The 67522-nt window shown below is 35.9% G+C and overlaps 9 protein-coding genes across 11 annotated transcripts; 6 read left to right on the forward strand and 3 right to left on the reverse strand.

Moving 5' to 3' along the window:
- On the forward strand, positions 9062 to 11809 carry LOC18767566 (zinc finger CCCH domain-containing protein 40). Of its 2 annotated transcripts, XM_020570303.1 has the most exons (4): positions 9066 to 9326; positions 9482 to 9881; positions 9992 to 10215; positions 10693 to 11809. In XM_020570303.1, the coding sequence occupies exons 2-4, from the start codon at positions 9507 to 9509 to the stop codon at positions 11588 to 11590; spliced, it is 1497 nt and encodes a 498-aa protein (XP_020425892.1). In that variant the 5' UTR covers positions 9066 to 9326; positions 9482 to 9506; the 3' UTR covers positions 11591 to 11809. The 2 variants fall into 2 exon arrangements, with proteins under 2 accessions (XP_020425891.1, XP_020425892.1); XM_020570302.1 differs by having other exon boundaries at positions 9062 to 9881.
- LOC18767497 (ATP-dependent Clp protease proteolytic subunit-related protein 1, chloroplastic) lies at positions 13621 to 17912 on the forward strand. The gene is made up of 9 exons (XM_007199853.2): positions 13621 to 14100; positions 15585 to 15700; positions 15841 to 16044; positions 16157 to 16261; positions 16396 to 16458; positions 16717 to 16828; positions 16963 to 17024; positions 17107 to 17289; positions 17380 to 17912. Exons 1-9 carry the CDS (start codon positions 13854 to 13856, stop codon positions 17464 to 17466), a joined length of 1179 nt encoding a protein of 392 aa, XP_007199915.1. The 5' UTR covers positions 13621 to 13853; the 3' UTR covers positions 17467 to 17912.
- Positions 17963 to 21371, reverse strand: LOC18767125 (mitotic checkpoint protein BUB3.2). The gene is made up of 9 exons (XM_007201180.2): positions 20908 to 21371; positions 20701 to 20831; positions 20534 to 20616; positions 19937 to 20203; positions 19590 to 19665; positions 19084 to 19164; positions 18579 to 18657; positions 18387 to 18487; positions 17963 to 18313 (listed from the first exon to the last, which is right to left on the reverse strand). Exons 1-9 carry the CDS (start codon positions 21025 to 21027, stop codon positions 18226 to 18228), a joined length of 1026 nt encoding a protein of 341 aa, XP_007201242.1. The 5' UTR covers positions 21028 to 21371; the 3' UTR covers positions 17963 to 18225.
- On the forward strand, positions 22552 to 27881 carry LOC18767753 (zinc finger protein-like 1 homolog). Of its 2 annotated transcripts, none has more exons than XM_007200548.2 (9): positions 22552 to 22833; positions 23177 to 23257; positions 23854 to 23974; positions 24099 to 24193; positions 24337 to 24408; positions 25327 to 25605; positions 25779 to 25887; positions 26741 to 26927; positions 27369 to 27881. In XM_007200548.2, exons 1-9 carry the CDS (start codon positions 22810 to 22812, stop codon positions 27454 to 27456), a joined length of 1056 nt encoding a protein of 351 aa, XP_007200610.1. In that variant the 5' UTR covers positions 22552 to 22809; the 3' UTR covers positions 27457 to 27881. The 2 variants fall into 2 exon arrangements, with proteins under 2 accessions (XP_007200610.1, XP_020426270.1); XM_020570681.1 differs by having other exon boundaries at positions 25327 to 25599.
- LOC18768615 (transcription factor bHLH85) lies at positions 38396 to 40429 on the forward strand. The gene is made up of 5 exons (XM_007200141.2): positions 38396 to 39006; positions 39141 to 39413; positions 39525 to 39590; positions 39680 to 39745; positions 39867 to 40429. The coding sequence occupies exons 1-5, from the start codon at positions 38401 to 38403 to the stop codon at positions 39945 to 39947; spliced, it is 1092 nt and encodes a 363-aa protein (XP_007200203.1). The 5' UTR covers positions 38396 to 38400; the 3' UTR covers positions 39948 to 40429.
- LOC18768475 (transcription factor bHLH84) lies at positions 43458 to 45129 on the forward strand. The gene is made up of 5 exons (XM_020553638.1): positions 43458 to 44034; positions 44141 to 44422; positions 44536 to 44601; positions 44685 to 44750; positions 44874 to 45129. The coding sequence occupies exons 1-5, from the start codon at positions 43459 to 43461 to the stop codon at positions 44970 to 44972; spliced, it is 1089 nt and encodes a 362-aa protein (XP_020409227.1). The 5' UTR covers position 43458; the 3' UTR covers positions 44973 to 45129.
- Positions 49480 to 55961, reverse strand: LOC18768981 (vacuolar-sorting receptor 3). Its single transcript, XM_007199693.2, has 12 exons — positions 55294 to 55961; positions 53671 to 54363; positions 53488 to 53576; positions 53260 to 53329; positions 53101 to 53184; positions 52928 to 53004; positions 52749 to 52830; positions 52310 to 52392; positions 52121 to 52187; positions 50966 to 51094; positions 50760 to 50869; positions 49480 to 50073 (listed from the first exon to the last, which is right to left on the reverse strand). The coding sequence occupies exons 1-12, from the start codon at positions 55598 to 55600 to the stop codon at positions 49975 to 49977; spliced, it is 1890 nt and encodes a 629-aa protein (XP_007199755.1). The 5' UTR covers positions 55601 to 55961; the 3' UTR covers positions 49480 to 49974.
- LOC18767048 lies at positions 56827 to 60470 on the reverse strand. Its single transcript, XM_020570622.1, has 4 exons — positions 59001 to 60470; positions 58078 to 58326; positions 57893 to 57984; positions 56827 to 57742 (listed from the first exon to the last, which is right to left on the reverse strand). Exons 1-4 carry the CDS (start codon positions 59730 to 59732, stop codon positions 56989 to 56991), a joined length of 1827 nt encoding a protein of 608 aa, XP_020426211.1. The 5' UTR covers positions 59733 to 60470; the 3' UTR covers positions 56827 to 56988.
- On the forward strand, positions 63824 to 67406 carry LOC18767038 (probable beta-D-xylosidase 5). The gene is made up of 5 exons (XM_007200197.2): positions 63824 to 64661; positions 65086 to 65255; positions 65423 to 65520; positions 65631 to 66395; positions 66541 to 67406. Exons 1-5 carry the CDS (start codon positions 63972 to 63974, stop codon positions 67212 to 67214), a joined length of 2397 nt encoding a protein of 798 aa, XP_007200259.1. The 5' UTR covers positions 63824 to 63971; the 3' UTR covers positions 67215 to 67406.

Consider the following 67522-nt stretch of genomic DNA (forward strand, 5'->3'; position numbering starts at 1 on the left):
AAAAATCCAAAGGGGACGATTTTTACTGGAGAAATGCCCCAAAAGAACGGGATGGGGGCCTTGGGCCATGAAAAAATTTTAATTACAACCCAAAACGATTCCCCAAAAACCCTAAAAAAAAAAAATTTTAATTTTCGCGCCCCCTTTCCTTTTATTTTTATATTTTTTTTGGGGGGGGGGGGGGGGGGTAATGAAAATGTAGCTAAACATAATTCCTAATTAAAGTAATTCAAAGAGGGTAAGATATTACTTAATTCATATAATAAATTAAAGAAGTTGGCGAATGGAAAAAAAAGCAAAGGAAACTAATTTTAAATTCTGAAAATTATAAAAATTCAGCAAAAAAATTTTGTTTTAAACAATCTAGCCGCACGGCTATTTTATTTATAAAATAAAAAAGGATCAGCCCAGCGCATAGGCACCACGTGTCGAGACAGTAGAGCCGCGCGGCTGTACTATTTTTTGAAAAATTGGGTTAAGCGAGTATAGCCGAGCGGCTATACTATTTGTTTGTTTTGTTTTGTTTTTTTTAATTTTTTTTTAAAAAAGAATCCAGTGCAGGCGGCCCCAGCGCCTGTGCGCCACGTGTCAAGACAATAGACCCGCGCGGCTGTACTATTTTTTTAAAAAATTGGGTTGAGCGAGTGTAGCCGCGCGGCTATACTATTTGTTTTGTTTTTTTTTTTTTTTTAAAAAAATTTTTAAAAAAGAATCCAGTACAGGCGGCCCCAGCGCCTGTGCGCCACGTGTCAAGACAGTAGAGCCGCGCGGCTGTACTATTTTTTAAAAAATTGGGTTAAGCGAGTATAGCCGCGCGGCTATACTATTCGTTTTGTTTTTAAATTTTTTTAAAAAAGAGTCCAGTGCAGGCGGCCCCAGCGCCTGTGCGCCACGTGTCAAACAAGTGGAGCCGCACGGCTGTACTATTTTTAAATAGAAAATTAAGAGAAAACTGAGTATAGCCGTGCGGCTAGACTGTTTAAAAAAAAAAATAGATATATATATATATATATATACTATTTATATTCAATAATATGTGAGAATATTCAATAATAGGTGAATTTTGTGTGCCTTATGAAATTTTTGTAAAAGAATACTTGTATTAAACATGAGAAATACGTGCGGACGTGTATAATACATTATTAAATGCGAAAATACCAAGATCTTCATACGGATAATAATTTTGAAAAAGTAAAAAAATCAAAAAGGGACAATAGTTACTCGAGTAATGGCCCAATAGAAACGGATAGGGCTCTTGGGCATGGAGAAATTTAATTAAGACACCAAAACGATTTCACAAAACACTAAATAAATAGAATTTAATTATTGGGCGCACTTTTGCTTTAATTTTTAATATTTTTTTTGGGGGGGGGGGGGGGGGTATGAAATAGTAGCTAAAACATAATTACTAATTAAAGTAATTCAAAGAGGGTAAGATATTACTTAATTACATATAATAAATTAAAGAAGTTGGGCAATGGAACAAAAAGCAAAGGAAACTAATTTTAAATTCTGAAAATTATAAAAATTCAGCAATAAAATTTTGTTTTAAACAGTCTAGCCGCACGGCTATACTATTTATAATATAAAAAAGGATCAGCCCAGCGCATAGGCACCACGTGTCGAGACAGTAGAGCCGCGCGGCTGTACTATTTTTTGAAAAATTGGGTTAAGCGAGTATAGCCGAGCGGCTATACTATTTGTTTTGTTTTGTTTTGTTTTTTTTAATTTTTTTTAAAAAAAGAATCCAGTGCAGGCGGCCCCAGCGCCTGTGCGCCACGTGTCAAGACAATAGACCCGCGCGGCTGTGCTATTTTTTTAAAAAATTGGGTTGAGCGAGTGTAGCCGCGCGGCTATACTATTTGTTTTGTTTTTTTTTTTTTTAAAAAAAAAATTTTTAAAAAAGAATCCAGTACAGGCGGCCCCAGCGCCTGTGCGCCACGTGTCAAGACAGTAGAGCCGCGCGGCTGTACTATTTTTTAAAAAATTGGGTTAAGCGAGTATAGCCGCGCGGCTATACTATTCGTTTTGTTTTTAAATTTTTTTAAAAAAGAGTCCAGTGCAGGCTGCCCCAGCGCCTGTGCGCCACGTGTCAAACAAGTAGAGCCGCACGGCTGTACTATTTTTAAATAGAAAATTAAGAGAAAACTGAGTATAGCCGTGCGGCTAGACTGTTTAAAAAAAAATAGATATATATATATATACTATTTATATTCAATAATATGTGAGAATATGAACATAATAGGTGAATTTTGTGTGCCTTATGAAATTTTTGTAAAAGAATACTTGTATTAAACATGAGAAATACGTGCGGACGTGTATAATACATTATTAAATGCGAAAATACCAAGATCTTCATACGGATAATAATTTTGAAAAAGTAAAAAAATCAAAAAGGGACAATAGTTACTCGAGTAATGGCCCAATAGAAACGGATAGGGCTCTTGGGCATGGAGAAATTTAATTAAGACACCAAAACGATTTCACAAAACACTAAATAAATAGAATTTAATTATTGGGCGCACTTTTGCTTTAATTTTTAATATTTTTTTTTGGGGGGGGGGGGGGGGGTATGAAATAGTAGCTAAAACATAATTACTAATTAAAGTAATTCAAAGAGGGTAAGATATTACTTAATTACATATAATAAATTAAAGAAGTTGGGCAATGGAACAAAAAGCAAAGGAAACTAATTTTAAATTCTGAAAATTATAAAAATTCAGCAATAAAATTTTGTTTTAAAAAGTCTAGCCCCCCGGCTATACTATTTATAATATAAAAAAGGATCAGCCCAGCGCATAGGCACCACGTGTCAAGACAGTAGAGCCGCGCGGCTGTACTATTTTTTAAAAAATTGGGTTAAGCGAGTATAGCCGCGCGGCTATACTATTTGTTTTGTTTTGTTTTTTTTTAAAAAAGAATCCAGTGCAGGCGGCCCCAGCGCCTGTGCGCCACGTGTCCAGACAATAGACCCGCGCGGCTGTACTATTTTTTAAAAAAATTGGGTTGAGCGAGTGTAGCCGCGCGGCTATACTATTTGTTTTGTTTTTTTGTTTTTATAAATTTTTTTAAAAAAAGAATCCAGTACAGGCGGCCCCAGCGCCTGTGCGCCACGTGTCAAGACAGCAGAGCCGCGCGGCTGTACTATTTTTAAAAAAATTGGGTTAAGCGCGTATAGCCGCTCGGCTATACTATTCGTTTTGTTTTTAAATTTTTTAAAAACAGAGTCCAGTGCAGGCGGCCCCAGCGCCTGTGCGCCACGTGTCAAACAAGTAGAGTCGCACGGCTGTACTATTTTTAAATAGAAAATTAAGAGAAAACTGAGTATAGCCGTGCGGCTATACGGTTTAAAAAAAAATAGATATATATATATATATACTATTTATATTCAATAATATGTGAGAATATGAACATAATAGGTGAATTTTGTGTGCCTTATGAAATTTTTGTAAAACAATACTTGTATTAAACATGAGAAATACGTGCGGACGTGTATAATACATTATTAAATGCGAAAATACCAAGATCTTCATACGGATAATAATTTTAAAAAAGTAAAAAAATCAAAAGGGGACAATAGTTACTCGAGTAATGGCCCAATAGTAACGGATAGGGCTCTTGGGCATGGGGAAATTTAATTAAGACACCAAAACGATTTCACAAAACACTAAATAAATAGAATTTAATTATTTGGTGCACTTTTTCTTTAATTTCTTTTTTTGGGGGGTATGAAATAGTAGTTAAAACATAATTACTAATTAAAGTAATTCAAAGAGGGTAAGATATTACTTTATTACATATAATAAATTAAAGAAGTTGGGCAATGGGACAAAAAGTAAAGGAAACTAATTTTATATTCTGAAAATTATAAAAATCCAGCAATAAAATTTTGTTTTAAACAGTAGAGCCGCACGGCGAGACTATTTATAATATAAAAAAGGATCAGCCCAGCGCATAGGCACCACGTGTCAAGAGAGTAGAGCCGCGCGGCTGTACTATTTTTTAAAAAAAATTGGGGCAAGCGAGTATAGCCGCGCGGCTATACGATTTGTTTTGTTTTTTGTTTTTAAATGTTTTATAAAAAGAATCCAGTGCAGGCGGCCCCAGCGCCTGTGCGCCACGTGTCAAACAAGTAGAGCCGCACGGCTGTACTATTTTTAAATAGAAAATTAATGGAAAGCTGAGTATAGCCGAATATGTGAGAATATGAACATAATAGGTGAATTTTGTGTGCCTTATTGAAATTTTTGTAAAAGAATACTTGTATTAAACATGAGAAATGCGTGCGGACGTGTATAATACATTATTAAACCCGAAAATACCAAGATCTTCATACGGATAATAATATGAACATAATAGGCACCACGTGTCAAGAGAGTAGAGCCGCGCGGCTATACTAATTTTTTAAAAAAAATTGGGGCACGCGAGTGTAGCCGCGCGGCTATACTATTTGTTTTGTTTTGTTTTTGTGTTTTAAATTTTTTAAAAAAGAATCTAGTGCAGCCGGCCCCAGCGCCTGGGCGCCACGTGTCAAACAAGTAGAGCCGCACGGCTGTACTATTTTTTAATAAAAAAAAAATTAAAGGAAAACTGAGTATAGCTTTGCGGCTATACTGTTAAAAAATATAAATATAAATATATATATTACTTTTATTCAATAATATGTGAGAATATGAACATTATATGTGAATTTTGTGTGCCTTATTGAAATTTTTGTAAAAGAATACTTGTATTAAACCTGAGCAATACGTGCGGACGTGTATAATACATTATTAAACGCGAAAGTACTAAGATCTTTATACGGATAGTAATTTTGGAAAAGTAAAAAAATCAAAAAGGGACAATAGTTACTCGAGTAATGTCCTAATAGTAACGGATAAGGCTCTTGGGCCATGGAGAAATTTAATTAAGACACCCAAACGATTTTACAAAACACTAAATAAATAGTATTTAATTATTTTGTGCACTTTTTCTTTAATTTTTTTGGTATTTAATATTAATGAAAATATAATTACTAATTAAATTAATTTAAAAAGGATAAGATATTACTTAATTACATATAAGAAATTAAAGAGGTTGGGCAATTGAACAAAAGTAAAGAAACTAATTTTATATTCTAAAAAATTTTTAAACAAAAAACCTGTCCCGACGGAAGTTCGTCGATACAAGTCTATGCTGGCGAAATTTTCAAGATTAAAATTAAAAAAAAATTAAAGGATTAAAGTTTTTTTTTAAAATTCCAAGATTATTTTTATTCAATAATATGTGTGAATATGTATATAATACGTTAATTTTGTTTGCCTTATTGAAATTTTTATAAAAAATACATGTATTAAACATGAGAAATACGTGCGAACGTGTATAATACATTATTTAACGGGGAAGGTACCAAAATCTTTATATGGATAATAACTATAGAAAAGTAAAAAATCAAAAAGGGACAATAGATACTCGAGTCATGGCCTGATAATAACAGGTAGGGCTTTTGGGATATGGAGAAATTTAATTAAGATACCTAAACGATTTCACAAAACACTTAATGAATATAACTTAATTATTTTGTGCACTTTTTCTTTAAGGTGCTTTGTTTCAACAACTTTCTGGCAATGGATGACGTCGGTTTCAACTGGGTCTATATATTAGTGGCAGTGTTTCCTGACTATGTTAGTGTAGGTGTTGTTGCTAGTTGATATCCGGTAGTCGGTGATTGGCGAAAGAACCGTTGGTCACCTCAGTGGTAACGACTTCATCGATTGGATAAAAAAATAACCCACAAGGAAACCTTGTGAATTTTAGGTGGATTGATTGATATTCATGCATCATAACTTTTTGGTTATGATTTTTTTATTTTTGGATATTTTTGGGGTTATTGTTTGTGGCTCACCATCAACTGAACACCTTGAATGGGTTCAATAGAAAGAAAGGATTTGTAATTGAGCACGATTGAGAGAATGAACCAAATCTTTGGGGTTTGAAATAGAAAATAGATGAAAAAGTACCAAAGAAAGAAATGGGTGACCAAGAGATGTAGAGACAATTAGGTAGATGGCAGTGGTACAGTAGATGAAGGACATAATTGGGATTGCCATGGAGGGAATGGGGGTAAGCTCGATCTGGGTTGGTTTAGATTTTACCCAAAATCATCCACCGAACTGAAGCTCTCAGTGTAACCATTTTTGGCACTGGAGCCAAATCACCATCTCTGGTTAATCGGTTGAATGGTTTGATTTGGCTTGGTTTCGATTCAAACCAGAAGAGGAGAAGAAGAGAAGAAGAAGAGAAGGAGAAGGAAGGAAAAACAACAGAGGAGAAGAAGAAGAAAAAAAAAAGAGGTTCGGTAACCGCGAATTTTTACTCAAACCGTAAACCGACCGACTATTTGCGGTTTGGTGATTTTTGAAACCGCAAACCGACCGCGTTTTGCGGTTTAAAACCGCAAATTCTCAAGCATTCACAAAAATATAAATTTACAACCTAAATAAATAAATACACAACCTCAATTTCTCAAGCATATATAAATTCACAATCGATTCCAATTCTCAAGCATTCACAACCTAAGAAAATTAAAGTTACAATTCCAAACATTCCAATTAAAGTTAAACTTCTCAAGCATTCCAATTCCAAATCCTTTAAATTTACAAACCAAAAGCAAAATGAATTAAAGTTACAACCAAAAAGAAAAATCCAATTCACAGTTAATTAAAGTTACAAACTAAAAGGAAAAATGTAATACACCAATGTTACAAACTCAAGTGTTGGTGGTGAGTGGATTTGAAGAACCCCTTTGTGTTGTTTGAGCACCAATGCTATCTACAAATAAAACAACATAGTTTAGTACATTTTATTATAAGAAGAAGCATAAATAACATTAGCATAAATAAACTAATTACTTACAAGTTGTCATATCTTCCATTTCCTTGTAGAATTCAACCTCATCATCTGTTGGTTCCTTGTAAAAGGAAAATTCGTCCGCTCTAAGCCAATCACTAGTACACATTAATGCCTCTACCATTTTAGGATGCAAAGAGCTTATAAAAGGATCCACAATCCTCTTGCCTAGCTAAAAGCATTTTCACTAGCAACCGTAGAACTTGGAATTGCAAAGATATCCTTGGCAACTTGTGAAAGAATAGGATATCTTGTTTGGTTCCCTTTCCACCAATTCAAGAGAAGAGAAGGGTTTACAATTTTACTTAATTATTCATAGAGTATAGCCGTGCGGCTATACTTTGCGGTTTGCGGTAACCGCAAATTTTGAAAATCAAATACCGCAACCGCAACCGTAAATGCGGTTCGGTTCTTAATACCGCGATTGCGGTTCGGTTTACCGCGATTGCGGTTTTATTGCGGTAAAATATCGGTTGGTTTTTGCGATTTTTCGGTTTTTCGGTTTTTCGGTTTAAAATGCCACCCCTAGATGAAACTGTTGCATGCGTGTGTTGGAAGGATTGTTGCTAGCCAACTTGCCATCCTTTGTGTTGGCATGTGTGCCAAAGAGTTCTTTTTTCTCCTTAAAATATACTATAGTCTCTCCCTACTCGCTTTTGCGTCTGCAAGAGGCTGTTTTTTTTTTTTTTTTATAAAAAAATTTAAATTATTTTAGAATAAAAAAGAAAATGGGTAGTTGTATTCCAAAAATAAGATTCATTATATGAATTTTCTTTTAATTTTAATTTTTTTTAAAATATGAAAAAGTGTGAATTTACTATATTATCCTCATTTAATTAATAATTTCAATTATTAATGTTTACGTTAACCAATGGCATTTTCTGGTATTTTGAATGTTTTACCATTTTCTACATTTTGCTTTATATATACTAGCCCCTTTGCACATGCGTGAATGGTTTTCTTTTCTCTTTTTTATTTTATTTTTAGAATTAAGAAAAAATAACATGGGTAGTTACGTTCCATATTATCTGATTTGTTCTTAATTTTAATTTCAATATGAAAACATGTGAATTTACCATATTATCCTCATTTAATTATTAATTTCAATTCTTAATGTTTGAATTAACCAAGGACATTTTCTGGTATTTTGAATGATTCACCATTCTCTGCCTTTTGCTTTATATATATATATATATACTAGCCCCTTGACACATGCTCACGCATGTGCCAATTAGTTTTTTTTTTATTTTATTTTATTTTTAGAATTAAGAAAACATAACAGGATAGTTATGTTCCATAAAAATAGGACCTATTATCTTATTTTGTTTTTAATTTTAATTTTTTTAATATTAAAAAATATAAATTTACCATATTATCCTCATTTAATTAATAATTTCAATTCTTAATGTTTGAATTAACAAAGGGCATTTTCTGGTATTTTGAATGTTTCACCATTCTCTGCCTTTTGCTTTATATATATAGATAATATCCATATATTTATTATAATAATATATGTTTATTATTTTGGAATGCCATCGGTTTGGTTTGGTTAAACCGGTAGTTCTCAACATCAAGCGCCGGAACCAAACTATAGACATTGGTTTTGATTTCAAATCTGTGATAAAAAATAGTAATAAAAAAAAACCAAATTAAATCAAAAAGTTTGATTTGGATGGTTTGATCGGATTTTCAGTTCATATGCCCGCCCCTTAGAGCATCTCAAAGGGAGATATCAAATACCAAACATCAAATTTAAATTTGATGGCTGATGTGGTAATTTGACATCTTACACAGCTTTACACTCTACCTGATATGTCAAATTAAATTATTATTTTATTATATTTTAGTGTTGATTCATTTTTAATTAAAAAGAAAAGAAAAAAAAATATTCATTTGACATCTTGCTACAGCCTTCATTCCACATCAACTTTGACATATTAGTTGGAGTGATGTGAGATATTATTTTTAGCTGTTAAATGTCTATATGACATGTTTGATATCTGTTAGAGATGCTAGACTAAAGAGACGAGGAAGAGGAATTGGAGTGGGAGTGTTTTTTTTATTTTCATTTTAAAAAATAATTTTATTAGGTTAAAATAAGTTAACAGTGTTAACTCTATGTTAAGTGAAAGGACACATGTCAAAAGATAAGGAAAGAAACAGGAGGGCACAGGGATTTGTAACAGGATAATTGGACTCCGAAGTCACTCTTTTTCTCTCCGTCCCCTTTTCTCCCAGCTCTCCCATCCCACCCCATCCCCCCTTCCCCTTCGACGAGTCCAGCCACCAGAACCTCCTCCCTCTCTCGTCGCTCTCTCTTCTATCTCTCTCGTTGCTCTCTCTCCTCTCTCTCCTCTCTCTCTCTCGTCGCTCTCTCGTCTGTCTCTCTCGTTGGTTGCTGGTTCTGGGTCGACGCCGTCGTTTGCAGCTCCGTCAAGGTCTCCTTCGTCCACTACCCGACCCAAAATTGATCAATCTTTTTTCATGTTTTGGGTTTCTAGGGTTTCTAGTGAAAGCTCACAGATTTTTCCATTTCTTTTGTTAATTTCAATTTAGGAATCTAGGGTTTCTGATTTTAATTTCAATTTTTTAGATTTTAAAAATAGTTTGGAGTTCATATGGCGCACAGGTTGCTCAGGAATGTGGAGGCGGATGGTTGGGAACGTTCAGACTTTCCCATCATCTGCGAGTCATGCTTGGGCGACAATCCCTACGTCCGGATGACACGAGCTGATTACGACAAGGAGTGCAAGATTTGCACTCGGCCATTCACCGTTTTCAGGTGGAGACCTGGTCGTGATGCGCGATTTAAGAAGTCAGAGATTTGTCAGACGTGCAGTAAGTTGAAAAATGTTTGTCAAGTTTGCCTCTTGGATCTGGAATACGGCTTGCCAGTTCAGGTTCGAGATACTGCTCTGGCCATCGGTTCCAACGATGCCATTCCAAAGAGTGATGTAAATAGGGAGTTTTTCGCTGAGGAGCATGACCGAAAGGTAACTTTTCTGTCTTTGCCTTGAACAACGGGGCTTAGTTAGAGTACTAATTTATGTAAATCTTTTGGAATCCTTTAGTGTCAAATTTTAATTTTGATTGGTGAGTGCAGGCTAGAGCTGGTATAGACTACGAATCTTCATACGGAAAGGCACGGCCCAGTGACACTATTCTGAAGCTTCAAAGAACAACACCCTATTACAAAAGGAACAGAGCACATGTCTGCAGTTTCTACATTCGGGGTGAGTGCACAAGAGGTGCTGAGTGTCCTTACAGGCACGAGATGCCCATAACTGGGGAGTTGTCACAGCAAAACATCAAAGATCGTTACTATGGGTATGTCCAATGCTTCATATTTCCTGTTCTCAGTATGACAATGAAGCATGAATTTCAAGTTGCATGTTTTTTTCCTTATAGTTACAGTTGGCTACTTAAAACTTGTGAATTTGTTTGTTGATTAGCATTGTTTCTTATGTTTAATGTTTTCCACTCGATTATTTCCTCAGATTAAAGTCTTACCTTTCAGTTGGGAATGAAATTCTTGTCTGAAATATTGGTAGATGTAATTTCATTGCAAGTAGATAAAGTCGTTAATTTCAAGATATTTATTCTGAAGATTGTAGCTTCTTTTTCGGTTTGGGAGGTGATAGGAGTGTACTGCTGCAGCCTCTAGTTAGCATTTTCGGTCAACACAATAGCTTTCACAAACCTATATCCCCAATCTTTCTGTCGCATGTTTGTACATGCCCATATACCATAAAGTACGGATTTCTGAAGTTTGTAATGCTCACATCTCATCTTAATTATCTGCAGAGTCAATGATCCAGTGGCGATGAAGCTGCTTAACAAGGCTGGAGAGATGCCCTCCCTGGAACCTCCTGAGGATGAAAGCATAAGAACTCTTTACGTGGGTGGGCTTGATGAGAGAATTTCTGAGCAGGATTTGAGGGATCAATTTTATGCTCATGGTGAAATAGAATCTGTTAGGATGGTACTCCAACGAGCATGCGCTTTTGTAACCTACACAACAAGAGAAGGTGCAGAAAAGGCTGCAGAAGAACTCTCTAATAAACTGGTAATAAAGGGTTTGAGATTGAAGTTAATGTGGGGTAGGCCCCAAGCACCAAAACAGGACTCAGAGGGCACAGCTGAAGCTAGGCAGCAGGCAGTGGCTCATAGTGGGTTGTTGCCTCGAGCAGTCATATCTCAACAGCAGAACCAATTACAAGACCAACCTGCACCAGTGCACTATTACAACATGCCACCTCCACCCTCACAGGAGAGATCATTTTATCCATCAATGGATCCTCAAAGAATGGGGGCTATAGTTCCATCCCAGGAAGGGGCTCCTAGTGGGCCTACAGGGTCGGGCGAGAACAATTCCGGTGCAGAAAGGCAGCAACGTAGTCAGCATTATGCTTTTCAAAACATGCCTCAACCACATGGCCAATATCGTCAGCAGTTTTATCCTCCTCCCTACGGGTATATGCCTCCTCCAACAGTACCGTACCAGCAATACCCTCCGCAATATCATGCTGGAGTGCTGCCGCCACCATCCTTGCCAATGAACCAACAGTACCAGCATTCAGCAACACCAAGGCCTGCACACTCAGGTTCTACATCATCAGGATCCGCACCATCAAGTTCTGGACCTTCAGAGTCCACGGCATCTGGTTCTGGGTCTGCACAGACGGGGTCATCCCAGCAGTGACATTATCCTTCTGTTGTCTTTATACTTTTGTTGTATGAAGTTGGTTATTTGAGTCAAATTACTTGCTTTGCATTCTGGATTCAGCATAGTAATCAGTATCTTCCCAGGGTTACTCCTTGTAAGCAAAAATTCTGCACCTTTTGTAGATCTTTCCTTTTCTTTTTAATTTTTCCCGGTTAAGGATCGTCAAATATAGCTGCTGCCTTCACTTTCTTCCCATATTTTGCATTTATCGTTCTATTCTTGTGCCGTTCCAAAATGTACTTGTGATGCCTTGAAATTAGGCTCACCAGTCTCGTCCTGAAATTTTGGGCTCTCATAAACCTTTTTTTAAAATATATTTTATTTTAGTACAAGCATAGTGACATTCTCTTCGCCCTAAAACTTCAAAAATAGACCAGAAAGATTTGTTTGTCCCATTTATGCAAAATAATCCTTGATTTTTTCTATTCTGTTGTACAATTTCGTCTTTTGCTCTGTAATTCTTCATTAACTCAATGAGAAATGCCAGTTGTTCTATTAGAAGATAGATGGCGAGAGAGAAGACGAAGATGAGATGTCGTCGAGTGGACTTAAACAGACGTCTCTTAGCCTAGCAAGATCAAGATGATCAGATTCGTATCCAACTAAATTTGTCCACCTGAAGCAGTGGAGGAACTACCTACGAGGCTACACTGGGTCGTAGCCTAGGTAGCTTTTTGAAGAATTTTTTTAAAAAAACCCATTGTAGCTAATGTTGTTTTTAAAGAAAAACAAAATAAAACCTATATAGCCAATTAACTTCCCGTTTCCATTTGTGATTGGGGCTCTCATTTTGTGATCTTCTTGACAGTTCCCCACTATTTCTATAAAGACATCTTTTCATACCAAAAAAAAAAAACACCTTAATAGGGAAATATTATTTTTTCAAAATCGGTTTTGTGGTTTTCTTGGCGGTTTCTCTATTGTTCTTGTGTTAATCCTTTTATTGCATTTAATATGTTTTTTTTAATGCTAAATTTATTGGAAATTAGTTCATAGGGCTATGAACTAGCGTGGTTTTATATGATTTAATGTATACTTTCATTTTTTTTTAAAATATAAAAATTGTAAGTTCAAAAATAAAATTAGATTTTAAGCTAAAATAGAGATATAGATTGTTGTGAGCTTGTGAGTATGTTGTTTATTTTATGTGTATACAAACAATATTAAAGGAGGGGAATTCAAACACATGACTTTCAAGTGTATGGATATGTATTATATATATTTATGATTCCTTGGATTTTATTGAAAAGCTTTTAAATTTTGGCTATTGAATTTGCTCTTCTACTCACAAGCTTTCAAATTCAAGTTTGTTGACACGTATTCTTGTCTTTCAAAAACGATTCATGACTTTTTGTAATTCTATATAAGTAAAACATGACATCAATGCGAAGAAAATGTTACAACTCAATCACTTTTTAGTTTCAAATGGGATTTAGGATCCAATAATATATATTTGTTTTGTTTTAAATACATAAGATATTGTGGGAGGAGGAATTCGAAGACATAATTTGAACAATTTTTTATTTTTATACAAACGATGGAGGAGATGAGAATAGAACCTAAGACTTTGGGTGCAGAGATAAATATTCTTAACCACTTGAACTATAAACCCGGTGTGAATCCAACAATGTTGTTATGAGGAGAAAATAATGTTGTTATTAATATTTTATTCAATTTGTGTTTTAAAAAGATTATTTGATTCAATTTAAGAAAATAATGTGGGCCCTATATGTACCACGTCATCACTTAACAGATTCTCTAACAATCAATTTAATGGCAGGGTTACATCGCAAAAAAATTACAAACTAAGGGTACGTGATTATTAAAATTGAAAATGCGGAGACAAACATGACTTAAGGGTACAACTTCAGGATCCCAAACTGAAATTAACCCAAGAAAATTTATATCTCCAAAGGTCAGGGGCCTATCAACCTACCTCTTTTTACCCAAAAAAAAAACAAACAAACACCTACCTCTCATGGGCTGGAACCTCCTATATTTAAGCCTACAAAAACAATATAAAGATGGGACCGATCCGACCCGGACCTCTTAGCCCATAGATTCTAGACTCTATGGAGCATCACCCATCTCACACGTATGTACCAAAAACCTTAACCTTCTTCTATCTCAGCTTGGCCTTCTACAGTTTTGCTTCCCAACCCAATTAAAATTCACAGTGAAAAACTACAATTTCTCAGCTCTGAGAATACAATAGCCGGAGAAATCTTTCTGTTTATCCATGGCCACTTCTCTACTTTCTCATCTCTCAGCTCCGCCCTCACCCACCATAGACAATTACCAAGGTCGTCAAGCAGGTGCCTTTAATTCTGGGATCCCAAATACCTTCCTTCATGGCACCAAAGTCTTCTCCGCTACACCTTCTTCTTCAAGAAGGCTCGCAGCTCAAAGACGCTTCAAGTCTGCCTATGCCAAGGCTTCGGAACACATTCCCAAGCAGTTCAGGCAAGAAAATCTCAAAGATGGACGTGAGTCTTCACTACCCTGCTGCTCTCTTTGTTTATTTATTGATTTTCATGGATACCCATCTCTTCTAGTTTGATTTTAAGGGGTATTTGTGATTCATTTCTTTCATCCAATCGCATATGCCATGTGGGTTTTCTTTCCTGTTTCTAATTTTTTGGTTTTGGGTTGGGAAGGTTTCAATTGGGTTGCTCCGTAGAGAGTTAGGAAATATAGACAAAGTTGAAATTTTGAATATTCAATTATTACCCGCATGATATTTGAGGGGACAGAGTTTTTTATTAGTTTGAGGGTAGATAATAAAGCCCTTTGGAAGTGCAGGCAAACGTTTACTGTTGTTTGCAAACCAAAAGAACATTTGGTTCTACCTCAATTTTCTCATCTATAGACTATAGCCCTGCTATCATGTTGCTTTTGAGGATTTTATTAATGGTGGTTTCATAGTCTCAAATTTGTGCTCAGTTCTTGTGAGTTTTCAAGGAAAATTGTAAGGGGTTGGTTACTAAAATGGAAGAGCTGTTGTGATGGAAAACGGCCACAAAATAAATATAAGCTTGTGCACAAGGCAATTTCATGTTACCTTATATTATTATCAGGGATCATAAGGAACTGTTGGGTGAACTAGAGTGGTCATGCTCTGTTAATATGTCAAAAGTAGAATGCACACAGACCATATGTTGGTAGGAGAAGCCAAGGAAAGCACAGCATCATTGAGGATTGTGGATTGGTGCGGGTCTATGCTTAGTGGTTGAGTGTGCCCCAAAAGCACTTAAAAGTCCAGTGCTTGTGTATTTCAAGATGCTGTTTTTTGGGTTCTTAGCATTCTTTATGAGCTATGTAGATAAAGGTTAATATAACCGTTGATGTTAAGAACCCATGGATAGAACTTGTCCATGCAAAACTGATTAGCAAGAAAAGGTTCTTGATAACTTTCCTAAGTCGGGATGTTTTATATTTTCAAGTTGGGACATGGGAGTTGTAAATTTCACCATGCTTCCAAAGACCGATTTCCTCATCAACCTTCTCTATCAACACTGATCCGGTGTTTGACCTCTTCACTTTTGGGTAGTTTCCTCCCTCACCATTATTCAACGACTTAGCACCTTAGGCCACACTTTTCATGCTTTGATACCAAAGTTTACTCTTGAAAAATTGATTTGCACGCAAAAGAAGCCCAATAGCTTATATGTTACACCTGGATGTTCTTTTTTCTTCGACGTGGGACATTTGTACCTTAATGATTGATATCAATGTTTCTAGGGATGCCATAACCATTGATCATAGCATCGGAAGTTATTCTTCTGCTATATGTTTTAATTTGATTAAGCTCATCTGCAGTGCCCCCTGCCCCCCCAACAATCATTTTGCATTTTGTTTGAAACTTGAGTCTTCTGATTCTTAATTTCCAAAGCAACTTGGAATGCCAGTTTTATCCAGGATGAAATAAATTGGATTTCCTACTTACTTTCTCTATTGTTCTCATTTGTAGTGATGGATAATTACAAGAATGTGCCCCATTATCTGTATGGCCTTTCTCCTTCCCAAATGGACATGTTCATGACAGAAGATAATCCTGCCCGACGTCAGTCAGAAAAAGTTACAGAGGTGCACTCTTTATACACTCCAAAATTTCTAAGTGGCTCAATGATGATAGAAGTGCTAAGTTGATTTCTATTAAACCTAAATAAAAATGTACAAAATTCAGCTAACTTTACATTTTCTTGGTTTCAAAAACTCTTTCACAGCAAAGCATCTCGTCTGCGAACAACTACTTGAATCATGGAGGGATGTGGAGTATGTCAGGCATGGATGACAAGGGCCCTTCAAAATATAGTATGAGTGTGAGCATGTATCGGGGAGGTGCAAGAGGATATGGAAGACCCAGAACTGCTCCTCCTGATTTGCCTTCCTTACTTTTAGATGCTCGGATATGCTATTTGGGCATGCCAGTAAGAGATTATATTTCTGGCCGCAAGATAAAACAATGTTATTTCTCTCTTCACAATCTATTCATTCATTTTGTTCTGACTAAGCATTTTACTTTTTATCTGATTTCTGTAGATTGTTCCAGCAGTAACTGAGCTTCTTGTTGCTCAGTTTATGTGGTTGGATTATGATAACCCTTCTAAGCCCATATATTTGTACATAAATTCATCTGGGACACAGGTTAGTGTGGGAAGTCCTGATTGTAATTCAGTTTACTTGATGATGATGAGTGAAATATAACTTCTAGGTTTCCTCCATCATGTTCACTATTCGAAGTCTTACCTATCTGCATGAATTTGGTTGGTGCTTTTTAGAATGAGAAGATGGAGAGTGTTGGATCTGAAACTGAGGCATATGCCATAGCTGACATGATGAATGTAAGTGTTATTATCAACTCTGTGAGGTATTCTCTTTTTATCTATTTATAAATGCAGATCAGTGAAGTAAATTGGTAATTTTTCATTATGTGTCATCTTTGTCCATTATATAGGATAATACATATTGAATAATGTACAAAAATCAGTCCGACATCAAATTAGAGTCCATTATCTCATTAAGGAATAATATCATAGACCTGACATTTTCCATTAGCCACTTGACCTGCTCTTGATTTATCTGTGTATGTCTGCATGTAGTATGTCAAATCAGATGTGTACACTGTGAATTGTGGCATGGCATATGGTCAAGCAGCACTGCTTCTGTCACTTGGAACAAGAGGTTATCGTGCCGTACAGCCAAATTCCTCCAGTATGTTTCCATCTTGAAATTTAAGCTTACTTAAGAAACATTATCATGCAATCTGGGAATCTGTAAAGAGGGTGCTATTGTCTGCACCCATTTGTTGTGCACTTTTTGATAACTGTTATTATTTTGAATTCCAGCAAAATTATATCTGCCAAAGGTCAGCCGGTCAAGTGGCTCAGTCATCGACATGTGGATTAAGGTATATATCTCTCTCTCTCTCTCTCTCTCTCTCTCTCTCTCTCTCTCTCTCTCTCTCTCATATTCTATACAACTGCTATCAGGCCAAGGAACTGGATGCAAACACAGAGTATTACATTGAGTTACTCGCAAAAGGAACAGGGAAGACCAAGGAAGAAATTGCTAAAGACATCCAGCGTCCCAAATATTTTCAAGGACAAGAAGCCATAGAATACGGACTGGTAGACAAGATAATTGATTCTCGTGATGCTGCATTTGAGAAAAGGGTATTTTTTTCCATTACAATTTTTATTTATTTATTAATCATTCTGTTACAACCAGCATTGCAAGTAGTAAAAGAGAATTTCTTTTATCAGAATTACGATGAGATGCTTACTCAATCAAGAGCTATGAGGAGAGCAGGGGCAGGCGGTCCGCAAGCAGCTCCATCTGGATTTAGGTGATAGCAAGGAAATAGCATTGCAAAGACATATACCAAGGTTTGAGCTCTCTCTCATCTCTTCCGTATCTAGTGCATTGGAGGAGCGGGATGCATTTGGGGTTTTGGCTGAAGGCAATGATGACAAAATTCCATTTTGTGTCACTTCTGATCCTGTATATGTGGGTAGCCTTGGAATAGTTATGGATTATAGTCCACACACAAACAAATTTTAAGAACCGAAACTGTTTAGAAAGTTCTATCTTTGTTCTTTGTGGGGTATCTCGCACATTGTATTTCTGTTGTGTAACTGCGCAAGTTATGTTTCTAGTTGAAGAGTATGAAATATTCATCAGAACGTTTTCCTAGTCTTTGTATATGGGCTTAGTATGAACCTTATTTATTTTTGGTAAAAAAGCAATGATGTAATCTGACACTTTATTTTCTGATTAAAATTTGGGGAAATTTTGACGACTAAATATCTTTAGGTAGAATGATTTTCAAAAGACGACAACGTGAGATTTACAAAAGGAGATGCAAGAAAATAACTGCTTGGACTGAGGCATTTTTCATGTAGATGAAATCATAACAATTGCGTTACAGGGCATCATCGTTTCTGACAGCAGAAGAAATTTGAGTTCCGTTGGCCAAAGTCTCATACACAGGCCACAATGGAACTGGGCAGGATCGACTTAAACAAATATATATAGCCAGAGTAACTTAAAACAAAAGCCAAATTTCACTTTTTTTTTCCCTTCTCTTTTGATTCTTCAACAAATTTCAGTTATGCTGGTGGATTAGGGTACACTTTTGGCTTTGGCTTGACCTCTATCTCATTTACACTTCGAACAAAGATGGAATCTGGTTCGTGGCTGCAAGTTGAACAGATAACACATTAGATGGATAGATGGATAGATCGATGGAGAGGGAGTGAGAGGTGCTTACGGTTTATCTCCCTCTTCAAATGTATAACTTGAAGCCACAGCCAATAGGCGGCCATCTCGGCTAAAAGAAAGTGCCGCAATGCTTGTTGGGTACTTTGAGTACTGTAAAAGAAGAGCATATTAAAAATTTATTATAATTGTAATTTCACCATAGGTGAATAATACATCAGTGTCACATAAAGCAAGTAATTACCTGATACAGCCTCTTCTTGTTGTTCCCATCCCATACATTCACATAGCCATCACAACCTCCAGTAGCAAAAGTGCCATAGCTGCAATTGAATTTCAAAATGAAATTATAAAAATATGCACATGGAGTAAAAGGCAACTTATATCAACACTATCCCAAAACTCAGATTGCTAACATAATATTCATTTCGAGTTCAAGAACAATGTCTCAAACTCTATCCAGTTCAAATAGTGTAATGTTCAGTTATAACTTATATGTAGTATGATTGCAACTCTCATACAAGCGAAAGCATGTTCCAGTTTCTAGATGACTGCTTTTTTCAATTTGTCCCCATGTGGTGAAAATCGGCTGTCCGCATGGCAGTCAATAATGTAAAGGAATCTCACTCAAAAACTCTTTTGATAATTTTATTAAAGTATCAATCAGCTAAGTGATAATTCTATGAATTCCACAAATTAATGCATAAAAAGTTTAGTACACAATATTTTAAAAGAAAAAAGTAACTTACATGGGGTGGAATGCAATTGCATTTACTGGATAGACAATGTCCCTTCCAGCCTCTGATTTTCTGTGACACTTGAATGCATATCTGCACCAAGGTTAATACCATTAACAAATTAAGGATGAATGACAGAAATCAGTGCACAATATCACCATAAGAGGAATTTTACAGTTGTTCCACCAAGAAAAATCTACAAGCGAAGTAAAGCTTAGAACCACCCAATAATTAAGTTGTGGCGGTGAACTAACAGAAGCATGCTTTATGACGATGGCACAGCCTAATTTATGAAAGAGATAATCAGTAATCATCATGGACCATATAGAGGTCTAGTGGTGCATATATCAAGAAGAACAACTCTTTTGTTTTGTTTTTTTCTTTTGGTTTGGGGTGGTGGGTGGCATCTAAAAGATGTCGTAGGCCATTCTAAAGAAACCCCTACAGATAGGAGGTCGTGAAACTGAAACTATCAGTCAATGTAAAGCACAATTTCTCAGTAATAGCTGAATGCTTACTTTTTGGTCTGACTAGCCTCTGAGAGATCAAAAAACTCCATCGCAACCCGTCCTTCAACAGAACTAAGAGCATAACCTGCAAAAAGTAATCATAGGATCAAACATGAAAGAAGCAACAGCATGGATGCATTCCATTCACAAAAACAACTTAAAATTTTGTAACTTATTTTTTTAAGGCAATACTGAAATGAAAAAGTTTCTTTGTTGCGAGCAAGGGAAAAGCAGTGGGAGTGGTTAGCCACAAAGCCACACAATTCTGCCCTTCGCAATACCTTTGACAAAGTACCAAGTGCAAGAAAGAAAAAGTTTGTGAGATGTGTCCTAAAGCTAAAAGCTACTAAAATTACCTGTTCCATTAGGATAACAGCGCACACATCGAGTTTGATACTTCAATGAAGATTCCCTCCGTTGCTCAGGCTGGGACATATTTCTCAAATCATAGACATTGACGTGTCTTCCTGCTGTTGCAACCACCAACCGATTTCCAACAAGAGAAAGAGAATAAACACGTTCGGGTTGTGGGTACGTCCCAACAAGAGTACGCTCCTGTCCGCTTGCACCTCTGGGGTCCCAACACTTGAGTGTCTTATCCCAACTACCAGTGATCAACTGCCCTGATATCATTTCATCGCACAAGAAAGTAAAAATGGGATCCTTCCAGTGAACGGAAACAAATTGGCCGCAGTTGAACTTAATAAATGAAATTACTGAAAGTACCAACTATAGTATCAACATTACGATAAAGTAAGGAACATGATTTAAGGTTATAAATATTTCCATTTAAAGAACAACTAATACAACAAAGCATACTATAAACTCTGAGCAGCCCAGATACAAAATCAATCAGCAAATTTAGGACAAAAAAGTTTTGCAAGAAAAAAACTTTTGAGGTTTTGATTGGAACTAATTTCAAATGTAAAAAAATGATAACTTGGAGAACATACCTGCTGCATAAGAGTACTCAACGCACCGCACTGGTGCATCGTGCCTTCCTAGGATGTCTTCCTTACTAGAGCTGAAAACGAGCCTGGAACATTGACACAGAGCATAGACAAAACATGAGAAGTCAGAATTGGGTTTTAGAGCATTAGGGTTTTGGGGTTTTAATTACCGTCTAACAGTGTTGTCGGCGCCGGCGCTGAAGCCGGAAGAGTCGTCGTGGAAGCAGCAATCGAGTACGGGACCGCCGTGCTTGAACTCTCCTCGCAGCACATTGGCGCTGGCGTCGTACAATCGGACGGTCTGCGCAATTAGAGAGGGGTTATAGAGAGAGAGAGAAGGGGGATACGTGGCGACATATATGAGAGTGAGGGCATACCTTGTCCCATGAAGAGACGAGCAAATGATCGCTGTGGTTGGAGAAGCGGAGGTTAGAGATGCCGTCGGAAGGGGGGCTGGAGAGCTCGCGGCCCGGCGCCGGCGGAGGGACAGCTGTCATGGCGGAATTGGACGGAGAGAGAGAGAGAGAGAGAGAGAGAGAGAGAGAGAGTGTGTGTGTGTGTGTGTGTGTGTTTTAGGGTTTTTGAATTTTGAAGAGTTGAGAGTGTCGTTGGAGATGGAGAGTGATGAGAGAGAAAAGAAAGAGGGAAGGCGGTTTGAAAAATGGAAGAAAACAAGAGAGAGACGAAGGTGATTTTGTGATCCAGAGGTTCTTTCAAATTCAAAATGAGGGGACGATTTGCTTGTTTCAACAAGCTTGGGCTCATTTCTGCAAGCCCAACATAACAGAGTTGCTACATGCACCCAAAAGTTTAATCGCTATACTGGACGGAGTCGTTGAATAGTAACTTCACTTAAGTTCATTTTTAAGATTGAGCACAAACATATATGAGTTTAATTAAATTAGTTAGAAAATATGTACTCCCGACTATGCTTCTGAGTTCGAATAACCCTTTCATTACTTTAGATTAAGTAATGTAAGAGGAGCAGGTCGAACTCATGCACAAGGGAACCAAACATACATATGCCACCTGAAAATCAGTTCTTAAAAAATTCAAGACACCCAAAAAAAATAATTTTTGTATTTTTGTGAACTTTACAAAACAAAAAGAAAATAGACGACCATGACTAACGTTTCTCAAATGATTCTTTGGTACGGGTGGTCCATGTGGCCGCCTTCTATATAAGAATTTCTTGCTATATTGCCCATCTCAAGGGGCAAGTTAGCACCGCTCCGGATGACATTACCATACGCTGTCACTTCTCTTTCTGATGCTGAAGCTGTCCTAAATACGAACAACTTTTTTTTTTTTTTTTTTTTTTTTTTCTTTCAAAGTTTTCTTAAAAACTTTTCGAATTTGCCCTTTTAAAATAAATAGTAAATTTTAGTTCTTTAACCTTTCTGTGTAGTTTTTATTTTTTTTTTTGTGAGAATTTTTCACCTCTTTTGTGAGAGCTTTCTACTTCTCATTTGTGAGAATTTTTTTTTTGGGTATTATTATGACTTGATTTTTTCAAGTTTTATTTATTTTTTGTTATTTTAAGTTTGTTTTATAGTTGGATGTCTATGCCAAAATTTATTTGATCCTGCGTGATTGTTAGTGAAAGAGCCTTATATTAGATTGTCTTAATTTTGATATTAGATTGTTCCGTTATTATAATGATATTTTGTAGCTAGTTTGTATGGGCCATTTGTGGCTATTGACTTTTTTGGTTAAATTATGAATGCAATCCCAGGGTTTTTAAATAATAAAAAACCTCTCCTAAAGGAGCAAATGCTCTAAACCACTGCACTAATGAATCATTTGCAACTTCTCTTAACCATTTAAGTTATAAACCACTTCCGTTCTTTTGCCTTTTGGAAGTACTTAAAATTTTCAACTAAAGGTTGGTGAGATCACCCCCCACACATTGGAAACATTAGTAAGCAATTTGTCTATAAAAAAAGATAGTATACAATAGAAAATTTGCCAAATACGGAAATACTTACCCGTAAAGTCCATTATCAAATATTTTGGGCCATTAATTGATTATCAAATTTACGAAAAAAGAGAAGAAAAAGAAAATAAAAAAGAAAAAAGGAAAACTGAAACCGGATGGATCTCTTATGAGAGAGTTAAGCCGGTCTGCTCTGCTCTGCCTGAGATGACAAGTTTTTTTTTGGCAAATCTGATATGAAGGCGCTTCGTTAGAGTTGGCAACGGAAACAGAGGAGCCCAAATAATCAGTCAAAAAACCTCTCTGAATCGTAAACCCTAGCGACTGCGATTCGTTCACTGCAATGGTGGTCTGCAAATGCCGCAAGGTACCTCTCTCTTTCTTTCTCTTTCCACTCGTGAACACTGGTGGTGTGGAATTTTAGTTTATCATTTCCCGACTCAATTTACAGCGCAATGCGTGATTTCGGTAGCTCAAGGTTTAGATCGGATCGGAAATGTAATTTTGATACTGAGGCGATCGTTAAGATTGTGAATTTAGTTTCGGCATCTGCATTTGACTCTTAGATTGGAAATGTTCAGATTGATTGTTTAAGCTCATCATTTTGATTCAATTCTTGAAATTCTAGTTCGTAGACCTTCTTAAAGATTTCATTTCTTGGGATGGTTAATTTCCAAGGCTGATGGAGATTGGTGCTTTTGGTGTTTCAGGCTACCAAGCTGTATTGTTTCGTGCACAAGGTTCCAGTTTGTGGAGAATGCATCTGTTCTCCCGAGCACCAAATATGCGTGGTAAGTATTTTTTTGGGATTGGGGTTTGTGGTCAATTTTGTATTGTAATGTTTAGGCTGCATGGTTTGGTTGTTTTGTTGATTTGATTATAATCACAGTGAAAGTATTCTTCTCTATATTCATAGGGCTGAATTGGACTTATCAATAATTATGGCGCTGGATGGATTGAACTTAAGTTGAGTTATGCATGAGCATTTGCATTTTACATTTGTGCATATACATACAAGTAACTTGTGTAGGGAGAGAGAGGGGAGAGAGAGGAGAGAGAGATGAACATAAATTCATGAGAAAAGCAAATGATAACATACAATATATTAATATCTAATAGATGTATGGGTTCAAAATTTTAGAAACTTTTACTTGCATGAGAATATAAAATTGTTTGACCCTTTTGTGCCCACTTAAGTACTTAATATCTTTTCAGTTTTAGGTTGGTGTGGAAGGCCTAGGTATGACGTAGCAGACCCTTGGCCTTGGCTCAAGTTCTAGGGATGGGGGGTTGTTGCCAGTTTTCTTAGTTTCTAACAACGAATATTATAAAGAATTGGAATTTATGGCTCTTTTAGGGCCTGATCTGTCTTTATGATTTCTTGTAGGTTCGTACTTACTCAGAGTGGGTAATAGATGGAGAGTATGATTGGCCTCCAAAATGCTGCCTCTGTCAGGTTGCACTTGATGAGGGGACTGGCTCTCAAACGACTCGGCTAGGTTGCTTGCGTAAGTGGTTTGCAGATATAGTTACTTCCACTTGCATATTTTGTCAATATGAAGGGATAGAGAAAATGTTGAACTCCTCATACTACATATCGTAATACACATTTGTCTTTTGTTGTTCATATAGATGTTATACATACAAGTTGCCTGGTTTCACATATCAAGAGTTTCCCTTCTCATACTGCACCAGCTGGATATGTTTGTCCTACATGTAACACATCGGTAAGTTTTGCTTTCTAATTGTGGTATTGTCTTGATCTATTAAAGTTAGAGTACATTTTGTCAGTAGGTATATCCAGTATTTATATTCTGCTATGTTACTTTTATGGCGTGTTTTGTTTTCACATGGGTCTCTATTGGTGCAGATATGGCCTCCCAAGAATGTGAAAGATTCAGCATCTCGCCTCCATTCAAAGTTGAAGGAAGCTATCACGCAGGCAAGGCTCAGTCATGACTCTTAAATTATCACAAAGAAGTAATTTAATATCAATTTGATTAAAATTTCTTAATATTGCTTCACGCAGTTGGTGGTTTTTGCATTATAGTGTAACTTTTGGTAGGCATACACTTAATGTTAATGAAAGCTATTAGTCTTCTTTGAAATCCAGCTAAAATACTCACATAGTCATTGTCAACTTGATCTAGTTGAAGAGATGATGTGAAGGGAAAAAGATCAAGGAGGTTGCATTGGATTGCACTGTAATTTTGGTTGATACTAGACGATATGATTAAGTTAGCTTTTAAAGCTCTTCCGAATACTAAAAGTTATATTATTTGCTTGAAAATTTTGGGAGGACTCTGATAATCTCTTTTCCCTAACACGGACACACTAGAGTTGCTTGACTGCAGATGTATTATCCTACACAACAAATTTGGATGTTTATTGTTAGATATGTTATAAGGGTGTAATTTGATAAGGTGGCAGTGGTTCTTTCTATAACGAGTAGCACTAGCATACCAACACGTGCCTTGCACATGTACTATAGAGTTTAGAATAAAGATAAACCCTTGAAAATGATATTAATACAATTAATTGTAAGGGTATTGAAATATCAATACTTTTCTATAATGATGAATTAAATGCTCCTTATTCCATACGAGTGTCTACCATAGGTAAGCATATATACATGGTTAAAAAATGACTTCATTTTTTATTCTTATTAATGTGTATTTTTCTGGGCCAAATGCCTACAGAAAGCTGCTTCCTTTCACTTCATTAAGGGTTTTATAGTTTGGTTTTGGTCCCTTTTTTGTTGTGCTAAGTTTGAGGCATTCTTTACAAGAGTGTTGTAGTTGTTGCCTTTACTTTTCTCCTTTATAGTAGTTATATGTGAACATATTTTCTTGTTATGCAGACTGGCTTGGAAAAGAACTTGTTTGGAAATCATCCAGTTTCATTGTTATCGACAGAATCCCGTAGTCCTCCGCCTGCATTTTCCTCAGACCCACTTATTAATGCATCTTTGAATGGAGGCAGGGAAATTAATGCAAGCTCATCAGCAGCAAAAGATGAAACTAACATAATTGATTTCTCAATAGAAGCAGGATCTTCTATACTTCCAGTGACGGACATAGTGGAGATAGAAGGTCCTATTGCAGCAGGGAATTTTGTGAAAAGCACAAGTCCTGTAGGTGTAAGAGGATTTTGCTGTTATTTACTGAATTAATTAGTTAGTGAACTTATTCCTTGCCTTCCTTGTGTCATTTCACACTGGCTTGTGCTCGTGTGTGCGTGCCTTGATAAGTCTTCTTATGGTGTTTTTCTATTGTCTCCTGATTTCATTTTGTTTGTTGCTATGAAAACTAGCCTGGTGCTACAACACGAAAGGGTGCATTCCAAGTTGAGCGACAAAACTCTGAAATCTCATATTATGCAGATGATGAAGATGGGAATCGCAAAAAGTACTCACGAAGGGGTGAGTAGAGAGTCCTGCATGTGTGTGTGAACTTTCAAGTTATGATTTCTTTATTATGAGTAAAGCCATACCTAGTTTGAATTGATCAGAACTGTTTCGGTTATAAGTACAATAGGCAAAAGTACACTTTTGAATTGATCCAAATGTTTGATTAGATCCTTTCTTTGAAAAAAATTAGGCGATCAGGTATTTTTATCAACCATAGTTAGAATTTTATTATTACATATGTTGAACTGGCACATTTACTGATGTGGCACATTAGCTGCTTATTTGATGTCAAATGGAAGCCATTTAGCATGTGCAATGCAATCTTCTTTCCACATACACATGTATAGTAAAATTTATATCATATTAGTAGATGTATAGTGAATACAAGTATTAACATGCTTCTGTGACCTCAACCGAATGCAGGATTAGTCTGGTAATTTACTGAATTAAATTACATTCTTTAACTAAATAATAGTTGTCGCAGATTGAAGAACCACTTTTTTTTTTAATTGAAAAAAATTAAAGACTTAATTGCAACAATTGAAAACTAAAGACCAAATTGAAATTTGAGTCAAATTTCAGGGGCGAAAATTGTAGTTTATCATTTGCTAATATTATGTAGGCTGCTCTCGCTTGGTGTTTGCTAGGTGAAATTGACACTGGGAATTGTTGTTTCCGTTTTTTCTTTATTTGGCTAAATAGTTGTTTCCAATTAGATAGAGAAGCCACAAGCGAGAGCTTTCCTTTTGACCCAATTTTACTGCTCTTTTATCTGGTTATAGTCAATGCATTCTCTGGTTTCATTTCTTGTAACTGTTATTAAGCTTTCATTCGAAAATAAAACTCTTGGGGTTTTTAATTGTAGGTCCATTCCGACATAAGTTTCTAAGAGCATTGCTTCCGTTCTGGTCAACTGCATTGCCAACTCTACCAGTGACTGCACCCCAGCGGAAAGATGGATCAATTGCAAATGATGTCCCCGAGGGTCGTGCCCGTCATCAAAGATCATCAAGAATGGATCCAAGAAAAATCCTTCTTGTGATAGCAATCATGTAATGTCTGTGTATCCCACTTTTCCTTAATCGCAAGTCTACTTTTAATTCTCCCTGGGCAAGGAAGGTCCGGAGACCTGATTAATGTTTTGCACCTAGCTTAACTTGTGGGATTCTGAGATCTGCTTTAGGGTGGGTAAGGAAGGCGGGCCATTTGTTTAAAGTGCCATGCTTGCCCATGATTTTGGGGTTTAAGTTGCTCTTGGACAATCGAGACCCCTGCTTTTCTGGATCTTCCTTTCTTGCACCTGCTGATATAATAAACAGATTAGATGAGAGTATGTTGGCTATCTAATCCCTATTTAGGGACTGAACCAAAGCACAATCCTTGTCTTCATTATGCTTACTCAATTCTTAACGCAAGGAGAAGGCAATGTTTGCAATACGGCATATAAAACAAGCTGCACTCTACTAATGCATTTGTTTCACAATCTTGCGCAGGGCATGCATGGCGACTATGGGTATTTTGTATTACAGATTAGTGCAACGGGGTTTTGGTGATGAGATACCTGAAAACGAGCAGGAGTAATTACTATTATATATGGTGTGTGGTGGAAATCAGGCGATGGTGTACACGTCTCTCTGATCCTGCTGCTCAATGTTGTTTTTTTTGCTTGTCTGGACCTGCTTCATGTTGTTAGTGAAACTTACAAACGGACAGCGGAAATTTACATTTCAGCGTTGATCACAGTGAAATGTTATAAATGGATTCTTTTGTTCATTATCTCTCCTTCACCGTTGGTTTTCTGCATCTATATGAAGTTGAATTGGAGAAGCAGGTTTAAGTGCAAAGAGGTTTTGTTTGAACTGTGTATTTTGTAATCATCTGTTGATTCTATTTGATCAATATACCTGCAAGAAGGAGAGCTGCCCAGATTGTAGCTATTTCTTGTTCTTTTATTGTCGAATAGCTATTTCTTGTTCTAATTTCTATATTTTGTGGGATTAAGGGGATATGATAGAATTGCAAAACGAATTCTTACGAACTCTAACATGCACAAACATTTTGTTCTTTAGATTCTTACATCACATACTCTCTAAATTTTTTTGGTTCAATCGTTTCAAGTCCTTTCTTAGAGGGGGTGATTTTGCAATTTGTGTTTTGCTTCTTCCCTCAACGGGGCTGGCTCCTCTTGGGGGGTTTAGAAATGAAGAGCATCCAGTACAGGAAAGCCAAATGTAGACCATGATAACGGAACGTTGTGTCAAAATAATCGAAAGCAACCGTAAACTTATGAGGTTTGATAATATACATGGAAGAGAGCAAATTCATAAAAGAAAAGATATCAGTTGGCTTCGATTCTCAAACTAATTTCTCTCCCGTCGGTCTCACCTATAAAATTTCAAATTTATTTCCAATATTGACCCATAAAAACCCTGAGCAGCAATGCGATGGACAAGACAACCCAAATACTAAGCCAAGCATGTTCCATATAAAATTGATCCATTTTTTATTTTATAAATTGACAAACAATAGCATATTTGCAAAATTATTTAGAATGAGATAATTCACGACAACAAAGTTACGTCACCACTAGACTAAATGCTAGTTGATTGAATTTAAGTCTAACTTCACATCAATTGTTATACATTCATATATAACAGTGCTCAAGTACTAACCGGTTAGTAAGTTATTACACTAACCAATCATTTGGGCATACTCCGCGTTATAATTTCATAATTCGAACTGTTCATTTTTTAGAGTGAATTTTTGTAGGAAAGATCTTTCAATGAGGACCTAAAAAATGAACATTTCAGATCATGTGATACATTGCGTCAAAACTGTTGGAAGTTTGAATAGAAAACTAAGGTTTTCTTAGTCTCACTTTGGTTGAACACAAGAAGTTGATACACTTATTAAGATTTAGTTCCTTTCTATTTTAAAATGGATTGGACTTGGTTGGTTGCTATTAGGCTAAAATTCAATAAGAGCAATTTTTCTGTAGTTTTGGTCTCATGACAAAAATGGGCAAAAACTCGAGCCCTCACATTTCTGCAGATTTGGTCTCAAGACAAAATTGCATAAATTTGAATTAGCGTGGCTCTTGGGCTCTGATGTTTAAATTCAAATTTCTTTTTTCAAAATTCGAAAATCAAATTAAACCTATCTTTTTAAAGCAGTTGCTCATGAAAGGTTATCTAGATGTCTTTAAATAGCCAACCTTATTACAGAAGTAGGAATTGAATCATCACTCACAAAGTCATTCGCTATTTGAGAGATGAGAACAAATACAATTCGCCAGAATTCAAAATCCAAGTGCTCAGATTTTGAATTATTGATAGTTATATCTTGGGGACAGACACCTAAAGAACTACAAGGCACAAGTGTAGGGCGAAATTTTGTAATAATAATAAAAAAGAAATAGAAGAACAGAAGGCCACCGTACTTGCAAACTGGTTCTTCAGTTGACGTACTTGCATTACAAAACCTAGAAAGTACAAGTACAATCAATATTTATTATCATTATTGTTCATTATTTTTAAGTTTTTAGTCTAATAAGATAGAATTTTCCTTTGTTTGCATAATGCATAGAGCTAGTCACGATGTTATAGCATTGCACTTTGACATTTTTTATATTATAATACCTTAGTTTGCTTTTTCTGGTTCTCTTTTATTTATTTATTAATTTTTTATGGACGAGGGAAATAGCTTCATTAATCTTTTTTTTTTTTGGGGCTTGGAAGTGAATCGAGTCTTAATTAAGTCTTGTAATGTTCTCTGTCTTTGCCAGCATATTATCTTTTTAAATTGGATTACAATTCTCATTCATTTTTCTTCTTGGACTATAATCTAAAAATAGAACATCATAGAAAAATTGTAAATATGATATTGGAAGAGAATGATTTTCATTGATAGGTACAATTGGTTTTATACAAGAGAGTTCTAAGTATACTAGGAAACGTGTCCTCTATTCTAGGGAACTTACTAGGAAAGTAAATCCTAATTACAACAGTATTGATATTAATTGATATTATACAAACTGATTTCCTACACTCCCCCTCAAGTTGAAGAGTGGATATCAAGAACTCTCAACTTGCGAACAAGATTGTTGAATTCTTCTCGTCCCAATGCCTTAGTAAGAATATCGGCTAACTGAGAGGACGAACTCACATGTTGTGTGGCAATCAAACCTTCCTGAATCTTATCTCGAATAAAATGGCAATCCATCTCAATATGTCTTGTTCTCTCATGAAATACTGGATTGGCAGCAATATGTAAAGCTGCCTTGTTGTCACAATACAACAAAGCAGATTGGCGATGAAGAATGCGCAAATCCTTGAGGAGGGATCGAAGCCAAGATAACTCACAACATGCTGCTGCCATAGATCTATATTCAGCTTCTGCTGATGATAAAGATACAGTTTTCTGCCGCTTCGATTTTCATGAAATTAAAGAAGATCCCAGAAACACACAATAGCCTGTAGTGGACCTTCTAGTATTAGGACAACCTGCCCAATCAGAATCACAGAAGGCACGCAAAGTCAAGTCATTCTGAGAAGACAATAATATGCCTTGACCTGGCGATTTTTTTAAATAACGAAGAATACGAAGTGCAGCCTCCATGTGAGGTTTACGTGGGGCATGCATAAACCTACTTAAGACATGAACAGAGTAAGTAATATCTGGCCTTGTGATGGTCAAATAAATCAAGCGACCAACGAGTCTTCTATACTGAGCTGGATCTTTAAGTAATTCACCCTTATCTGAGAGCTTAAGACCTTTTTCCATAGGAAAATCAACAGGTGCGGCACCTAGGAGTTTTGCATCCTTCAAAATTTCCAATGCATACTTGCGTTGAGATAAGAAAATGCCCTGTTTTGATCTTTGAAGGAAGTTGAGGTTCCACCCCAAAACCAATTGGCAATGGGGGGAGTAACCCAACTCCTTATAAGCCCTTGCTAGGTTTCTCAACTTTCCAATGTGGGACTCTTTACCTTCACATTCTCACACGCCCCCGCACGTGTGGCGAATTTTCAAGCCTAACACGTGGACAACACATTTTGGGTGACGTGGAGCACATGTGGCCGTTGGGCTTTCACATGCGGGCAACCCGCTCTGATACCATGTAAATATGATATTGGAAGAGAATGATTTTCATTGATAGGTACAATTGGTTTTATACAAGAGAGTTCTAAGTATACTAGGAAACGTGTCCTCTATTCTAGGGAACTTACTAGGAAAGTAAATCCTAATTACAACAGTATTGATATTAATTGATATTATACAAACTGATTTCCTACAAAAATCAAAATTGGTTTTGAATTAAAGGTGTCTTTACCTTGTACTCATATTTAGTAATCACGTGGCCAAGGCAATGAACCCATTCTTGCACTCAACTATTAATCCCTTCTCTGTATATATATAAAAAAAACTTAAGGCATGTTCCTTTGTTAGATATAATTATACTTAATGAGGTAATTAATTAAACTTATTATTAGTAGAGTCTATATATATATATATATATATATGGAGCTTCCACTGAGGGATCCCTCAAATACTTATTTGAGGGACACCTTTGTAGACTCCACTTAGCATTGTATTTCACTAATTCAAACTGTCTATTTTGTAGATATTCATTCAAAAATCATCTCTATAAAAAATCACTTGAATCTGATATCATTTGACCACTTAATTAAATTATTGAAATTCAAGTACTTTCTTTAAGCACCGTATTCATTAATTTTGTTAGTCCCAATTAGATGCCTTAATGATTTTTAATTTACATGATTTTTTTGTTTTGTTTTTGTTTTTGTTGTAAAGATGATCTCTAAATGAAGATGTGAAAAATAGGTAGTTTGGATCGTTGAAAAAAATTTCGTAAAGGACCCTAATATTTAAGGGATCCCTCAATAAAAGAGGACTATATATATATATATATATATATATAGCATAGAGTAGAAAACCTTTGTGGTTAATCTATAAAGTAAAAAAAATAATGGGTAGTTGTGTTCTATAAAAATAGGACCCATTATTCTTATTTAATTAATATTTTTAATTTTTAATTTTTGCATTAACTATAAAAATATTTTCTGATATTTTAAATGTTTCAATATTTTCTACTTTTGTTATATATATAGAATAAATTCTCTATGAATAAGGATATAATAATAATAAAATATATAAAAGGAAAAAACTCATGCACGAAGGAGATGCTAGTACTTATTATTTAAGGGCCAAATGATTATTGGTTTGGATAATTGCCTAAAATACATCAGCACTAAAAGTCACTGATTGCATATATATATTCTCCTATGCGGACATTATCATTCCGATGCTATGTATTTTGTATTATCACTCTCTATTTTTTCACTTGTTTATAATAGTATCCGTACGATAATAGCGTGCAGATATCCGGATAAGAGAATAACTGTGTATATATGTATATTGAGGGATTTGAGGGACACCCTTTAGGGTCCCCTACAAATATATTTTTAACAATCCAAATCATCTATTTTTTATGTCTACATTCATAGATTATCTTTGTAAAAAATTAGATAAATCGAAAACTGTTTTGATATCCAATTGTATTCTACAAAACCAATGAACATAGTGCTTCAAGAAAGTACTTAAATTTCAATAATTCAATTCAATGGTCAAATGAAATCGAATTCAAGTGATTTTTTATAGAGATGATCTTTGAATGAGTATTTACAAAATAGACAGTTTGGATTAGTGAAATACAATATAGAGTGGGCCCTACACGGGTGTCCCTCAAATAAGCATATTTGAAGAATCCCTCAACTATTTCAGTGGTCCTAAAATGTCTTGGCAAAATAAATGTAAGAAAAACTAATTAAATAAGACAATTGAAAAACCCTCTTGGTGGATAATTTGTAAAAACTAAAAAAATACTAAGACTTCCTTTGTAAGTCATTAAAGAGGCTTTGATATGTTTTGGCCCTGGGATGGAGTAGCCTCCCTTACCCCTAAACTTTTCTTTATAAAAATTAAAAATTAAGCATTATATACTGATTAATTTCCTGCCCACTCTGTCATCTCCAATGATAAGAGTTTATATATCATGGTTGGGTTCTTCATGACAAATGTTGTACTTAATTTAACGTAGCAAACCGTGTGAGAATCACTATAATTTTATTAATTCATTTGTTCCTATGACGACATCTTTGAATTTTACTAAAATCGAGTTTTATATATATTAGTAGAGATTGCCAAGCTGTCATGAGAAAATATGTAATACTACTACTGTATTATTTTACACGCATAACAAGAAAATATATTTTAATTTTTTGGGGGTTTTTTTATAAACGAAACATGTTTTGTTGAAGTAAAGACATAATGGCAACACTTCCTAGATCTTTTAAAACTATAAGGCAAGGCTTCAATTTTCTGATGTGAGATTCGCATTCTCACTTCTAAAAATATAATTATTTTATGTTACTGCATTATTTTGTATGTTTTTAGTTAAAATTTAGTGCTCTATAATTATATGAAAATGTTATGTATATGTCTTTTCATATAGGTAGTGAATTATAGTTTTTACTAGATTTTTTTTATAAGAATGTGTTGTCCAAATTCACAATGCGACAACATAAAATAATTATATTTTTAGAGGTGAGAGTGCGAATCTCACATCAGAAAATTGAAGCCTCGCCTTATAATTTTAAAAGATCTAGGACCTCTCCCTCCTTGCTAATTTCGTTTTGAGTTGGATGAGACTAATTAACAACCTCCATTATCTCCAGCTTGCACATTAATCTTGTATTGTACATTCATATGAGTGATAGGTCTAAAGTTCTCTCTCTCTCTCTCTCTCTCTCTCTCTCTCTCTCTCTCTCTCTCAATCTGTGAACATGCATGCGTTTGATCACCACATTTTCCTAATTAATTATGAATAAATTACGTTTGGTACTGTGATTAGCTCAAACCAAATTATAATGACATCTTAATCCATTGTTAACACGGATAAGCACTTAAATTTTTAATTGCCAAATTATTTTACCTCTTTGGTGGCCTCCCTTTCCATTATAGTTTGTGCAGTCGAACAAGATAATATTAGAAATAACAAAGCTGACTAATGAACACGTTATAATTACAATTCAGAAATAATAATGAAAATCTTCGAAGAAGATGCTTCTAATGATGATTATGAACAAAATGATACTTGACTTCTCTAATTAATGGCGCGAGAGACCAAAAATCTGTGTGAAAATTATTTAATAAATTAAAAAGAAATTATAAATCCTCACGCACCCATAAATAAAACCCTTTGCCGTCTTGATTAAGAAAGGTCAAAGCAGTTAGCGAGGAACATTCTGTCCAGGGCTTCCTATATTTGACATAAAATAGATCTGAGCAACTAGGACGGTACCACAAATCCAAGATTAGATCTTGGCACTTGCAAAATATGCAAATGGTTATGTGAATTCTAACATTCTTTCGATACGTGGCATCACTTATTGTTGGAAATTAGGAATGTTATTAAATTGTTATTTAGTTTCCTTTTATTAGTTGATTGTAATTGATTTGGAGTAGTCTCCAAGTAACCTAGTTTTCCTAGTTAAGCTTGTAATATCTCTATAAATACTTAGCCTTTTGGCTCTATCAATAACAACTGAGAATTATTCTTCTTAACAAAATCTCTAATTTCACATGGTATCAGAGCACTGATTCTAGGGCGTCTCTTGAAACTTTTTTACAAACCTTATTTTCTTCACAATCCGATGTTTCACAACCCTAGTTGCTAATCTTTGAAATCTTTTGCCAAATTGAGAGTCGTTGGCGCTTTTCATCCCTCACCCATGATGGGTATTCATCTTCTACAGTTGTCTTGTTCACCCTCTCCTCAATGATCAATATTTTATTCCCGCTCACCGAGCCTTTATTTTCCTCCACGAGCCTCGTCAACGCTCGTCGAGCCTTTCATTTGACTGTTCTGCCGGTCTCTGGTTATTTTCCTCCGTGAGCCTTGTCACCGCTCACCGAGCCGTTATTTTCCTCCACGAGCCTCGTCAACGCTCGTCGAGCCTTTCATTTGACTGTTCTGCCGGTCTCTGGTTATTTTCCTCCACGAGCCTCGTCAACGCTCGTCGAGCCTTTCATTTGACTGTTCTGCCGGTCTCTGTCTTCTTCAGCTACTCTCTTGAGTTGCCTTTTCGCTTCTCAGTTTGAGCACCTTATCTTTGTCTTTGTCTCTGTTCATGATTTGCTGGGTTTCCTCCCTTACTATTCTCCTTTTTTGAAGTTTTTTCTTCATGAGACAGCCGTATGCTACCACATTCCCCTCTTGCATTTGTTTCTGCCATGAGACTGGCATGTTTGAGTCTCTTTACTATTATTTCAATTTCTCTTCTTTCAAATCTTGACCATTTATCAGTGTCAAATTTGATGGGGAGATATATGCAACTTTATTTGGGTGCTGCTTCCTTCAACTCACGACTCTCATACATCGTCGGATTTGAGAGGAGCAACAACCCCCTTTACAGCAGCACACCGCTGCTCCATTTGCCTCCAAATTTGCTTTCATTACAACAGTGACACAGTTGCGACACAGCTGCCCCCTCTACAGCAGTGACACCACTGCCTCTTTATCAGCAACCTTTGGGAGTAACACCTTTCACAATCTCTTGTGCAAGTTGGACGTTCTTGATATCCACTCTCCAACTTGAGGGGGAGTGTTGGAAATTAGGAATGTTATTAAATTGTTATTTAGTTTCCTTTTATTAGTTGATTGTAATTGATTTGGAGTAGTCTCCAAGTAACCTAGTTTTCCTAGTTAAGCTTGTAATATCTCTATAAATACTTAGCCTTTTGGCTCTATCAATAACAACTGAGAATTATTCTTCTTAACAAAATCTCTAATTTCACACTTATTCAAGTTACAACACAATATTCTTTTAATTCTCAATCTTGTATAAATAAAGCTTTCTCATCACCGGTTATAAATAATTATGTATCTATCTCTCTCATCGCATAACTTATTATCTATGAGACAAACAAACATGTTCTTGTTTACAAAACGTATTTGTGGACACAAATATATGTGCCCTTTTCACTTCTATTTATTTTAAGTAGTGCCAGTTTGCCAAAACTTTCGGAGGCAGGGTATGGAGCCGCAAAACAAAAGGCCTTATAAGTGAAAAACATGCAAGTAAGTACGTACTTGTGTGTGCAATCGATTCAGGCTATCTTTACGCGTAGAAGTTGATGAACTTTTCCAACGAAAGACAAGAGGAAACTTCCTAACAGAGACGAGAGGCATTTAATTAGAACTAATAATTGTAGCGTCCACCCTTCAACCCTTGCTGCTTTGCACGATATGATCTTGCTGTAGGTCTGGTATTTAATACTAAAAACTCTGAGTACTTATGTTGATGAATAAAATCTTAGCATATATTTATACAAATCCTTATGATTGAAAAGAATTGAAATCATATTGTCCTTGGTTTGAGAATCTGATAAGTATAGTTAGTTTTGATTATTGGGTTGCCGACATAAAATTTTTTAGTCTTCATCATCTCTAGCTATGTGTAGAGTACGTGTACTGTGAAGAGTCAAATGATAAATTCCCAAAATAGTTTTGCATGTAATTGTTAACATGTCAACCATATGGATATGAGATTGCTTGAAGTTGCCCATAAGCAAAATTATTTGAAGATTGGATCTCGGATTCTTTCAATGAGCCATTCGATTCCATCCCAAATGCATGGGATAGGGAAAGAGTTGGTTTTGCGTATAACAAAGTCATGAATAGTGTGGTGGATAAGGCGTTGAAGGAAGAATGGAAGTGGCACATGTTGGAATCCCCATGTGCGCACGCGGATAAGCCTTTTTATTATTTATTTCTACTCCATGTCCATATTGCGATATTATCGCGATATATTGACCAAATGTTGATGATGATTGAAGGATATTATTGATATTTTTCAGTTCTTGGATGCAAGTTGTAATGGTTGAAACTTGGATTAACTTGAGCATGCATTGCTTATCATTGTTAATTTGTTGTTATTATTATTTCTGTTGTTATTTTGTCAATTGGGAGAGAAAAAGAGGAGGTTTGGTCAAATATCTCTTTTTGCCTCCCACTCTCTGGGCAAAGGGGAATTGGGATAAATAAGTCGACTTCGAAATTCTTGACTGATTTTATTCCTTATATATATATATATATTTTTTGTACGGACTTTATTATTATATTCGTTGACCCTCTGCAATTATAAGTTTATTTTTTGGTGCCATATACAATTCTGATTGGTTGACTTCGCTGTTCTTCAACTTATTTTTTAAGAATTTTTGTATGTGGCATGCTCTTAATGAATATTTAATCAGTTGACATCAGTGTTTTCTCCTTATACTTTTCTTTCAAATCGTTTTTTGTATGGGGCTTATTATTATTAAATCGGTTTTTTTTTTTTTTTTCTGGTCTAATATTATTAAAGGGGTGACTCTATGATCCTATATTTTCCTTTTTTCAAATAAAAAATAGTTGACTTCCTTGTTCTCAACATTTTTATAAGCAAGTTGACATTGCACCGTTTTTTTTAAGGTTCTACAACCAATCAACTTCAGAGTTCACCGCTTTGGGAGGAGGAGGAAGAACCTCCCTTCTAACATTAACTATACCTGTGAGCCAATAGCATGAAGAAATCTGGAAGTCATATATTGGTTCTCTGTTGTCTGGTGCCATGGACAGTGATGTGATACCAGAAGAAAATTCCCAAAATGCCAACAGTAAAGCCATCACTGTGACATGCACTCATCTATTGGTTCTCTGTTGTAGTGCCACATCTTTTTATCTGAAATTAATCCATAGCACTCACTTACATAACCTTAAGATCATCACTGTGACATGCACCATCCATTGCAATAATCACGTCTTACAACTCCAATTTTCAATTAGGATTTAATCTAACACCGATATTGTCTCTAACTTAACCATTTAGGTACATCAAAGTTACAACTTCAATAAACTCAAAGAAGTGTAGGGTTTTTAACTTAATAGGCGCCACTGTATTAGTAGTGGATCACCGATCGAATGTATTGTGTCATCTTCTCGAAATGAGATTAATCTATCCACATCCATGACTTGTATTGAGTCACACAGTTACTGACGTTGAGAGTGTCAGACAGACTAAAGTCCACAACTGTCATTTTTCATATGATGTTAAGTACTTCGCTTTCTGTTTTGACATATTAATGTTGTTTTAATATTGACCAATATTTAATTCATAATGATTGCCATTGAACTTGGTCACTCTCTTAGCTGTAAGGCCCCATCAAGGTCGACTGCTGCAGATCGTATAAAGATTCCTGACTATTTCATGTCCCTGGTATTTGATTGGTAGTTAAAGAATTGATAAGTGAAAGTCTATTTGGAATTCGAACCGGGTTTGGCTTATCCTGTCTATAAATATGTCCCCCATTCATCTTTGTCCTAGAGCATCAAACAAGTCTAGCTTTCTTCACAATCATCACCAAAGCAAAAAAGACTGCTCTATATACATATAAATATCTGATATGGAATCTGTAGTGGCCATGGAAGATGCTGGATGGAGCTCAAATGGTGGAATGTACACCTCTGATGAGGAGGCAGATTTCATGTCTCAGTTGCTTGCTAACTGTTCTGTCACAAATGAGATGAATGAGGCTTCAAGCTCTTCAATCCCATTTGCAATTTGTCCAAGCCATGGATATTCAACAACTAACAGGGAAGACATTGATCAAGGATCGCATTATTATTCAGATTTTGCTAATCTCTATTTTTCAAATGGGATTGATACTTATGGTACTGCCAATAATGGAAACTACTACACCAGTGACTCTCACCAAATTATGCCAACAAATTACCATAACTCCGAGACGTCTCGATGTCTTTGGGATGCCAATGGTGTCAACTTGTTCCTCAGTCAAGGTGAACAATTCGGCATGGATCATCACCAAGAATTGAGAAATGGCAATGTGGAAGAGCACTCTAACACAAACCAGACAGGAGCTGCTTTTTCTGAAAATCTTCTGCAGCTTAAAAGGGAATCTCAGCATGAGATGAGAATAAGGGAACCGGAGATGGAAATTGAAGTTATGGTGCCTGAGAATTCCAAGAAAAGGCCTTGCAGTTCAGTAGAAGTAAGTATACACAATAAATTTTAGTGTTGCTCTTTTATGTACTTGGTGATGATTATTTTTTTCCTTTTTCTTTTTAAGGAAATGGGTTATGCGATCAGCATCTCTAATCATAATTGAATGACCAAATGTTTCAGGTTCAAAAGAAGAAGAGGAATGTGAAGTCGAAGAAGGGTCAGAAGCCGGTCTTAACTGGAGACATTGAAGATAATGATGCTAGCACCAAAGGGCAGAGCTCAAGCAGTACTAGCTGCTCAGGGGATGAGGACTCCAATGCTTCTCATCAGGATCTGAGTGGAGGCGTGAGCCCTTCAAGCTTTAGTCCAAAAGGGCTTGAAGATCTGAACTTGAATTGCAAAAAAAAGGCCAGTAGGGGATCAGCAACTGATTCCCAAAGCATATATGCAAGGGTAAGCCCATAATCCAAATGCTGATATATTGACCACACTAGCAAACTCATTCTTTGAAAATATGCTTCTTATTTATCAATATGAAACTGATTTTCTACATGAATCTTGCAGAAAAGAAGAGAAAAAATAAACGAGAGGCTGAGAATTTTGCAGAACCTTGTACCTAATGGCACAAAGGTTAGCAGCATATATATACTTCAATGGTAGCAGATTTGATGTGACTTTTGTAAGAGCTAATGTAAGTTGGTTTATTTTTGGTAATACAGGTTGATATCAGCACCATGCTTGAGGAGGCTGTCCAGTATGTGAAGTTCTTACAGCTTCAGATCAAGGTAATAACAAAAGAAAGAGAAAAGAATGTTCGACATTCCACATTGGATGAAGTTTAAATCTAAGTAGGAATTTCCATTTGATGATCTAATAATAATTTTATTTCGGTTTTCGATTTTGCAGCTCTCAAGCTCTGATGATATGTGGATGTATGCTCCTATCGTTCACAATGGAATAAACATCGGAATTGACTTGAACACTTGAAGCTAATCAATCGGAGACGGTCATAGAATGTAGTAGGAGGTGGACCTGCTGTTATAACAGAACAGAGTCTGTGGACTATGCATGGTTAACTGAGGGCATTGTTTGAAATAAAGGCACACAAAGTGCTCAAACAGCAACTTGTTAGAATAAAACCAAATTGAAAATGTGATTAGTACCAAAACATAAATAAACTAGTATATATCTGTAATTGTATTAATACACAATACATTCAAAATTAGACTACTGTTAAGGATTGTAATCTGTAAGAGTCCCTGTTTTTCACATTTGATGTGAGCAGGAAAAAAGAAAAGGGAAGATCCATGCTTGAATTAATTTTCTCTTGCAATAATAGCCTTGCTCTGACAGTAACAAAGTTTTATGTATGTGCCAGAAATGAATGCCTTACTGTGATGAGCTTCATGATTTACTTGTACTGTTTTTATTTACATGAACAATACATTTATTTGTCAAAGGGAAAAATACGTACGTAGGAAAAGAAACATGATCAAATGGTACCAGATATATCTTAATCCTAACACATTTCACATCCTCCCTCACCAATTAGGGTCAAAACTAAACAAGGAAAAGAAAAAGGCTTGCCAACTAAAACAGAGGAGGAAAGAGAAGTTTTCCATGAACATAAAATCAGCAATCTTATAATAGTGATCGATATTCGACAGAGCATTTGCAACTACATTTGCTTAGCTTAGCATACCAATTTCTTACAATTGATCTTGGATAGGAGGAGGAGCTTGATATATGATGGAAGGATAGAATGAATCTGCCAAGGTGAAGTTGCTGAAGTATCCAACCCAAAAATCAGTGGAGAGGCTCAATGTGTATGGTTTTAGTATGTTTTATGTGGGTTTACCTAGAAATTTATTGCTGGTTATTTTAGGGGAGTAGAATCGTCGTTTAAAGTTTAATTTTTAGGGTTTAGCTCCGAGGTTTCGAGCACAAGTTCCTAAGAAAACAAATAAGTAAAAATGTGACCCTAACTGTATCACAGAAGCAACTATGTTAGCAATGCTCAGGGGATGGGATGGGAAGGAAAGAAAAAAAGAAAAAAAGAAAAAAAGAAAAAGCAACAAAAAAGTCCTGGGGCTGCTTCTGCTATCTAGAACACCAAGACTTAATTCTTACATAATTAGCAATAATTTACACATGCCATATATATGTGGGCACTAGTAACTTCTTTAAATCAAATTCGTCGGGGTGTAATGCAGTCAGAATCATAACAAAATGATCAAGTGCTAGTATATTGTTAGTCTTCCTGAGAGGAATTCAGCTTCATTGTTCTTGATAATTAACAAATAAACACATTTAAAACAATATTAATTCCGAGTTCGAAAAAAAACGTATAAATTTACGCGTGATGACAAACGAGCTCTTGCCTCTTGGCCTCTGTGAAGTGTGAATGGCCACGAGCATGCAGTGCAGGGCTGGCTGGCTCTACCAACTTCCAGCTCTTTCAGGAAAAAAGAATGGTGGCCCAGCCGCCCAAGAATGCTAGAAATTAACGAAAAATAAGAGGGATATTTTTCATGCAGAGAAGGAAATCGGATTTTAAAAGGGTTTCAAATACTTTTTTTGTATTATTATTGCATTATTTTTCTGTCATTTTATAGAAATAAAGGAATATTATTGTTGGGAGAATTAAAAGATTTTGTTCCTTAATTTTTCGAAATCAAAGCTCATGTCGTGCAAATTTTGGGCGGCACTGCAGAGCATGCATTATGCATTACAATAATATGGAAGTGCTCGTTTTTACGCGTGGAATGAGCGTGAACTTCGCCGGGATCTTAGTTGGAAAGATTTTTGAGCCTTGATGACTAGTTCTCTTCTTCACTCACACGTGTGCCACTGCCAAGTATTTTGGGATTGCCCATAATAAAACTCATTTTTCAAGTTCCTTCTTATTATTAAGTTTTAGGCTGAGATTATGAACCATTGCATCACATGTTTCATGATTTGATCCAACGGTTTGATTAGGAAGGAAATGACAAAGACGGTTTTCCCTTTTTCGTTCAGTAGACCGATAAACTTGTCTGTCACGGGTGTATACCTTCTTTGTGTCTACATCTCTTGTCACGGGCAGACACAAGTGGATATACACCCCGAGACATGAAAGTTTAGGGACAAGCCACATACTTAAGTGGTTAAACTTATTACAATGTCATTGTGATGATTTTGGTATAATGGTTTCACAAATTTTTCTTATACTATAGTTAGATTTGCACTCCAAAGGGCCAGATTGGTTTTTTTAATTTAAAATTTATCATCTTTAGATGATGATGTATTGTTTTCAGTTTAAGGAATGAGTTATCTTCCTATAAATAAATAAAAATTGAGTTTGGCAAACATCACAAACACAAACCAAGGTCCTCAAGAAAAGAACTTCTAGGGGAAACCATGTTTACTAGTCAATGCAGCTAATTCTGAGTACAACCTTGTCCAATGCTTGGTCCAAGTAGTTAAAATTGACATATTTCCAGACATAAAGCATATTGTAACATAATAAAAGGGTCACTTTCATCTAAAATGCCTAAGGAAGAAAACTTAGGCAGCTAATTTGACCTATTCTGACAAATCATAACAGATAGTCTACAAAACTATCCCTTACAGAAGAAACTACAATAATGTAATATGATATTAACAATTTTGGCATGGAACAAGCTAAGTGCTAATCCAGGTTTGTCCCAAGAAGTCAATGACCTAACCAGAATTCAGATCCAACCCCAGATAGGAATTTTAGTCAATGAGTTTCTGCTTTTGAACCAATACAGAGTTATGCCTCAACTGAACTCCATACTTGTCCATAAAGAGATCATTGTTTTTGTTAGGTAAGATGGGTAGATGGCAGTTATGGAATATTTTCCCAACACTTTGTGGATGATTGTTATTGGATTATAACTTTATAAGAACATTGGGAGAGGGGACAGCAATCCAATCTGCAGATAACACTGTCTGGTTCCAAGAACATTTCAGAGAAAATGTTAGACCATTTTACATGATCTTGCCGCCTATTTATTGATGTCCTTATCAGTATGAGTTGAAACCAAAATATTATGCTCGTTGATTACCCCCACGTTGTCTTGTTTGCCAGGTGTAAATTCTCCCTCTCTCTCTCTCTCCAAACTCCACCAAATATCATTCTCTCAAGCATCTCTCTTGAACAGTATTTCTGTGATTTTTTTAAGGTTTTTATGTTATTTTAATCCATCATTGCTTTGAACTTGGTCCCATCTGAGTTGTCCTTAGATGACTTCTTGCCGTATTTGTACAAATTAATTGTTTATCTAGAATATGATTAATGAGATCATCCCAATGTTTAAATTTATAAATGATTTCTGAGTTTCTTGTGGCATTGTTCATAGTTGGGGTATAAATATGCCACTTAGCTTCATTCCCACACCACTCATTCACAGAGATATATGAGAATCTCTTAATTGTTATTAATTAGAGTACAATAAAACCTTTGTGTTCCTTAATTAGGCTTCAAAGAGGGAATATGGAGCATATTGGAGTTGTTGCAGAGGGAGAATGGACCTCTCTGAGTGGGATGTACACTGCTGAGGAGGTAGATTTCATGGCTCAGTTGCTTGGAAATTTTTCATCTTCAAACCATCCAAGTGGCACATCAAGCATGAGAGTACCGGAAGCTTTCTGGCCTGGCGATGAATCACTTACAATGAACATGTCAGGCAACCATGAAGGTTCACATTATTCATCAGAAACTTCTATTTCTGATTGCAGCAATAGGATTCTTTTTCCCACTTCAAGCAATGAAAGCTACTACTTGAGTAGTGATTCTCACCCCATGTTGGTGACAAGCAATAGTTCCATGTCTATTGATTTTGGTTCTGGGGATGGGATCAGAAACCTCAATTCCTATCTGATTCAAGTAAATGATCAATGCTTGAACCAAGAACCAAGTGAAGGAAATGCAGAAGAGTATGGTGGCAACCAGCCTGAAGCTGTGGCTCTGGAGAAGAGGAGATATGATATGGCAGTACAAGAACCAGCCATGGATGATAAAAGTAACACCTCCAAGGCTTCTATGAAAAGAACTCAAAGTGCAGAAAATGTGAGTAGATACATAAGCACATTTTTCTTATCCTTCACTCAAACTTTTTACTTGGTTATAGAATGTTAATGTTCTTTCTCTGATCATAAATTCAATGTGGGTTCAGATGAATAAGAGGAACATAAAGTCAAAGAAGAGCCTGCAGATCATAACTAGCAACAATGAAGAAGATGGCAATGCAGGCCCCAACAGACAGAGCTCAAGTAGTTGCTGCTCAGGAGATGACTCCAATATTGCTTCACATTTCCATGAGAATTCTCAGGAGCTGAGTCCGGGTTGTACTTCGACGTCAAGCTTGAGTCCGAAAGAGGCTAAAGCTCTCAACTTGAGTGGAAAATCAAGAGCTAGAAGGGGGTCAGCCATTGATCCCCAAAGCCTCTATGCAAGGGTAAGTTCCTATAGGCTACAGATCCTGCTTGTTGCCTGTCTTAACCATGTAAAAAATTTGTTCCCTATAGATATGAAAAATCAACTAATTTTTCTATCCTTTTTGTGTTGCAGAAAAGAAGAGAGAAAATAAATGAGAGGCTGAGAGTTCTGCAGAACCTTGTCCCCAATGGAACAAAGGTAGGCAGTATGCCTTGTGAAACAATCTTCTTTTCCCAAGAGGTTGATGCAAAATTCTCAAATTTATCTATTTGGAATTGCAGGTTGATATTAGTACAATGCTTGAGGAAGCTGTCCATTATGTGAAGTTCTTACAACTCCAAATTAAGGTAATAACCAAGAAAATTAACCCATGATGAGCAATAAGTTTTTGAATTTTCCAATCAAAACCTACATATCTGAAAATCAGTTGCTGATATTGTTGTTTTTCCCCCTTGTTTGATCATTTATAGCTGTTAAGCTCTGATGATATGTGGATGTATGCTCCCATCTGTTACAATGGAATGGACCTGGGACTTGATCTGAAGCTCACCTCACCAAAGCAATCATAGAAAGAAAACATGCTTTGGAACCCAAATCTTTTCTCAACTCTCAAATCATGCAAGAAAGTTGAGAAAAATGTTGGTAAAAAGTTTTTAGGTTCTGCAGCATTTTCCATAAATTCTTTTTATAATGTAACAAACAGACATGACTGTGCTGTGAGCTCCACAACCAAAATTATTCTCCAATTTACTAATTTTGGGTTGAGTGGTTTGAGCATGTGGTGTATTATCTCATACATGGGATGAGATGATTGATTTGACATACTGATTATTCTGCAGTTGGTATTCTTGTACTTCAGAATGAATATTGATGAATAAACATGATGTTTGGATAAACATTTTTTTAATGGAAGTTTCCAATGTGACTGAATATAAGATACTGTGCTGAGATTTGTCAAATCCAATCCAGTAACGACAAATGTTGTGTGGTTCATTGACGTGTCATTGCCAATCCGCAAACACACCCCTCGTTCTAACATATTTCGTGAGAATTCTATATAAATAAGGTGTTATTGAGATCTCACATTCACATCCAGACTTCTCCTCAAATCATTATGCATTGCAATTTCTATTGCTTGAAAATGCTCTTGTTCTTAGTTTTTCATAGTATATGTCCCTATTCAGTTTTCGATGAAACATACTACCTACAAAAGGATATCAACATGACCGATATGATCAACAAAATTGATCGAATTGATGATTATCCGTATAAAGATTTTAGCATTTTCACGTTTAATAATGTATTATACACGTATGTATGTATTTTTCATGTTTAATACACAAATTTTTTACAAAAATTTCAATAAGACACACAAAATTCATGTATTATACACATAATTATCACATATTATTGAATGAAAATAATATATATTTCAAAAAAAGGTATAGCTGAACAGATATACTCAGTTTTTTCCTAATTGTTTATAAATTAAAAAAACTAGTATAGCCGGGCGGCTATCAACTTTTTGCTAAATTTAAAAAAAAAAAAAATTGTATCGCCGCATGGCTTTACATTTTGACACGTGGAATATATATATGTAAATAGTGTAGCCGTCCGGCTATACTAGATTTATTGTGAATTTTTTTGAGAAATTGTATAGCCGTGCGGCTATACCCTTTTTTATTTTTTTTAAGTACAGCCTTGCGTCTTTATTGTTTCGACACGTGGCACTTAGGTGCTGTTCGAGTCCTTGTGCGGCTATATAGAAAATTTAATTCGGGAAATTTCGCCGGCAAAGATCTGTGCTGGCAACCTTTTGTTGGGAGAGGTTTTTTTTTTTGTTTTTTTTAAATTTAAAAAATTCTAAAAATATATAATTAGTTTCTTTACTTTTGTTTTTTGGCCTACTTTTTTAATTTAATATATGGAATTAAGTAAAATCTTAGCTTTTTTGAATTACTTTAAGTAGAATTATATTTTAATTATTATTTAATATAAAAAATAAAAAGAAAAAATCCACAAAATAATTAATTTTTATTTACTAAATCTTTTGTGAAATCGTTTGAGTGTCTTAATTAAATTTCTCCATAGCCCAAGAGCCCTATCCGTTACTAATAGGCCAGTACTCAAGTATCTATTGTCACTTTTTGATTTTTTACTTTTTCAGAGTTATTATCCGTATAAATATTTTAGCACTTTCACGTTTAATAATGTATTATACACATACGCACGTATTTCTCACGTTTAATACACATATTTTTTTACAAACATTTCAAATAGACACATAAAATTCACGTATTATACACATATTATTGAATAAAAATAATATATATTTTTTTAAAAATGGTATGGCCGATTGGGTATACTTAGTTTTTTCCTAATTGTTTTTTTTTTAAAAATATTATAGTCGTGCGGCTATAGTATTTTTTTAAAAAAGTCTTTTAAAAATAGTATAGCCGGACGGCTTTACATTTTGACACGTGGCACGCAGGCGATGGGCGGGCGGGTCTATATATACATATATATATAGTACAGCTGTGCGGCTGTACTGTTTCAATACGTGGCACCTAGTTGCTGTTCGAGTCTTTTTTTTAATATATATATAAATAGTATAGCCGCGCGGCTATATTGTTTAACGATTATTTAATATCAAAGAATAAAAAACAAAGTCCACAAAATAATTCAAAACAATTCATTACTATTTACCAAGTAATTTACGAAATTGGTAAAATATTTAAATATTGACTAAAGAAATAATAATTAGAACACAATTACTATTTAAAGTAATTAAAAAAAGACTAAAGTATTACTTAATTACATGTATTAAATTAAAGAAGTTGGCCAAAAAACAAAAGTAAAGAATAAAAATTTAAAAATAGAAAAGCAAACCAACGTCTCCCGACGAAATTCACCTCTCCCAGCGAAATTTCGTCGGAGAAACCTGATCTGGCAAACCTTTGCCGGCATAGACTTATGCTGACGAAATTTCGTCGGAAGAGATTTTTAAAAATAAATAAATATAAACTTAGTATCTTTAGGTCAATAATGTTTTTTTTAAAAATAAATTCTTTTCGGTAATTAAATAATATCTTAACCTCATTGAATTACTTTCATTAGTAAATATGTTCTAACTATCATTTTGTTAGACACGCTTATGTAAACTTAATTGATATGATGATGATATAAAATGGAAAAGTATAGAGTGCCATAAGAATTTGTAGATCAATTACCGATTGTACAAATATTTTCTTTCTTTTCAATTTTTGTGTAATATCCCATACATAGGATGATTAATTTGACATACTTCAGAATGAATGATGATGTTGAATAATCATTTTTCTAGTGGAATTCTCCAGTGGGTTCCAGTCCTACTTGGTTGTTCGTGAGTTTTTCCTGTATACTTTTATTTTAAGATTTCTTGCCTTTTAATTTATGAATTCTGAATTCTGAATTTTATTTACTTGTTTATGAGATTTCTTCTATATTTTTGGGTGATTTCTATAATTTAGATTTTCCTTTCATATGTTTGTAGGGCCTTTAGTGCTTTGTTTAAGGCTCCTCAAACTTCCAGATCGACTATGTTCATTTTATTAATTATTTTATGCGAGTAGAGACTCATTGGTGAAAAAAAATGATATTGGAGGAAAGGAGAATTGAACATAAGACGTAGCACACATGGACATTGGCAAAATGTGCTTGCAAAATACTTCAGTTGAAATTTACCAATGTAACGATCCCTAAGAATAATTTTTAGTTTTACAATTTCCAAATAATTATATTATCACATCTCTTACATTACTATTTTCTTTTTATTTATCACCATAAATATTTTCTACAAATAAAATTTCTTTAATGAAAAGGATCCTAGAAAAATACATCTATATAAAGTAAATTGATTTCTAACACCTACCATATATATGAGGAAAAACGCAAGCATTTGAATAGGGGATATTCATTGAAATGTCACATGAATTTATACATTAGTTTCAATTTGTCACCTAAAAAAAAATTTAAGTGAAATATCACCTAAATTTTTCAAAATCCATGATTTGTCACCTGACTTTAACATCATCCAATTTTCCAACTATTTTCAAGGGTATTTTAGTCTTTTTATTTTCAAGAGTATTTTAAAAATAGAAAAGTCATTATAAAAAAATTATGAAAAGACCCTTGAAAATTATAAAAATTATATATCTTTTCACATTTAACCCCCCGCCATTTTTACATTTAAGCTTCTTTTTTTTTTTAATAATAATTTTTTTCATTTTTAAAATATCCTTGAAAATGAAAAGACTAAAACACCCTTGAAAATAGATGGAAAATTGGATGATGTTAAACTCAGGTGACAAATCATGAATTTTGAAAATTTCAGGTGACATTTCACTTAATTTTTTTTTTTTTCAGGTGACAAATTGAAACTAAGGTATACCTTCAGGTGACATTTCAACAAATATCCTTTTTATGTGTGATTTGTTCTAAATTGACATGTCGGGTCCAATCCAGTAATAACATTTGTCAACGAAAATAAGTAACTTTGCGTGTTAGTCCCTATCCAAATGCGACAGTTGTCTAAAAGTGACACAAAGACAAGTATTATGTGGAACATTGACGTCTCTATATAAACAAGGTGCTATTCAAGTCTCACATTCATATTCACTTTTCCTAACATCATTGTTCTTTGCTTTCATATCATGTCTCTATTCAAACCTTTATTTTTGACCAAATGCTACCTACAAAATGTAGAAACATGACATATATGATTGACAAAATCGATTGAATCCATGATTTACCGGACGGAGAGCCGCAGCCTCGTTCACTTCTCATGGTCTGTGTCGCCTGAGATGGTTAGCACATCACATGGTAGCACCCATTTCCTATGTGGTTGTAGGAGATAGCCCTCCTATTCTTGCCTTGCGCTTCACTTGGCAACCATATGGACATGAACCACATGGACACGACCACATGGACATGAAGCATTTTTGGTTAGCATTTACATTGTTCTATCTCAGTTTTTGTATCACGGATGAAGAATAAATATGGATGTGGAGAATCCTAACACATACAGGTAGCAATTGGTATACGGCTTCTTTTATTTTGGAGTGTGTATTTATCACAGTGAACTACAAAACAGCAAGCAATGGCCATTACATTCACTCTAAATAAAATTTCAAGGGCCATGCTTAAAACAACATTTGTTTTGTGCAAATAATAAACCTTTAATTCTCCTTAGATCAATAAGGTATAAATATGACATGAAGTCAGTCTCATCTTACAGGCAAACGTAAATTACAGAATAAAGTTAAATCTGAGGAAAAGATTTCGAGACTTTAGGATGGGAAGAGAGTCGTTTGCTACTACATCCAAAACTCCTTGCAATCTAACCTTACTCCAAGGGATAGGCATGCTACAGTCCTAAAAAAACAAGTCATTCTAATCTGCATTCATTTACAATCCAACATGACGTAGAGTATAAAAGACCGGGCTCAAAATTCGAGACTAAGATGTATAACAATCCATATTCATGCCGCATCACATAAAATCCTCAACATGTGATTATGGGGGTTTCCGTTTTCACGCTCGTTCATCGTTCACATGATTTGGAACTTCAGCTTGACTGTCCAGAGGCATATATTGTGCCATTATAGCTCTTATTTCTGAATCCATATATGACTGCAAAGGAGCATAGAAAGTATCAACAACCTGAAAAGGTTAAATAAAAAAGACGGAAAAGATTTGTGTCCTGAGATTATTTAACTCCCTAATAAAATCATGTTCCAAATAGAGCAGTTCACGTAGGTTAAAAGCAAATTAAAAGACTCCTAAATGCAGTGTAAAGCAGAGCACATACTCAGACCAACCTAACAGTCTTTAAACCTCGAAGGGTTCAACACACACCATAGTTAAAGACACTAGGAAGATTTTTTTGTCAATTTTGAAATAAAAGCTTCCCACATACAAGAGTCCGCATGTATACAGACAAATTTGTTCCATAGGCCTGGTTATTTTTGGAGTTACATTAACACAGATAATTCCAAGGCAAGATAACCTTATTTGCCTGCCAATAGGTTGGGGTCAACACCACAGTCAATATGCAGGCCTGGCCCATAGCAAGAAATGGTTCTACAGTTTACTGTACTTCACCATGATGTCTATGGGAATGTTCTAGGTTTACATATTCAAAAATTAATGCCAATGAAGTGCATAAGGTAATCTTTGCACATCTGATGCATTCAATAAAAGCAATTTTATCAACCTCAGGTAAATAGCCACCAATATCACCATCACAAAATGGAGACTCCAGAATTACCAATGATATATGAAATTTGCAAAAGAGAAATAAAGCACAGAAAGCTCACCCGCAATCTATATTTGTACACAAGATATGCACCACCACCAGCCATAGCCAAGCCTATCAAAATAACCCACACAGCAGCCCATGCAGACTTCCCCCCACTAGCAGCCTTACCTGCACATTACCAAGGAGAGCACATCGAAATAAGCTCTTGCATAATATATTTAGGACATATAAAGTTGAGTTAAAAGCTTGAGTTTCTGGACTCACTTATGCAGGTATCATGGTCCTTGATATACAGAAGATTCCCACTACACGAGCAGTCATAGCTCCCCCAGGTATTTTTACAGGTACATTCAGGGCACTGGCAAGCTTTCTTCTCTTTGCATTCATCAACATCTAAGAAGAAAAAGAAAAAAAGTTTTGCAACATTTAGGTCAAGATATTTCATTGCAAACGTTTTTTTCTTTCTAATTTGATCCAACAAGAGTTTTGTTTTGTCCTAATTAGGGACTAAAAAACATGACATGTACCAAGCCAAAAGAAAAAATGAACCAACCACAGCCCCGTTACTTTTTCTTTTTATTTCAAGAAATAAGTCAGATAGTCATGACGTATCCATGGGATCATGATGGTCTTCTTTAATATCACATTGGCTGACTTCATGAATAGCAAGGTTAAGAAGTTCAGCATGGTATGAAGCCTTTAGATTGGTCTCCAGTTCACCGCATAAATGCATAAAAATTTTGAATTTGACCATTCAGATCTGAGCGGGATATTGGCTCAACATGGATCATCCACAATGATTCGGATAAAGCTAAACTTCACTGACCTAAATGTGACACGAAGGTTTAAATGATTTCCACCAGGTCCAGGTATAACTTAACCAGTAGGGTGCAAACCCACTCAACAAGAGGCTTTAAAACATAGCTTCTAGATTCGTTCTCAATGAATTGAAACTTAAACATCAAAGGAATATATAGAGGTGTGAATATACATACAATCCTAGGGGCTTGATTTCTGTGACCCAAAAATTCTTTGGTTGTACATATTGGTGCAGTTCCTATTGAGTCCCATTACTTTTTATTCAGGCAAGGCCATATTTTCCAGTAAAACATGAACCTAGAGAAAGATACATTAGCAGATCTATTCATGCAAACTCATGTGCAAGCACACCATTTAGCAAGGTCAAGTACTCCTTGTGGCATATGCCTTGATGCACCACCATGATGAAAGTGGTCTGAACTTAAGCTTTTTAGACATCAATCCATTAGTGGACTTATGTTGTATTACAGTCAAAACAAACAACAGAACACGCCCAGGCCTTAATTTCTAGTGGTCTGAACTAGAGCTTTTTCACATACATTGTGTATTAAAGTAAAGCTGAAAACCAACAGGACACACCAAGGCTGTAATTTCTCTTACCTTCACAACTTTTGACACCATCACCTTTAAACCCATGAGGACACTGGCATTGGACCTCTCCATTATCCTGCTCAGAAAAATAACCCGACTTAAAACTAAATGTTTTGATAGGACTCTCAAATCTAAAGTTATTTCCTGAGAGCATAATTTATTTTTAACAGAAAATGGGAATACAAAAAAACCACTTACTGTGCAAGCAGAGAATGCATGCCCATCTTGAGCATCATGCCAACAACCTCCATTGTTTACCTTGCACCTCCCAGGCCCACTTGCTGGAAATTTAAGGTAAATTCCTCAATAAAAAGTGAAGAATAAGGAAAAATGTTTGCAAAAAGGAAGAATCTGAGCTATTCTTTGATTATAATGAAGAAGAATAAAAAAATAAATTTTTGGGAAGATTTACATTGATTTGGAGCCCATATAGATATTTTATCTTTAGAAAAATTGAAGTTTGCAAAATGCAAATACAGACCAAGATCCTTACACACTAAACCTAGATGAGACCTTTTGGCTAATTGAACATAAAAGTCAGTATCCACAATTTTTATTCCCTCAACTTTGTTTTCCCTAGTTAATGTCATGTCTGTTTTAGCACAAACAAAAAGCAGAAGTTTTATATATTTTTTACCTTCACAGGTAGTATAACCATCTCCTTTAAATTGCACACCATCAACCAGAGGGCACTCACATACCCTCCCACGAAACGTATCCTAAGTAAACAAACCAAAGTCACAAAGAACAAGAGTTAATATACTCAATTTTCTCATTTTTCAAAAGACTCATTAGCCAGTAAGTTACAATTTGTACCTTGCAGGCTGTGAGGTTGGCTGCTTTATTCTGCCAGCAACCACCATTATTATCCAAGCACTCATTTGTCTCCACATCTACCATGAGTAAATAGTGAATGCATAACTCAAGTTCAGAATGAATAAATCAGAAAGAGATAAGAAACACCAGAATAACAAGAAGAGCTTACTTACCACTACTCAAACAAACAGCTGGCTCAGTAGTTTCCTCGAAACCAGAACAGATAGCCTTCAGAACTGAACCCTTCTCCAACTTTCCTGCAAGCAAATATTTTAGAGAGGGAAACTTCCAGATTGTTATCTAAGAAATATAAGAACAGGAACAAGGCAAACCTCGGTATTGTCGATTATTGACAACAAGAGTAGGCAATATGGTTACATCACCTCGTGATCCTTTCCCAACCTACAAAGAGCGTTCTTGTCAAGCAAGTATAAAGAAATAAACTAATATGACCAATTCAAAGAATTGCACTAAGCAGCAGATATTGATCATACACATTAAAAACATGTAAACGAAGAGGACATATATAGAACGAAAATGTATTGAATAGAGACAAATACCTGAGCATCTTGCTCTTCTTTCAGAACAGAATTTTCAGAGTCTGCAGTTGGGTCTCCCATACACTGCTCAACCTTCTTAATATCAAGGCCTGAAAATATGTCACATAAATATTTAAAATGAAGGCCACACTAACTAACCATTAATATTCTTAGAAACATTAGATGCAATATCTAATCATTTACCAAGAGATTTAATGACACTTTCAGCGCATTCCTTGTTGTACTTTTTCTCCTTCATGGGACATCTAATTTGAAAATCAGTTACATAGTCCCACCATACCCAAGGCTTGTTGGTCTTATTTACCACTTTAAAAACACATAGCTGCCTTAAATTTTCAAGAACCACATCTTTCCCTTCATAACCAGTGCTGAAGTCCTGTTCAGGATCGGGAGCACAATATCTTCCATGATTGATACACTGGGACTTGCACTGTTTGCTTAAGGTGAATGCCTGAGGACAGTACCAAGTTATATAATGAGGTGTGAACTGAGTGTAACCACCTATTTCAAGTATCTGTGCTGCACCCCTAAAATCCTTCATAAATTCCATCAGCATGTCACATTTAACCCCACATTCATCATTGCTGTTGGTCCATAGTTCATATTCCACACGATCATCTGGGTGTGGAACAGCTTCTCTCCAGTCAAGATTCACATTGACCATATCGCCAGAACTGATTGATTTCTTTAAAGTTTGCCCAAAACTTTTTTCAATGAGTGCAGATGGTATTGTTATGTTTTCAATGTATTTGGAAGTTGAACCATCCTCTTCCGGTGAGTCCATGGTTATTAATGGCTCCTCAATATTATCAGCGACAAGAACTGCAGAAGCCCCAGCCTTCTGGGCATTCCAAACCTTCAAGGCAAAGAAGCAATCTGGAAAGCACAAACAACAGTTTCAAAACAAGCAATGCTGAAAAAACTCAGACAAATAAGCAATACTAGAAAGTATCTTGTAGGGACCTGTTAAGAGGGGTACTAGTTTTCTTCCCCTCCCAACAACCCCAAAAGTTCTCTCCGACGCCACTTTAATTTTTTCTACAACTAATGCAGAGATTTGAGAGAATGAGATTTCTGTATTGTTGACTTTTTAATATTTCAAAAATATCCCCAATTAATATTTTATCTCCCCTTCTTTCTTGCCTATCCAAACAAGACTTAGTTAAATTCAAAATCTTTCTCTTTTGTCATCTCTTCTTTTCTCTCATATATGTTTCCTTCTCTTCACTCCTAGCTAAAATTGCTAAACACACTGTTAATAATAATAATTAAGAAGACATTACATCCATATAAGCCTGAAAAATTTTAAAGCAGGAATCTAGATTCAAAATAACATTAGGGCATCTCCTCAGTGACTGCCAACACCAACCACGACTCTAAACTGCTAACAAGACGCAAATTAGGCAGATTTATAAAATCACTGTCTGTACAATCAATCAAATAAGAGCTAAACAAGGCAAATTGACTAGACTTACCAAAAATGGCATCTCCACAATCGACCAAAAAAGGGGCCTATTGAAGCTCAAAATTTACAACATCAAACTACTCACGACTACAAAAAAGCAGACTCAAAATGAACTAAAACACATCAATTGAACTTCAAACCTCATATTGACATTCAAATTACTCTGCAAAAAGGGTAACTCCTAAATTAACAAAACAAACAAATTGAACCTCAAAACTCATAGTACTCATCATATTGTTCAAAACTACAAAAAGGGTACCTCCCAAATTAACAAAAACAATCAAATTGAACCTCAAAACTCATAACAATGATCAAACTACTCGAAAGAAAAGAATGGGTACCTCCACGATCGACCAAAACGAACTTCGGGAGAGCTCCAGGAGTCGATTTAAACGAAATCCCAAATTCAGAGAATTCCTTGCAGCCCTTCTGATTCTCTTTTGGATACAGCACAGCACCCGCCATGCTGCCTCCGTACTGCGGAATCCCAAAGTTCCCAATGGCACTGTCATATGTGCCTTTGATTTTATCTGGAGATGTGACCCTCAAGCTGTTCTTCTCCACAACAAATCTCGCACTCGATAACGGGGTCAAAGACAGCACCAGAAACCCTAGAAGAAGTCCCAGAAATGATCTCTGAAGCTCCATTTCAGAAGACAGTAGAGAAAGAGGAGAGAAAACAGATGGGATTTTATAATCAAATTCACTGAACACTTTTTTTTACTTTTCCATAATTTGTTGGGCTTATGATTTTGTTTCAGAAAAACCCAAAAAGAAATTTAACCCAAAAAAAAAAAAAGAAAAAAAAAAAAGGAACTGGGTTGCTGTTGTTTGATGTTGTTGGATTGATGGGAAGTTTGTATTTGTGGATAGGCTATGGTTCTGATTCTGAATATGAAGGCGTGACACTCTGAGAACTTGGAAGCAAAGATCTCTCCTTTCCCTTATTGTTGAGAGAGAAAGACGATGTATTTAATTGCTCTACATCAACGAAATGCCTTTTACTGACTTTTAATCCTTTTCTTTAATTTTCTAGAAGAAATTAAGAGAATTAGATTAGTGACAGATGGAGCTATGACGTTGTCTGAGATTCCAAAACTACCCTTCAAACGTATCGTTGACGCCAAAGACTTGAGTGGCAATATAGTCAATTCAAGTGAAGTTTTGAGTCTCCCGTATTTTACTTACCTAACATTTTCCCAACAAGTCTTCAACCCATTTCTCTGCTCTCTCTCTTTTTTTATAAGGGAAATTTCCAATCTCATGATCACGTGTTTTATTTTAGAAATACGTTCATCCACATAACAATTGGATATTGATATTAAGAGTAATTAAATTAAGGACAGCTAATTCTGACCCCATTAGATTAAGGACAATTCAATTTTGGATTATGGTTAAAGACAGTTTATGAATGTGTAGAGTTGCTGCTGCTACCTGGTCTAGTAAGCCGTAAATAGCATCCTTCTCTTTCTTTTTACTTTTTATTTTATTTTTTAATTTTTTTAATTTTTTTTAATACAAACGATATTCTAATCTAATCTAAACTACAACGAGGGAGATTCAAACTTGGGTAAGGAGCACATTTGTTCTAACCAATTTGACTAAGTCTATGTCTGCATCCTTCTTTTCCTTTTTTGGTTCTGATAAAAAGCATCACTCTCTTTTTCTTTTGGTCTCCTGACTGATAAAAACATCACTCTTTTTTCTTTTGGGTCTGCTAAAAAGCATCACTCTTTTTTCTTTTGGGTGGTCTGCTAAAAAGCATCACTTATTCATACCACAAAGATAACAGATTTGTATGGCCTCCCATAATAGCACAATGGTGGTTTGGGGAAATAAATGTTTGCAACTGCTGCTATTCAGAGCCCATAAAGTCCTTTTGGATTTGCAGGCATTGGTTAAAGAAAATATGTAACTGCTTAAATCTGTGCAGTGAACCACAATATACATATAAATGCACATTATTTCACTCGGGATTTTAAGGATTTTCTGTTTTGGTGCTGATTTGAAGGAAATTTTAAGTGAACTAGTATAATTCATTGTTGCTGGTGTTCAATCATTGCATTCATGTGTTCTAAAACCATGGCAGTTCTCTCCACATGCTTTAAAAGCACCCCATAGATCTTGTTTTTGATCCTCACACAAGCTTCCAATTCAGAATCATCTTTGTTGACAATCACATCTAACCAGTCACCAACCTTCTTAATCTGGCACATCATTTCAGCTACATGGTTGTCTGATTCCATGGAAACAGTTATGCTCTTGACTTCATCCAAGTAACTCTCAAAGGCAGCCAAAAACCATTTTCTACATTCATCATGCAAGCAGTTTTCCAGGTCTGCAGCTGCAGATAAAGCACTTCCCTTTACCCAATCTTGTGAATTTTCCTTCTCTATGGCCAATCCAAAATGAGCATCACTTTTATGCTTGATTTTAACTATACATGTACCCTTTGGTTTACCATCACCATGAGTTTTACTTGATTTATGAGATTTGTGTTTAACCTCCATTGAAACACTACCAGGGCCAGAAGGTGGGGTAATAAGATCAGCTGCCAAAGCTGTTTTGATCCATGAAGTTGCATTTTTCTTTCGGTCCAGTGCAAGTACCAATGCTTCCCCAGTGGAAGCAGGGCTGCTTGGATTTTTTTCATTAGCTTTTAGAGGACTAATGTTGGTCAAGGACTGAACAATCAATCGAGTTCGAGCCAGGTCATCTTGTAGGTCAAAAAATTTGTCTACTGATGGCAGCTGTTCCTCCCTCTTGGCTGACTGGAGTTCTGAGTATGTGCTGAAAAAGTAACAAGAAAAAAGAAAATCAGTAAAGCAAAATAGATACCAAATCAATAGAAATTTCACATTTTTCACATCCATCATTCATTAAGGAAAACAGATTTGATAAGTGTGTTGCAGAACTCTGCATAAGCATATCTTAACGCACCTTAGACATTTGAGCAAACTCTCAGCCGCAGAAGCCTCTTGCAAAGCCTCCACTGCAGCAAGCACAGCAACATCCCTGTGTCTTCGTACCTCCTGCACAGCAAATATGACAGTCTAGCTCAATCAGCTAGGAATTAATCAACGGTGAGGAACAGGCCTCATAAAGTTAAGTGAATCACACAATACCTTGCCAAGTTTCACTAGTGTTGGGGGGAGGGAGTTCCACACTATCTTACTTCCTGACCATTTATTATCATTAGCCTGATTAAACATCAATGGCGGATCTAAGGACTGCTCACAATTTTTCGCTGGGACGGAGATCCTACTGTTGGAATTTTTAACAGATTTCTTAGCTATATCATCACTAATTCTTCTTGTTTTGGGACTTGACTTGTCATCTGAACTGTGACACTTAGCAGAACGAACTGGTGAAGCCTGTCAAGGCAGAAAGAGGAAAAAAACATTTTATTAGGAAAAGTTATGATTGATTCATGGTGATTTTGAAAAGCAAAACAAACTAGAAAACTAAAATGTCCCTGGAGCCGTTCAAACTCATTAAGTAAATTTTGTTCTTAAAATTTTCGTAATCGCTGAACTTAACCATGAAGAAACAAGCAAATAACAAGAAGCAGTGGACGGGAGTAAATCATCAGACAAAACAGGTATTTGTAGCATGATAAATCTAATTACATATGCTTATAATACTGTAGGAAAATGATTGCTCAGTATTATGACAAGTAGAATTCGTGGTTTCCTGCCTTAAAAGAGATAAACTTCATCGTTTAGGGCCAGCAGTACAATCAGTGAAATGCATTTGCAGCCATCTAAAATGACAGGGTTCTGTCCAAACAATGGTTAAGTCAAATTCTTCATTCACTTACTGTTATTTACACCAACTTTAAATCATTTGCTGAAAGTTCATGCTGATTAACAGAGAATAAACTGGCGTACTTGTAGTAAATTTTACACTAACTTTCTCTAAATTATTCATCAAATTTCTAATTAGCAGGCCAAAAATGCCAAAAATCATTCTAATTAAATGGTACTCAAGTCAAATAGTTTCTATTTAAAGGAATATGAGTTAAAAGAAGAAGCAGTGAGACACTCACATGAGCACTGCAGCTACGTCGACCAGTTGGCTTCATCCCATGCTTGACAACTAGGGAGTCTGCAACTTGTTCTGCCCCATTCCAGCTCTTTCTCTTCACTGTCAGCACAGACGAAGAAGAAGACAATGTGCTATCAGAATCACTATCTTTCTCTACAAAACTAGAGCTTATTTTTCTAAACCCCCTTGTCACAACACGCATTTCCCTCTCACCCGCATCACAATTTCCAGGCCTAGAGGCCCTTTTCTTCTCACTTGGGCAGGACTTGGAGGCACTTAAAGATCGATATCTGCCCCGAGGCTTCTTCTCCACACCTCTATCCTTCTCCATAACTAAATCAGATGCCCCTTTAGAATTCACCAACTTATCTATGGCAAAAAGATCTGCAGGATTTCCAACACAGGGAAATCGACCCGGGAGAGGCCTTATACCTTTAAGCACTGGCACCGGGTGTGCTGCCTCCAATTTTTCTACAAATATCAACTGCCCAAGTTGCAGTTGGTTGCAAAGAACCATGTCATCCTGTTCTTGAAGCAACGACACAAACATGGCATGTGAAGAATCTGAAACCTTCAAGTAAAACCCCTGATTAGGCCAAAGATCATCCTCTGCCAACACAGGAATGATGCTTCTGATTTGTAGTAACACTGGCTTTCGGTCGTTCAAGGCCTTTCCGGAACTTCCCATTTCTTCAACAAGCTTCACCAGAACCCCTGAACCCAGAGTTGCCATTTTCTTGGACAGAAAGAGAAAGAAAGAGAAAACAAAAGAAAGTTCCTGTTTTTTTTCTCAACACAAACAATATTATAGTCACAAGTCACTTTCTTTGAATCTTTTTGGATGAAACTCAATGGTGACTGTGTCAAAATCATGAAAATATGAAATGGGTCTTCGTCAATGGATTACTCAGATGCTAAAATAAAATTAAAATTTTTATAAAAAAATCAAAAAAAGAGGGAAAATGAAGAAATTCAAAGGATGAAATTGCTGTAGAAGGTTGAAGAAGAAGGACCCAAGAGAAAGATGGGTAACTAAGTTGAGACTGTAATTAGAGAAAGCCAGATTGTTCTCTGAAAACTGAAGTTTGTGCTCTGGAAATCTATAAAATCGCCATGGCAAGATGGCACGTGGAGGGGTAGTTAAAACCGTTACGCTTGTGGAGTTAGAGCTGAATTGGATGAGTGTTGCGTTGGGTTGGGTTAAAAGAAAAAAAATAAAGAAAATAAAATTGGCCTTGAAAGCTTTGTCCAGACAGAACGCTATAAAGCCATTGGGGGCCCAAGGAAATGGCCATAGGCTTTAAGGCCATCTCCAGCTATATAGCCCTAAAATAATGCGAAATGCATCTCCAGTTATGGGTTAAACAAAATTTTGGCCAAATTTAGAAGGCCACATTTGGCCATTTAGCCTTCCAACGGGGCCACATTCAGCCCAGCTTTGACTAAGTCCTAGGCCAAATTTTTTGTGGGCTCCACGCATGTGCTTTTCATTGATGATGTCAGCTGGATATATATATTTAAAAGCCTTTTTAAATGTTTTTAATTCGTAAAAAAATTATAAAAAATTATTGGTCATGACCAAAACTAGGTCATGAATTTTTTTTAAAAAATAAGTGGGTTCCACCTCAAAATCCGTAATCACATCCCCTCAAAACTAGGTATCAGGTCAACTAAGGGGGAGTTGTCGATACGATTCCCATTCTTGTTTTCTCTTATTAACTTCCAAAAATACCCTTACCACTTTACCATAATTCCAAAGCACCTCAAACCCTTAAAAAAATAAAAACTCGCGCCAAGAAGTTCCAAGACGCTCCAACTTCTTTTTCATATTAGCATTGCAGACACAACCTCCCAAAAAAGCAACAACGCCTTGTGCTATGAAAGTCGTTCTATCTATCTATATTCTTCTTCTTCTTCTTCTTCTTCTTCTTCTTCTATCTTCTGTCTTCACATTCATCACAAAACAAAGTACGGTCATGGATAAAGACTTTTGTGGAGATTATATATCTTTTTTTTGATAGAACGAAGATTATGTATTTAATAGTATGAAGATTATGCATGTTATTATTACTTGATTGTTTACTAGTTACGTAGGTGAAAGATAGGAGAAAAACTTACCATAAAAAACATGAAGAGAAAAAAAAAAATACAACTGTGAGAAGCAGTAGAATTCTATAGTGAGGATCTTATCTATAATCCTTAGATGATGCTCTATCTTTTAACCGTTGGATCAAAGTGATTAGTTTGATCCATCAATTAAGAAATAAGAACTAATCTAAAGTCCTTAAATAAAATCCTCACTATAGAATGACTCGTCATAAGTATTAGCTCTTTTCATAAATATCAGAAAATTCATTTCAACACAGCCCAAGAAATATATAGGTCATTGACCCAACCAATGAGCAGCTCTATTGGGAGCTCAGAGGCCCAACAAGAATTTTATTTTTTTTTTCAATTAACAAAAGAAAAGCACCCTTTGACATAATAATTGGAAGAGATTCTATTTGCATCCAATTTTTTGCTCATATATAGTTTCAGGGCATGTTTACGTATCAGTAGGGAATGATTTCCATTCCCGACTTCCCCTGCGTTTACTTTCAATCAGGAATTTAAAAAAAAAAGTGGACCCTACCTCAAAATCCGTAATCACATCCACTCAAAGCTAGGTACCAAGTCAACTAGGGAGAGTAGTCGATACGATTCCCATTCCTGTTTTCTCTTATTAACTTTTAAAAATATTCTTACTACTTTACCATAATTCCAAAACACCTCAAACCCTTAAAAAAATAAAAACTCACACCAAGAAGTTCCAAGACGCTCCAACTTCTTTTTCACATTAGCGTTGCAGACACAACCTCTCAAAAACAACAGCAACTCCTTGTGCTATGAAAGTCATTCTATCTATCTATATTCTTCTTCTATCTTCTGTCTTCACATTCATCACAAAACAAAGCACGGTCATGGATAAAGACTTTTGTGGAGATTATATATCTCTTTTTTGATAGAATAAAGATTATGCATGTTATTATTATTTGATTGTTTACTAGTTACGTAGGTGAAAGATATATATTTATTGGAGTTTATTTTATCGTTTGAAGTTGGCTCTGGACAAAGGTGTTATTAACATTATCATTGAACTGAGCTCTTGTTGTTCATCTTGTTCAGCATATTGATTCCACATGTTTACACCACCTTATTAGTTTGCTGCATGATTAGTTTGGTCTTGTTAGCCAATTTGAGAATTATACATGTGCTGTGGTGAAAATGTGCAGGACATTTTAATAATCAAATTAATTTGGATTCTGATTCATGCAAATTAGTAAACAATAACAATGAGAATCAACCCAATTCCTTTACTAATTTCATATGTTTAATAAACAACTTAATGGGAATAAGGCTATTTTTAACCGTTATTCAATAATATAATGGTACATCTCTTTTCAAATCTCGTAACTATGTTTGCTTATATTGGGGATTTTTCAATGTGTGTTTACCCAAATTGTAATTTTGGTTAAGAAATTGTAACCATGTTTGCTTAACTTATTAAATAACCTTATCCAAATTTCCCAAAGTGCAGTGGTCGGGTTTGTCCAACCAATGCCCACCCCTACTACCACTAACTAGAGTAATAGGGGTGATAAGATGATTGCTTTAAAATTCATGTCCCAATCAGTGATGATGTTTAGTAATTTATAATTAGAAGAAAAGGCAAGTTTTGAATAGAGGGGCGCATAATATTGCGGCGTTTGTGTCCAAATACGAGACTTATCACTAGTGGAATGAATGGAGAACTACTTGGAATGATTGTTTAATACTCTTGCCTTGTATGTAAACGTTTTCATTCGCTTATCGTTTGACAAAAAAACAATCTGTAAAATTAAAGGAAAAGTAATTTTCAAGCATAAATTTAGTATGTCCTAACTACAAACCTTGATGCTTTTTTTTACGTGGCACATTTCCCAGTCGTCCTTTTAAGTTTGCAGTTTCTTCTAAGGCACCCTTTCATCCATCACTCTCCCTAAACCTTTTCCTGGTTTGCTTGAGATGAATACTTGCCTCTGTGTGTGTTTGGCAACTAGTGGCTAACTTTTCAATCTGTTAGGTGAAAAATAAAGTTGAAACAAGAAATTACCATAAACATAATGGGAAATGTCATATATACAGCCCCATTAATTGGAGCTTAATTGAAAGGACTTACCATCACACAAAATGATTTCATCATAAAATATGCAATGTTAATGGCTGTGAACAGAATGCTAGAGCCCTACAGATTCACTTATGGATTGCTTGTGTCGGCTTAAACCCAAAAAATAATGCAAAAATATATCATTTTTTAACTTTGTGGAAGAGGGATTTATGAACGCTTGGAAGTCTATAACTTAAAACAAGTCTACAAAGCAATATAGCTCAGGTGATTAAGAGCAAGGGGCTCGTATGATAATCAGATGCATAATTCTTTTTTTGATAATCAGATGCATTATAAATTTTTAATCTGGAATACAAATCCCATAATAAAAAATCAAATCAAATAATCTCACACAAGTAAATAGCAAGATCATTTATCATTGGGTTTGCCCTATTTTCTCTTTTCTTTTTCTCTCTCTTTTTGTTATAGACCAAAAGTTATTGCATCTTTGCCGCGGGGTCAAGGGTGTGGATATTGTTGGTCCATGAGTCATGACCCCCCCATGTACATGAGAAGTGCCACTGAGAGAACAAAAGAAGCTTTTGTTTTGCCTAAGCATCATCATAAAGATCATTTGGTACCACCTAAAGCAGAGAAATGGCCTGACATTCTCTCTTTCTCATTTCACAAGCAACAGCCCAGTTACAGCAAAACAAATAGAAAGTTCGAAGTGACTTTGGCCCTTAGCCTTGAAGAGCTTCTAGTATAAATAGCAACAATGCCTCCTCTTAAATCCTCAAACCAGTTACAGAGAAAAACAGTATAAACCCACAAATCAAAGAAGCCATGAAGAACCAAATCCAAATCCTCTTGTTTCTTTCACTTTCATTTCTCCTAATTGTCCCCATTTTCGCACAACAATTTGCATGTGACAAGAAAGATTCAACAACTAGCAAATTTGCCTTTTGCAACAGAACCTTGTCGTATGAGAACAGAGCCAAGGACCTTGTGTCACGCCTTACTCTCCAAGAAAAGGTGCAGCAGCTAGTAGATAATAGCGCAGGCATAGCTCGGCTAGGCGTGCCTGCCTATAAGTGGTGGTCCGAGGCACTTCATGGTGTGTCCGATCTTGGCCCGGGCACCAAGTTTAATGGCACTGTGCCTGGTGCCACTAGTTTCCCAGCAGTGATTCTATCTGCTGCAAGTTTTAATTCATCATTGTGGTTAAAGATGGGGCAGGTTGTATCAACTGAGGCTAGAGCCATGTACAATGTTGGTCTAGCCGGATTGACATATTGGAGCCCGAATGTTAATGTGTTCCGCGACCCTAGATGGGGCCGCGGACAAGAAACACCTGGGGAGGACCCGCTGGTGGTGTCGAATTATGGAGTGAATTATGTCAGGGGTCTGCAAGAAGTGAGTGAAGGGAAAAATGCTGGTGGTGATAGGCTAAAGGTCTCAAGTTGTTGCAAGCATTACACTGCTTATGATGTGGATAACTGGAAAGGCGTCGATCGATTTCACTTTGATGCCCAGGTATATACACCCTGCTAGCTAGTCTCTTCTTTTTTGATAGATTTATTTGGTCTTACGGTGACATCTTGATTCAATATTAGGAAAAGTTCGGAGGAACTTTAGTAAATAAGGGAAACTTGTTCTTCTGTGGCTTGATATTCCCACAACAAAAAGAAAGAAAAAAAAAAATATGGGGTAATCATATTACATTATTTTCCTTAATTATTCATTTTCAAGAAGAATAAATGATATTTATATTCACAAGGAGATCCATCTCTTTTAAAATGCCAGGAGTTCTTGTTATAAACAACTATTTGCTTGGGTCAATATTCAATGCAGATAAAAAAATTATTAATTATATTTTATATTCATAATTCATCTTTCTTAAGACACAAGAAAATTTGGGTACAAATGACCATATCCTTGCTGCTGGAGTGAATGGCAGGTGACAAAGCAGGACCTGGAGGATACATATCAGCCACCCTTCAAAAGTTGTGTAGAGGAGGGCCATGTCAGCAGTGTGATGTGTTCATACAATAGGGTCAACGGGATTCCCACTTGCGCTGACCCGAACCTCCTCCAAGGGGTAATCAGAGGTCAATGGGCTCTTGATGGGTAATTTTCTTGCCTCTCAAGCTTTAGAAATGTAATTTAATCTTAGCTTATGCAAATTTGATCCTAAATTTTTAATTTCGTCAACAGTAACTGGTTTTTGTCACCTAACCCTTATGGTCCTTGTCTGACTGTTCTTTCTTTCTTTTTTTGTGTGCTCGTATGAGCAGATATATTGTTTCAGATTGCGACTCGATCGAGGTATATTATGATGCCATCCATTACACTGCAACACCTGAGGATGCTGTAGCCCTTGCCTTGGAAGCAGGTACTGGAATTGCAGCCAAAAAGTTGCGAGCATTTTGTGAGAAATCAAAAGTACTTCAACAAGAGCTTTATAATTGATCTTACATCATGTGTTACAATGTGATCATGCAGGTCTAAACCTGAATTGTGGGAACTTTTTAGGACAGTACACAGAGAATGCGGTTAACTCGAAAAAAGTGGATGTATCTGTGGTAGATCAATCCTTGATATACAACTACATAGTATTGATGAGGCTTGGATTCTTTGATGGTGACCCTAAATTGCTCCAGTTTGGAAAACTTGGTCCGTCTGATGTGTGCAGCAACGATCACAAGAATTTGGCACTTGATGCTGCTAAGCAAGGCATAGTTTTGCTAGACAACAAGGGAGCTCTTCCTTTGTCCTCCAAAAAAATCAAGAACTTGGCTATTGTTGGACCTAATGCAAATGCCACTGATGTTATGATAAGCAACTATCATGGCATACCATGTAGCTATACTAGCCCTTTACAAGGGCTACAGAAGTATGTCTCTGCCTTGAAATATGAGCCCGGGTGTAACGGCGTGAAATGTACTGACGAGAGCCTTATTGGGGCAGCAGCTCTGGCCACTGCCACAGCTGATGCAGTAGTGGTGGTAGTAGGACTGGATCAGTCCATTGAAGCAGAGGGGCTAGACAGAGAGACCTTGACATTACCAGGGTCTCAAGAAAAGCTTGTAAACCAAGTTGTTAATGCAACAAAAGGAACAGTCATTTTGGTCATTATGTCAGCTGGCCCAATTGATGTTTCTTTTGCCAAAAATGTGACAAAGATAGGAGGGATAATTTGGGTAGGATATCCAGGTCAAGCTGGAGGAGATGCCATAGCTCAAGTCATATTTGGAGACTACAATCCAGGTTAATTTTGACCCTCTTTAATCTCTATGAAGTGCTTCAATATGAGATTAAGCTCAAATAATGGTAAAATTTGTCTCAGGGTTATCGATTTGTTTAACTGATCATAAGTGGTAATTTCTTTTTTCTTTTTTACCACAATGTGTAGCTGGGAGATCACCTTTTACATGGTACCCTAAGGAGTATGCAGACCAAGTGCAAATGACAGACATGAACATGAGAGCCAACAAAAGCAGAAACTTCCCTGGAAGAACATACAGATTCTACACTGGAAAAACCATCTATGAGTTTGGTCATGGCCTAAGCTATTCAACATTCACCAAGTTCATAAAATCAGCACCTTCCACTGTGCGCATCCACTCAACTCCCATTTCCAGCCCACATGCTAGCCTTCTTGTTTCCAACTCCACCACTCAACCGATTTCGAATCCTGCTTCCAGAAGCCCTTTCATTGACATATCAAGAGTGCAGTGCCAGAAACTAAAATTTGACCTTGTTGTTGGTGTGAGGAACAACGGGCCAAGGGACGGAAGCCACGTGGTGCTAGTGTTCTGGAAACCGCCAAGCTCGGGGATGTTGTTTGGAGCACCAAACCTGCAGCTGGTGGACTTTCAGAGGGTGGAGGTGAAGAATTGGCAGGCAAAGCTTGTAACCATGAGGGTGGATGTGTGCAAGAGACTGAGCTTTGTGGATAGAGAAGGAAAGAGGAAGTTGGCCACTGGGAAGCACACAATTCTGGTTGGTTCTCCTAGTGAGTACCAAGTGAAGCACATTCTCAATTTTAGGCTGGCTAGGAAAGGAGAAGTGAGGGAGGCTTTTTAACTTTATAATTAACAACATCTAATTAGCTACTTACTTGCAGCTAGTAAATAAGCAAATAGCTCTGCAACAGTAAGAATCATATGATTAAGATTTATTATTTCAAGGGTGTAATGCAAATTTTATTGTAAAAGGATCTATAAAGTGAGGATTATAAAAAAAAGTAAATAAAAGGATTGGTGTTTTTCATCTCAAGATTTGAATTCTTCTGGAGCATGTATAACAAAAGTTGTCCTACCATGAAAAATATGCAAACCAATAATGTGGCATTCGGTGTGCATCTAAACTGAAGCAACACATGAGAAATTCAT

The sequence above is a fragment of the Prunus persica genome, chromosome G8 (genome assembly GCF_000346465.2).
Source record: "Prunus persica cultivar Lovell chromosome G8, Prunus_persica_NCBIv2, whole genome shotgun sequence".
NCBI classification, from domain to species: domain Eukaryota; kingdom Viridiplantae; phylum Streptophyta; class Magnoliopsida; order Rosales; family Rosaceae; genus Prunus; species Prunus persica.

What these genes read in the sequence shown, in the direction of transcription:
- LOC18767566 (XM_020570302.1), top strand. Translation starts at nt 9,507, where the DNA reads ATGGCGCACAGGTTGCTCAGGAATGTGGAGGCGGATGGTTGGGAACGT. An exon ending in CTGAGGAGCATGACCGAAAG is followed by an intron (nt 9,882 to 9,991) that starts GTAACTTTTCTG and finishes TGGTGAGTGCAG; the next exon opens with GCTAGAGCTGGTATAGACTA. An exon ending in ATCAAAGATCGTTACTATGG is followed by an intron (nt 10,216 to 10,692) that starts GTATGTCCAATG and finishes AATTATCTGCAG; the next exon opens with AGTCAATGATCCAGTGGCGA.
- LOC18767497 (XM_007199853.2), top strand. Translation starts at nt 13,854, where the DNA reads ATGGCCACTTCTCTACTTTCTCATCTCTCAGCTCCGCCCTCACCCACC. An exon ending in CCATAGCTGACATGATGAAT is followed by an intron (nt 16,459 to 16,716) that starts GTAAGTGTTATT and finishes GTCTGCATGTAG; the next exon opens with TATGTCAAATCAGATGTGTA. An exon ending in CGTACAGCCAAATTCCTCCA is followed by an intron (nt 16,829 to 16,962) that starts GTATGTTTCCAT and finishes TTTGAATTCCAG; the next exon opens with CAAAATTATATCTGCCAAAG.
- LOC18767125 (XM_007201180.2), bottom strand. Translation starts at nt 21,027, where the DNA reads ATGACAGCTGTCCCTCCGCCGGCGCCGGGCCGCGAGCTCTCCAGCCCC. An exon ending in TCGTCTCTTCATGGGACAAG is followed by an intron (nt 20,832 to 20,907) that starts GTATGCCCTCAC and finishes CTAATTGCGCAG; the next exon opens with ACCGTCCGATTGTACGACGC. An exon ending in TGAGTACTCTTATGCAGCAG is followed by an intron (nt 20,204 to 20,533) that starts GTATGTTCTCCA and finishes AAATGATATCAG; the next exon opens with GGCAGTTGATCACTGGTAGT.
- LOC18767753 (XM_007200548.2), top strand. Translation starts at nt 22,810, where the DNA reads ATGGTGGTCTGCAAATGCCGCAAG. An exon ending in CCGAGCACCAAATATGCGTG is followed by an intron (nt 23,258 to 23,853) that starts GTAAGTATTTTT and finishes GATTTCTTGTAG; the next exon opens with GTTCGTACTTACTCAGAGTG. An exon ending in AAAGCACAAGTCCTGTAGGT is followed by an intron (nt 25,606 to 25,778) that starts GTAAGAGGATTT and finishes TATGAAAACTAG; the next exon opens with CCTGGTGCTACAACACGAAA.
- LOC18768615 (XM_007200141.2), top strand. Translation starts at nt 38,401, where the DNA reads ATGGAATCTGTAGTGGCCATGGAAGATGCTGGATGGAGCTCAAATGGT. An exon ending in CCCAAAGCATATATGCAAGG is followed by an intron (nt 39,414 to 39,524) that starts GTAAGCCCATAA and finishes TGAATCTTGCAG; the next exon opens with AAAAGAAGAGAAAAAATAAA. An exon ending in TTGTACCTAATGGCACAAAG is followed by an intron (nt 39,591 to 39,679) that starts GTTAGCAGCATA and finishes TTGGTAATACAG; the next exon opens with GTTGATATCAGCACCATGCT.
- LOC18768475 (XM_020553638.1), top strand. Translation starts at nt 43,459, where the DNA reads ATGGAGCATATTGGAGTTGTTGCAGAGGGAGAATGGACCTCTCTGAGT. An exon ending in CCCAAAGCCTCTATGCAAGG is followed by an intron (nt 44,423 to 44,535) that starts GTAAGTTCCTAT and finishes TTTGTGTTGCAG; the next exon opens with AAAAGAAGAGAGAAAATAAA. An exon ending in TCTTACAACTCCAAATTAAG is followed by an intron (nt 44,751 to 44,873) that starts GTAATAACCAAG and finishes GATCATTTATAG; the next exon opens with CTGTTAAGCTCTGATGATAT.
- LOC18768981 (XM_007199693.2), bottom strand. Translation starts at nt 55,600, where the DNA reads ATGGAGCTTCAGAGATCATTTCTGGGACTTCTTCTAGGGTTTCTGGTG. An exon ending in AAGTGTCATTAAATCTCTTG is followed by an intron (nt 53,577 to 53,670) that starts GTAAATGATTAG and finishes ACATATTTTCAG; the next exon opens with GCCTTGATATTAAGAAGGTT. An exon ending in TGTACAAATATAGATTGCGG is followed by an intron (nt 50,074 to 50,759) that starts GTGAGCTTTCTG and finishes GCTCCTTTGCAG; the next exon opens with TCATATATGGATTCAGAAAT.
- LOC18767048 (XM_020570622.1), bottom strand. Translation starts at nt 59,732, where the DNA reads ATGGCAACTCTGGGTTCAGGGGTTCTGGTGAAGCTTGTTGAAGAAATG. An exon ending in CACTAGTGAAACTTGGCAAG is followed by an intron (nt 57,985 to 58,077) that starts GTATTGTGTGAT and finishes TTTGCTGTGCAG; the next exon opens with GAGGTACGAAGACACAGGGA. An exon ending in AGTTTGCTCAAATGTCTAAG is followed by an intron (nt 57,743 to 57,892) that starts GTGCGTTAAGAT and finishes TTACTTTTTCAG; the next exon opens with CACATACTCAGAACTCCAGT.
- LOC18767038 (XM_007200197.2), top strand. Translation starts at nt 63,972, where the DNA reads ATGAAGAACCAAATCCAAATCCTCTTGTTTCTTTCACTTTCATTTCTC. An exon ending in GGTCAATGGGCTCTTGATGG is followed by an intron (nt 65,256 to 65,422) that starts GTAATTTTCTTG and finishes TCGTATGAGCAG; the next exon opens with ATATATTGTTTCAGATTGCG. An exon ending in AGCCCTTGCCTTGGAAGCAG is followed by an intron (nt 65,521 to 65,630) that starts GTACTGGAATTG and finishes GTGATCATGCAG; the next exon opens with GTCTAAACCTGAATTGTGGG.